Source organism: Vicugna pacos, chromosome X, assembly GCF_048564905.1.
Source record: "Vicugna pacos chromosome X, VicPac4, whole genome shotgun sequence".
NCBI classification, from domain to species: Eukaryota; Metazoa; Chordata; class Mammalia; order Artiodactyla; family Camelidae; genus Vicugna; species Vicugna pacos.
In genome coordinates, this window is record NC_133023.1 from 46448473 (window position 1) to 46508324 (window position 59852).

General features: G+C 40.2%; 1 long non-coding RNA gene across 1 annotated transcript; it reads left to right on the forward strand.

Moving 5' to 3' along the window:
* Positions 1 to 20231: 20231 nt before the first annotated feature.
* On the forward strand, positions 20232 to 33060 carry LOC140691879 (uncharacterized). Its single transcript, XR_012067507.1, has 4 exons — positions 20232 to 20375; positions 27352 to 27427; positions 31718 to 31874; positions 32927 to 33060. It is a non-coding gene; the product is annotated as an uncharacterized lncRNA (long non-coding RNA).
* Positions 33061 to 59852: the final 26792 nt, after the last annotated feature.

Here is a 59852-nt window from a genome sequence, read left to right on the forward strand (position 1 = left end):
ACTGACGGATGTTATTATCAAAGAACTATTAGTTCTTTGTAAGCGAAATACATGTTAGACCATTTCATTAATCATTTTCTATAATTCAGGCTTTTTCCCTCTGTAATACCATTTTCTGGATGTGCACTAGAAAGCAACAGGGCTTTCCAAATTTCATCTGTCTGGGTTCTTGTCATGATGGCAATACAGCTGAGTGTTGACATTTTTTAGGGACTCCATCTGAGATGACAACAACCCCTCAAATTCAGGAGCCCTTCTCTAACTGATAACATCTCGCATGAAATGAAGTTTTTAAAATGTGACTGCTTCAGATGCTTAATGATACCATAAATGCAGGAGTGTTATATCTAAGGTCTTTAAATAAATCCTGCCATTGAAATAAAGGAAATACTATATTATAGCGCTGTATGACTTTATCTTCGCTATCCATTTATCTGACTGTCTAAGACTAAAGAAAGCAAAGACAGATTGATCATTACTACTGTGTGGTACACGTATTTGTGGATGAAGACAATGCTGAAATGCACTGTTTAAGATATTAAAATGGACACTAAACAGCTGCTTGATACTCATGCGTGAACAGAACTGAGAGCTGGGTGCAGGGAACAGACATTAAGCTTCCTGGATGAGAGACCCAGCATAGCAGTCCAGCCCAGCAGTCCACATGTCTTATATTTATGCCCCAGCAAAATTAGCAGTGAGAGTCTGAAATGAACTTTGGGGACACTTGCAAACAGCTGTCATGATTACTAATGTGGGACACCAGGATTCTACAGTGTTTAGTTGGCATCAGTGCACAACCAGTTCTTCTCCTCTAAAGCCTCTTGTAATTGCTGTTCCCATATCCAGGCTGAGGAATCATCTCATGTGGTGATTGGGAGGGTGGTAAGTGGAGTCAGGACCCATGTTAAAGCTGGGTCGGTGATAATCTGGTTCTAGTACAGGAGGAAAGAAAGAAGGTCAGGTGGGAAGGAGAATGACTTGATTTAAACTTTGTTTCTTGAGTAAGCTAAATATATAACATCATGTCAAGTTTCTTTGTTGTTTATATTCCATGTGCTGTCACTGAATAAATACTGAATTGTGGGGACAAAAATGCCTGGGTTTTAGAATTGACCCTGCCCTTAACCAGCCAGAGTCCAGGCTCCTCTGTGTGTCCAAGGAGGGGGCTGGACCATCAGGTGTCCCTCCACTGCAGCAGTTTTTGCACTTGGGTGGCCTAGTTTTCTTGCTGTGTAAGACTGGCCTGGTTGTAGGACATTAAGCATCTGCAAGGCTCTCACCAGGTACCCACGGTGGTCCCAGGACTATAACATCCAAGCGTTCCTTTCCACCCACGTTTGCAAATGACCCTCAAGGGGTTAGTATTAGCCCTGGGTGAGAATTAAAAAAAATTATATGGTAATTCCATCCCTTCTGGCAAGTGAGGGCCCCTTATTTACAAATGACCACGAAGTGTTAGCACCACATTTTATCAACAGAACATGTGAACACGTGGTGACAGTGATGCTCACCTGTTTGCTTCTGCTTCCTAGTGCAACTTCAGCACTCTGTCAGAGGACCTCAGATGCCCCAACGGAAAGGGCCTTCTGTACAGGGAATGGGCTCCTCCTCGAAGCATATACAAAAAGCAGCCCTTGGATCTCATCAAGTGAGCTGTTGTGGAGAGCACTCCAGTGGGAAGGGCTCAGGGTTGCCCACATGGCATCTGAGTTGACAGTCCTCCAAGAGTGTTACCAACCAGAAAGCTCACAGGAGCTCTGAGCTTTGTTGCCCCAAGTTTTTACTGCAGGCTTTATTACAAAGGCACAATTGATTGAGTCACTAACGACATGGCTAACCCAAACCCTAACTGTAACTCAAACCTTTCCTTAGCCCTGGCCCTTGAGCCCCTTCCTCTCCTGGTGGTCACTCACCCATCACAAAGCTCAAAGCCCCACTCCTCTAATCACATGGTTGGTGTCTCTGGCTGGCCAGTTCCGATCCTGAGTCATCTCATGAGCACAAGCCATCCAAGGGTCCACCATGAATAACAAAAACACTCCTATCTGGGGAAATTTCAAGGCTTTAGAGGTTGCCGTCCAGGAACTGGGACCAAAGACCTCCCAAATTCTTCATTAAAGAGGAATAAATGTTAGAGTTCACTTAAATTATAAAATAAGAGAGAAAGTCTCACTATTTTGCTGTATCTGCTGTCTGACACCGTCCCACTACACCATGTGACTGTAACATCTCACTCAGCGTGGCTCTTAGAGCATCAACGTCGGTTGCTCCCCGTGAGCTTATGCTGTTTGGCAAGGTGGCTGGGGAGAGGGAGACCAAGAACAACTGAGCAAACAAACATACCTGGGCAAATAAGGAAACTAAACTTCTGATTGAAATGAAGGAAATAACACAGTGTTGAAATCGGGAGACACAGGGGGAAGTGAGTCAAGAATGCTATCTTTGAGTAGGTGACTTGTGAGCTGAGATGTGGATAGTGAAAAGGAGGCCAGATTTTGAAGATCTGGGAAAAGTCATCCCAGGGATAGAGGCAGCTTGTCCAATGGCCCCGAGGCACAAATGCATTCGGCACGTTCGAGGAGATACTGGAGCCAGTGCTGCTGAGAGTGATGAGACATGAGGTTTAGAAGGACATCAGGAGCACGGAAAGGAGTGTAGACTCTAAGTGCAGTGAGAAGCAGTCATGATAATTTAAGCACTAGTGTAATTTTCTCTGGCTCACATTTTGCAAAGATAATGTGGAGAATGGATTGCAGGGACCCAGGAAGCAGGGAGGCCGGGTAGGAGGCTCTTGGAGAGGGCCAGATGAGAGATGGTGGGAGCCAGGGAGGAATGCATTTGGGGAGTGGAGCTGACACGATGCAGTTATGAGCTGGCTGTGGATGGTGACGAGAAGAGGAGGGTCAAGGTAGCCCCAGGTCGGCCTGGAGCCAGGTGCCTGTTCTTTCTAATCTCAGTGCCCCTTGCAGGTGCCCACCTACTTGGGCAAACCTCCTTATATTCAAAGTGAGAGTTTTAAAACACTGTGAAGTGTTTTTGTTTGTTTCACATTTTATGGAAAATTTCAAACATCTACAAAAGTAGAGAGAACAGCACAGCTAGCCTGTCTGTATCAGTCACCCAGCTCTAGAATTATAAACTCAGAGTCACCGTTGTTGCATCTTTTATCTCCACCTCCTCCCCTCCCCCACTACGGGATCATTTTCAAGACAATCCTACATAGCTTAACCTTTCATTAGTGAAATGACAAGGTCTCTTTCAAATACGATTGGAATATTCCTCTTTTTTTTTAGGGTTACAAAATAATTCCCTGATTGTCACAAAAATACATGTTTAAGTAGTTTTTGGATTGCAATCAGAATATAGACTAAGTTCAGACATTGCAGCTAACATATCTCTCAAGTGGGTTCTAATCTATAATTTTCCTGTTTCTCATTTTCCTCGAAATTGTTGAGGGGTTTCTCTATTTTTTGTCTGGCTGATTTCATTCTCCCCTGTGGTGTTAGATTTGTTTCTCCATCCTATGTATTGGCTTTAGCTAAGTGATTTGATCCTCCCCTAAAAGCTTGATCTGATTGAGGTTCAACTTTGTGCAAGAATACTTGTTATGAGAAGTTTTGTACTCCTGTCATAAGGTAAATAATATCCAGTTGACTCTCTTTTTTGTGATGACAGTAGCCAGTAATGATTGTCATTTAGGATCATTATTTCACAAGGGATTTTATTTCATATGGTCATATACTAATGTCCTCTCTCATTTATCAACAGGACCACAGTTATGAAGAGGCACTTTCTCATTAACCCGGGTTATCCTGTAGAACACAGTTTTAAGAGGATGTTTGTACATATGTAAATACTTAAGGTTGATCATTTTTTCTTTTCTTTTTAAATATTTTTTTTCTAATGGAGGTACTGGAGATTGAATCGACGACCTCATGCATGCTGAGCACACATTCTTCCACTGAGTGTACCCCATCCCTCTTGAGATTCATATTTATATGATGTTTTCCTTCTGTTATTATTGTTTTACGTTATATAGTATTTGATGTCAGGGCGATGGGTTTGATGGCTCTTTAATCATTCTTTATGGGCTTTTGGGGTTTGTGTGTGTTTGTGTTTGTAAAGAAAACAATTTTCCCACTATTTAAGTATGTTTTGCTAAGGAAAATACGTTGATCTGTTCCCTGCTCCTGGTCCACGTGTTGCCTTTGTTGTTTCCCACTAGTGACCTCTTGAGGTCTGTGACAAGACTAGCATGTCGTTAATCCAGGTTGAAGGAGATCTGAAGAGATTTATTTAAGGAGATGAAATTTGTAGACAATGCATTAGAAAGTATTGAGTAAGTTATTCATTAAGAGAAGGTTTGGGGTTGAATTGTTAATTGCACAGGAATCTAAGCTATGAACCACCAAGACAATTATTAACTCCAGGAAAATCATAGTAGGGTAGAAAAAAGTAAGCCTAGCAGACAAATTGCTACAGCTGTGAGCAGTCTGTACAGAGTCCTAATAATGTAAAGCAAGGATACTGAGCTGATCAAAATTATAATGTAATTGTGTCAAAATTTGGAATAATGAAGGTTTGGGTGTGTAGATGAGATGGGGTTTGAAACAGAGCTTAATCCTCATTTTCCAAAATAGAAAGTCAAATAAGTGTTACATAAAGCTGAAAAAGTCAGTAGGCTGTGTTACAAGGATATTAGTCAGACATAGGGAGTCATTATTCCAAGAGTCAGCAGTAGGAGCTGAGTAGGTTGCTTCTGGCCAGGAAATGGGGGGCGGTTGTTGGGAACTGCTCCTTTTTACAATCGTTGTTCTAGAACTGTTTGACTCTTTAATGAATGTATGGTATAATTTTGATAAAAAGAAATCAAAGCTGAATTTTGAAAAATTGATATTAAGAATTGGGGTGATTTTGACAGAGAGAGATAACAATCAGACAAAATTACATTTGAAGGGATCCTCATTATTCCTAGACTTTCAGCAAGGACTAGGAGGCAGACATCTGTTTAAGTTTCAAAAATTCTTTCTCACCTTCTTGCCGACATGTAACCTTCGGAAGTAGTGAACTCCCCGTCACTGTAAATATCCAGGCAGAGGCTGCCTGACCAGCTCCCTAACTGTAGCAGGGTGTGTTTACCATTGGGCCGTTGGAGCAGGCAACTTCTAACATTCTTTCAGTTTTGAATGTGGCATTTCCAGGGTGGATAGTTGATAAGAATGTATTACAAAAAGCTTAACAAGAAAGAGTCCAAGACATGTCAAAACCATTGCCAGGCTTTTCTCTGCCAGACACCATACTGAGCCTGCCATCCGTGATCCAGGCCACAAAGCCCAGTCACGTGAGAATGAACACACTTTGTCCCTCCTATCTGATTCGGCATCGGGCTCAGCCCTTTTCCCCATGGAACGGTCCACGCCCAGGTCTCTGACGATGGAGCTGGTCTCACAGCTGCCCTGTGAGTGCTGGTCCAGCCCAAGGGTATTCCTGCGTGAAGTTTTCCAGGACTCCAGGCTGTTCTCAGAGCTGAGTCCCCCATAGACTAAGCCCACGGAGCTCAACCCAGCTCCAGACTGAGCCGGAAGCCTCAGAGAGAACTCAGAGCTAAGGAAATCCACAGGTTTTAATGAACACTGCCGAGTCAGCAGTGAGCCAGTTGAGGAAAGTATAAGCAACAGCAAGACACACCTGAGCAGCCGTCTCATTGTTCCCCCTCATCCCTAAACCCTCTGTGTCTGCCTGTCTGTGTCTGTCTCCCTTTCAGGACCAGCCTGACACCGCTTCATGCCCTGTCTCCTTTCTTCTAATCTTGCCTACCTGGCCTCTTCCATCTACTCCAGATTAACTGAGAAACATTGAAGAGTTTTTAAAACCTAGGAAAAACAGACGTGCTAGATACAAAGAATACAGGGCAGTACCTTCCTCAGTCACATCCCTCCTGCCCTCTCCCATTCCCACAGTGAGTTTTATAAGTATTTTGTCAGAGAGACATTGCACTCCTAGTTGTTATCATTACCAGCCATTTTCTTGTTATCTGTGGTTTATGATGCATTTGCTCCAGGGAAGTTCCCGAGATAACAGAAGCAGTTGACTGAGCCAGTTGACGTTCACTTGTGTCACACCTGTTAAGACCGATCTTTGGGGGGATTTGTTGAATGTACCAGTCTTTCCAGTGAGTGATGATGATCCCCTGCATCTGCTCCAGAGTTGGCCTTGTCCCCTCCTTTGCTCTGTTCTCATTTATCTCTCTTCAGCAGGTGAACCAGTGATCAGTACATCGATGATACAGAAAATACTTCTTATTTCACGGTAGAATTTGGGGTCTGCTATGAAAACGCATAAGTTTTAAGTGTGAATTGAGTCAGAGGTTTAAACTTAAAGCCCTCTTGATTTAGAATCAGAAATTAATATGATGAAGGGAGGGTATAGCTCAGTGGTAGAGTGCATGCCTAGCATGCATGAGGTCCTGGCTTCAATCCCCAATGCCTTCATTTAAAAAACAAATAAATCTAATTATGCCCCTCCAAAAGAACCAAAGAAAAATAAAAAAGAAATTAATATGAGGATGAAGCTACAGAGTGATTATGTGTCTTATGAAACTACCGTCTTTCTTTCTGCAGGAAATCCTACGGAGAGAAGGTTGGAATCTACTTTGCTTGGCTGGGCTATTGCACTCAGATGCTCCTACTGGCAGCAGTCATGGGGGTTGCTTGCTTTCTGTATGGATATTTTAATCAAAATAACTGTACCTGAAGGTACCTTCTCTTTATTCCTTGTTACCATGCTGAAAAGTTGACGAGACATAAAATGATTTTCAGGATCTCTGATTGATTTACTAAAAGAAGACTCATTGCAGAGCACTTTCTGCTTTGGATGATACATCCCTTTTGTCCTGAGGATAATAACTAAGTGAAATGGAAAAAAAAAAGTTTTTCTTAAATAATGCAGCCCAGCCTTTGACAAGAATATTAGCCTTAGGAAACACTCCAATATCTTAAGACAATACTTCATTTGAAAAAAAAAGGAGGTCTTGAGGGAGGATCATCCTTGAACTTCTGGCCCCCAGAGGAATGCTTCGCTCAGCCCTAAAGATGTGGACTAAGAGGAGCCCTGATTTCTTCAGGGTTTCAATGGCAAAACTGGTAAAATTGGTGCTTTTCTGTGTTTACAAATGACTTCTTAAAATATATGGAGAAATACATGTTCAAAACCTCAAATGAGCAATATTTTATTATTGTTTTACTTAAACAAACAAACAAACAGCCCTTACAGTGTTAGGAAGGCAAAAAAATTGATAAAGAATTAGTTTGTGCTTGATGTCGAAATTAAAACACCAGCTGCACTGTCTGAAGGGAAATACGTAGGTGCCAGAACACTGAATTTCACCACCACTGCTCTGAATTGTGTGATTAGTCCTTTGCTTTTGGTGGTCTCGACCTCCGGAGGGATGCCACACTGAGCCAGGCATTTTCTCTTGTTCATCTGTCCTCTGTCCAGCTGTGATGGCCAGATCCACATTTCTGGGTACCAGAGATGAGCTGCTGATCAGATTTCTCTAACCCTGAGCCTATCAGCCTGGCTTTGCAGGAAGAAGATTACACGGCAGCTCTGATCTATAGGCATAATTATCTGTTCTGTTTAACAGGATTCTGAGGTTGTGTGCCCAGTATGGCTTCTTAGCTAGAAAGCTGCAGATGGTCTTTGAAGTACTCTCCTCTCTTCACCAAAAAAAAGAGTTTAGGGCCAAAGGCTGAAAATTGATGTCTTTTTCCTAAGTTTGTCTTTGTCGTCTGCATTGTTTTGTATATTGTTCCAACCAGAAAAATGTATCTCAGAAGTACAGTGGCAAAGTGAAAAGGTAGTATTTTTATAAGGTTCATGCATGGTAGTTGTTCTCATTATAGCTCATTTTAGGAATTGACATTCACACCACAAATGCCCTTCTCTTTGACACAGATTAATTTACACAAGATGTAAATTAATTTACACAAAATGTAGAGGGCAAAGGTAGGGGTATCTTGGGGATAATCTCCCTGTACTCGAAACTACTTGGGCTCTGTTTATTTAACTTTTAAATAGTATTGATGTATTGAAAATATATACATTTTAAATACTTTTTTAATCTTTTTATTTTTTATAGAGCTATTGGTTATTGAACCCAGGACCTTGTGCATGCTAAGTGTTGCACTCTACTGCTGAGCTCTACCCCCTAAATATTTTCAGTTAATTTTACTCCATACTGAGTAGATTCACAAGAGTAGAAAATGTATTTAAGCTGTAAGGCATAATGATCTGTCTCCCAGTTTAAGAAAAAGAACATAACTTTTACCCACGAAGTACTTTGTTCAGTTTCATCCCCTCACTTTCCACTCTGGAAGTAACAACTACATTAAATACTGATTTTTTAAACTTTTTTTTTATTGAGTTACATTCTTTTTACCATGTTGTGTCACATTCCAGTTTAGAGCACAATTTTCAGTTATAAATGAACATACATACATTCATTGTCACATTTTCTTTGCTGTGAGCCACCACAAGGTCCTGTATGTATTTCCCTGAGCTACACAGTACAATCTTGTTATCTATTCTATATTTTGAAATCCCAGTCTGTCCTTTCCCAGCCCCTGTCCCCCTGGCAACCACAAGTTTGTATTCTATGTCTGTGAGTCTGTTTCTGTTTTGTATGTAAGTTTTCTTTTGTTGTTGTTGTTTTTATTTTTTTGTTTTCTGTTTTTGTTTAGATTCCACATACAAGCAATCTCACATGCTATTTTTCTTTCTCTTTCTGGCTTCCTTACAATGACATTCTCCAGGTATATCCATGTTGCTGCAAATGGTGTTACGTTGTCAGTTTTTGTGGCTAAATAGTATTCCACTCAATAAAAATACCACATCTTCTTTATTCAGTCACCTGTTGATGGACATTTAGACTGTTTCCATGTCTTGACCATTGTAAAGAGTGCTGCTATGAACATTGTGGTGCAGGTGTCATTTTGAAGTAGGGTTCCTTCTGGATATAAACCCAGGAGTGAGATTCCTGGGTCATACAGTAAGTCTATTCCTAGACTTTTGAGGAATCTCTATACTGTTTTCTACAGTGGCTGCAACAAGCTGCATTCCCACCAGCAGTGTAGGAGGGATCCCTTTTCTCCACAGCCTCTCCAGCATTTGTCATTTGTGGACTTTTGAATGATAGCCATTCTGACTGGTGCGAGGTGATACCTCATTGTAGTTTTGATTTGCATTTCTCTGATAATTAGAGATAGTTAGCATTTTTTCATGTGCCTATTAGTCATTTTTATGTCTTCCTTGGAGAATTGTTTGTTTAGGTATTTTGCCCATTTTTGGATTGGGTTGTTTGCTTTTTTCTTATTAAGTCATATGAGCTTCTTATATATTCTGGAGATCAAGCCTTTGTCAGTTTCATTTGCAAAACTTTTCTCCCATTCCATAGGTTGCCTTTCTGTTTTACTTATGGATTCCTTTGCTGTGCAGGAGCTTGTAAGATTCATTAGGTCCCATTTGTTTATTCTTGCTTTTATTTCAATTGCTCGGGTAGACTGCACTAGGGGAACATGTTTGAGATGTATGTCAGTTAATGTTTTGCCTATATTTTCTTCCAGGAGGTTTATTGTATCTTGTCCTATGTTTACATATTTGATCCATTTTGAGTTGATTTTTTTGTATGATGTAAGGGAGTGTTCTAGCTTCACTGATTTACATGCTGTTGTCCAGTTTTCCCAACACCATTTGCTCAAGAGACTGTCTTTATTCCATTGTATATTCTTGCCTCCTTTGTCAAAGATTAGTTGACCCAAAGTTTGTGGGTTCATTTCTGGGCTCTCTTTACTGTTCCATTGATCTATATATCTATTTTTGTACCAAAACCATGCTGTCTTGATGACTGTAACTCTATAGTACTGTCTGAAGTCTGGGAGAGATTACTTCAGTCTCTTTCTTTTTCTTCAGTAATGCTTTGGCAATTCTAGGTCTTCTGTGTTTCCATATAAATTTTATTATGATTTGTTCTAGTTCTGTGAAATATGTCCTGAGTAATTGGATAGGGATTGCACTAAATCTGTAGATTACCTTGGGCAGTATGTCCATTATAACAATATTGATTCTTCCAATCCAGGAGCATCGGCTATCTTTCCTTTTTTTTTAAATGTTCTTTAATTTCCTTCATCAATGGTTTATAGTTTTCTGTGTATAATTATTTCACCTCTTGGTTAGATATACTCCTAAGTATTTTATTACTTTGGGTGCTATTTTAAAGGGGATTCTTTCTTTATTTTCTTTTTCTGTTGATTCATCATTTGTGTAAAGAAATGCAACTGATTTTGAACATTAATCTTGCAACCTGCTACCTTGCTGAACTTTTTTATTAGTTCTAGTAGTTTCTGTGTGGACCTTTTAGGGTTTTCTATATATATTATCATGGGATCTGCAAATAGTGAGATTTTTACCTCTTCTTTTCCAATTTGGATACCTTTTACTTCTCTTGCCTGATTGCTGTGGCCAGAACTTCCATGAATATGTTGAGTAGGAGTGGTGATAGTGGACAGCCTTGTCTTGTCCCAGATTTTAGTAGGAAGATTTTGAGTTTTTCACTGTTGAGTGCTATGCGGGCTGTTGGTTTGTTATAAAGAGTCTTTATGATGTTGAGATATGTCCCCTTGGTACCCACTTTGGTGAGAGTTTTTATTATAAATGGGCGTTGAGTTTTATCAAAAGCTTTTTCTACACCTATTGAGATGATCATGTGGCTTTTGTCCTTTCTCTGGTTGATGTGATGTAATACAATGATGGATTTGTATATGTTGAAACACCCTTGTGTTCCTGAGACGAACCCCACTTGGTCATCATGTATAATCTATTTTATGTGTTGTTGGATTCTATTTGCTAGTATTTTGGCAAGGATTTTTGCATCTATGTTAATCAGTGATATTGTTCTGCAATTCTCTTTTGTGGTGGTGTCTTTGCCTGGTTTTGTTATCAGGGTAATGGTGGCTTCATAGAATGAGTTTGGGAGTATTCCGTATTTTTCAATCTTCTGGAAGACTTTGAGAAGGACTGGTATGAGTTCTTCTTTGTATGTTTGGTAGAATTCCCGGTGAAGCCGTCTGGTCCTGGACTTTTATTTGTAGGGGAGTTTTTTATTGCTATTTTGGTTTGATTTCTAGTGATCAATTTGTTCAAGTTGTCAGTTTCTTCTTGATTCAGTCTTGGTTGACTGTGTGTTTCCAGAAACTTGTCCATCTCCTCTAGGTTATCCATTTTCATTCCATATAGTTTTTCATAATATTCTTTTATGATATTCTGTATTTCTACATTATTTGTTGTAATTTCTCCATTTTCCTTTCTTATTTGGCTTATTTGTGCTCTTTTTTCTTCTTTGTTTGTCCAGAGTTTTGTCGATTTTATTTACTGTTTCAAAAAAACAGCTTTTGCTTAGATTGATTTTTCTATGGTTTTTTAAAACTCTATTGTATTTAATTCCTCCCTGATCTTTATTACTTCCTTCCTTCTGCTGACTTTTGGGTGTTTTTGCACTTCTTTTTCTAGTTCTCTTACCTGGTGAGTTAGATTGTTTATTTGAGGTTATTGTTCTTTTTTGAGGAAGGCCTGTATCATTATAAACTTCCCTGTTAGCACTGCCTTTGCTGCATCCCATGTTTTGTGTGGTTGTGTTTCCATTTTCATTTGTCTCAAGATTTTTCAAATTTCAACTTTGATTTCACCATTGACCAATTGTTTTTTATTTTTTCACTTTTTTATTTAGTAGTAGTTATTTTACAATGTTGTGTCAAATTCTAGTTTAGAGCACAAATTTTCAGTCATACATGCACCGATATATATTCATAGTTACATTTTTTTCCACTATGAGCTAACACATGATCTTGTATAATTTTCCCTGTGCTATACAGTACAATCTTGTTTATATATTCTGCATTTCAAAATCCCAGTCTGACCCTTCCCACCCAGTGACCACTTGGTAACCACAAGTTTGTACTCTATGAGTCTGTTTCTGTTTTGTATTTATGTTGTTGTTCTGTGATTTTTAAAATATTTTTTATTGATTTATAATCATTTTACAATGTTGTGTCAAATTCCAGTGTTCAGCACAATTTTTCAGTCATTCATGGACATATAAACACTCATTGTCACATTTTTTCTCTGAGTTATCATAACATTTTTTGTATATTTCCCTGTGCTGTACAGTGTAATCTTGTTTACCTATTCTACAATTTTGAAATCCCAGTCTATCCCTTCCCACCCTTCACCCTCCTGGTAACCACAAGTCTGTATTCTCTGTCTGTGAGTTTATTTCTGTCCTGTATTTATGCTTTGTCTTCGTTTGTTTGTTTCTGTTTTTGTTTTTTAGATTTCACATATGAGCGATCTCATATGGTATTTTTCTTTCTCTTTCTGGCTTACTTCACTTAGAATGACATTCTCCAGGAGCAACTATGTTGCTGCAAATGGCATTATGTTGTCGGTTTTTATGGCTGAGAAGTATTCCATTGTATAAATATACCACTTCTTCTTTATCCAGTCACCTGTTGATGGACATTTAGGCTGTTTCCATGTTTTGGCTATTATAAATAGCGCTGCTATGAACACAGGGGTGCAGGTGTCATCTTGAAGTAGATTTCCTTCTGGATACAAGACTAGGAGTGGGATTCCTGGGTCATATGGTAAGTCTATTCCTAGTCTTTTGAGGAATCTCCACACTGTTTTCCATAGTGGCTGCACCAAACTGCATTCCCACCAGCACTGTAGGAGGGTTCCCCTTTCTCCACAGCCTCTCCAGCATTTGTCATTTGTGGATTATTGAATGATGGATGGCTATTCTGACTGGTGTGAGGAGATACCTCATTGTAGTTTTGATTTGCATTTCTCTGATAATTAGTGATTTTGAGCATTTTTTCATGTGATTTTTGATCATTTGTATGTCTTCCTTGGAGAATTGCTTGTTTAGGTCTTCTGCCCATTTTTGGATTGGGTTGTTTATTTTTTTCTTATTGAGTCATATGGGCTGCTTACATATTCTGGAGATCAAGCCTTTGTCAGTTTCACTTGTAAAAATTTTCTCCTATTCCGTAGGTTTTCTTCTTGTTTTACTTCTGGTTTCCTTTGTTGTGCAGAAGCTTGTAAGTTTCATTATGTCCCATTTGTTTATTCTTGCTTTCATTTCTTCTACGGGAAAATTTTTGAAATGTATGTCAGATAAAGTTTTGCCTATGTTTTCCTCTAGGAGGCTTATTGTATCTTGTCTTATGTTTAAGTCTTTAATCCATTTTGAGTTGATTTTTGTATATGGTGTAATGTAGTGTTTTAGCTTCATTGTTTTACATGCTGCCATCCAGTTATCACAACACAATTTGCTGAAGAGACTGTCTTTATTCCATTGTATATTCTTGCCTCCTTTGTCGAAGATGAGTTGACCAAAAGTTTGTGGGTTCATTTCTGGGCCCTCTATTCTGTTCCATTGGTCTGTATGTCTGTTTTGGTACCAATACCATGCTGTCTTGATGACTGTAGCTCTATAGTATTGTCTGAAGTCTGGGAGAGTTATTCCTCTAGCCTCTTTCTTTATCTTCAGTAATGCTTTAGCAATTCTAGGTCTTTGATGGTTCCATATAAATTTTATTATGATTTGTTCTAGTTCTGTAATATGTCATGGGTAATTGGATAGTGATTGCATTAAATCTTTAGATTGCCTTGGGCAGTTTGGCCTTTATAACAATATTGATTCTTTCAATCGAAGAGCATGGAATATCTTTCCATTTTTTAAAGTCTTCTTTAATTTCCTTCATCAGTGGTTTATACTGTTCTGTGTATAATTTTTTCACCTCCTTGGTTAGACTTATTCCCAGATCTTCCAGAGAGAAAATTAACAAAGCAACAGAGAAATTAAATACTACAATAGAAAAACTAGATTTGGTGGATATTTTCAGAGCAGTGCACCCCCAAAAAATAGGATATGCATTCTTTTCAAGTGCACATAGAACATTTTCCAGGATTGATCATGTAGTTGGGTACAAAAGAAACCTTAACAATTTTAAGAAGTTAGAAATTATCTCAAGCATCTTCACTGACCACAATGCCATCAAACTGGAAATCAACAACAGAGAACCAAAGGAGAATAAAAGGAAAGCATGGAGATTAAACAATATGTTATTGAAAAAACAATGGGTCAATGAGGAAATCAAAGCTGAAATTAAAAAATACTTTGAGACAAATGATAATGAAAGCACAACCACTCAAAACCTATGGGACACAGCAAAGGCAGTGCTAAGAGGGAAGTTTATAGCGATACAGGCCTTTCTCAAAAATGAAGAACAATCTCAAATATACAAGTTAACCCACCACCTGAATCAATTAGAAAAAGAAGAACAAAAAGCAGCAGAAGGAAGGAAATAATAAAGATCAGAGAGGAATTAAATACAATAGAGATTAAAAAGACGATAGGAAAAATCAACCAAACTAAATGCTCGTTTTTTGGAAAAGTAAAAAAAATTGACAAACCTCTGGCCAAACTCACAAAGAAGAAAAAAGAGAGAGCACAAATTAGCAAAATAAGAAAGGAAAATGGAGAAATTACAACAAACAAAATAGAAATACAGAATATCATACAGGAATATTATGAAAAACTATATGGAAACAAACTGGATAACCTAGAGCAGATGGACAAGTTTCTGGAAACATACTGTCCACCAAAATTGAATCAAGAAGAAACTGAACACTTGAACAATCCGATCACTAGAAAGGAAATAGAAATAGCAATTAAAAACCTCCCTACAAATAAAAGTCCAGGATCGGACGGCTTCACCGGGGAATTCTACCAAACATACAAAGAAGAACTCATACCAGTCCTTCTCAAACTCTTCCAGACGATTGAAAAGTAAGGAATACTCCAAAACTCATTCTTTGAAGCCACCATCACCCTGATACCAAAACCAGGCAAAGACACCACAAAAAAAGAGAATTATAAGCCAATATCACTGATGAACACAGACGCCAAAATCCTCACCAAAATTTTAGCAAATAGAATCCAACAACACATAAAAAAGATTAAACATCATGATCAAGTGGGGTTCATCCCAGGGACACAAGGCTGGTTCAACATACCCAAATCAATCAATGTAATACATCACATCAACAAGAGAAAGGACAAAAACCTCATGATCATCTCAATCGATGCAGAAAAAGCATTTGATAAAATTCAACATCCATTTATGATAAAAACTCTCACCCAAGTGGGTATAGAGGGAACATATCTCAACATAATAAAAGGTATATATGGCAAACCTGCAGCCAGCATAGTACTCAATGGTGAAAAACTCAAATGCTTCCCACTAAAATCTGGGAGAAGACATGGATGCCCACTATCACCACTCATATTCAACATAGTCCTGGAAGTCCTAGTCACAGCAATCAGGCAAGAGAAAGAAATAAAAGGGATCCAAATTGGAAAAGAAGAGGTAAAAGTGTCATTATATGCTGACGACATGTTACTATATATAGAAAACCCTAAAAGGTCCTCACAAAAGCTACTAGAGCTGATTGAAGAATTCAGCAAGGTAGCAGGTTACAAAATTAATGTTCAAAAATCAGTTGCATTTCTTTACACTAACGATAAATCAACAGAAAAAGAAAGTAAAGAAACAATCCCCTTTAAAATAGCACCCAAAATAATAAAATATCTGGGAATAAATCTAACCAAGGAGGTGAAAGAATTATACACAGAAAACTATAAACCATTGATGAAGGAAATTAAAGAAGACTTTAAAAAATGGAAAGATATTCCATGCTCTTGGATTGGAAGAATCAATATTGTTAAAATGGTCACACTGCCCAAGGCAACCTAAAGATTTAATGCAATCCCTATCCAATTACCCAGGACATATTTCACAGAACTAGAACAAATCATAATAAAATTTATATGGAACCATCAAAGACCTAGAATTGCTAAAGCATTACTGAAGATAAAGAAAGAGGCTGGAGGAAATACTCTCCCAGTCTTCAGACAATACTATAGAGCTACAGTCATCAAGACAGCATGGTATTGGTACCAAAACAGACATACAGACCAATGGAACAGAAGAGAGGGCCCAGATATGAACCCACAAACTTTTGGTCAACTCATCTTCGACAAAGGAGGCAAGAATATACAATGGAATAAAGACAGTCTCTTCAGCAAATGGTGTTGGGAAAACTGGATGGCAGCATGTAAAACAATGAAGCTAAAACACTACATTACACCATATACAAACATCAACTCAAAATGGATTAAAGACTTAAACATAAGACAAGATGCAATAAACCTCCTAGAGGAAAACATAGGCAAAACTTTATCTGACATACATTTCAAAAATTTTCTCCTAGAAGAAATAAAAGCAAGAATAAACAAATGGGACCTAATGATTCTTACAAGCTTCTGCAGTGCATTTGTTTTTAACTGAGTTACTTGCAAGACTAATTAATTCTACAGCTCCAGCCGCATTCACATAAGAGTCCATCTGCATGGCTTCTCCTACAGGGAGCAGTGTGCAACTTGTTGTCAGTTTGTTGTTTTTCTTATTAAAGTGTACGTGTTTTTAAAAATATGCTCATGAATAGCCCTTTGTCATTTTTACATGTTACAAAACTTCCGCTAGTCTGTGGCTATTTTTTTTCCCTCTCTTTTCGTTGCCTTAATGAATTTCTCACTTTTAAGGATTTTCATTATATCAATATGTGAGTGTTGATCACACGGGCGAGACATTTAACTACTGTCTAAACCTCAGTCTTTGCTCTGATTCACTGTCTAGAACATCTGAACACATCTACTGAACCCCGTATACCAATGAATGCTGACAGCCTTAATTAAAAAAATTCTTTTTAAGTAAAGCAAAAAATATTAACTTTGACACTGGAAAAGACAAATCTCAAATTTCCTAGCTAATCTTGCTTTCTGTGATCATTAGCTACATCATGTTTATAGAGCTGACAGGCATATTGAGCTACTGATTCTATTTCATCAGATTTTAGAATGCAGAACACATTTCAGGACCACTTAAAGTACCATATGTGTATCTTTAAGGATATGTATATATGATGATGTCTTTATTTTAAGTACCTTATTTTATTTTAAATACCTACTGCTGTGAACCTCATTAAGGAAACGTTGTAACTGCAGAACTGAAATTTTTCATAACACCATCATCCCATAGCATCTCTTTTGCACTTAAGTGTCATGTGGCAGAGTATTTTTCTGCTCCCTAGAAATGATCCACGTTGAAGGGAAAAAAAAACCAACAAACCTCTTCTAATAAATATAGTCAAAATCACACACTTATCTGAACAATGACCACCATTTTAGTCCACACCAATCCATCTACTCATACTGACTCAGATTCCTCTACACCGACAACCCACTGCTGAAGTCAGGGTCCTCAGCACACGTCCTCTCCCCTCCCCATTCCTTGTTGTTTCTGACCTACTTTTGTCCAATGTGTCCTGCCAGTCTCTTCACTGCCTGACTGCAGTTTTTACTTTTTACCTTTGAGTTCCAGGCTGGGTCTAGTGGTTTCCAGAGAAACGTGACACTTAGCTCATCGGGACAGGTGGGGCGGATTTCAGGAAGCTGTTATCCTAACTCACTTGCAGATCAGTGAGTGGCTGTTGTGACCATTCCTTCTAGATCTCGGCCATGCCGGCTGCATCCACCCCAGCAAAATAACGTAGCTCCTCCAACTACCTCTGCCTCCATTCATCTGGGTTTCTGTTTTCAGTGACACTCAGATGCTGCTGATGGGCATTTTAAAAATATATATATATATATATTATATATATGTTTATATATAAAATATAAATTATATATATATAAAATATATATATATTTTACTTGAAGCATAGTCAGTTGCAATCTGTCAGTTTCTGTCAATTGTGCAGCACAATGTTTGTCATTCATATACACGTATATATGTATGACTTCCTTTTCATGTTCTTTTTCATTAAATGTTATTAAAAGGTACTAATTATAATTCCCTGTGCTATACAGGAGAAATTAATTTTTTAGCTATTTTTATATTTAGTAGTTAATATTTGTAAATCTCAAACTCTGATGGGCATTTTTAAAGCCACATCTGGAACCCTTGTTGCAGGAGAGTCTGAGGAATGTATTTTCAACCTCATAGCCTTTTGGTTAGGAAGTTGGAATAAAGGCTGAGCTGGCTCACCTACCTTGTCTGCCTTTGTGAGTAAAGAGGTCTGGAGTTTCAAAGCCCAATGAAATGTCCCAGCCCTTCAGCAGCAAACTCTTAAAGCAACCAAAATGCTCCCATCTACCAGAGCGTGCCTTGTCCTTAGACACTGCTGGACATAACCACCAACGCTGTCTACGGGCATCATCTTCATCTGGTGCATACTTTCTTTAGATGTCTAATATCCTGATTAAGAGGAAAAGCTGGTTTGGATTCCCAAGGTCGCAGGCAGCCTTCTGTCTGCCTTTGGTGTATATATGTTCATAGAAGAGTCCTGTCTCTCTCTGATCAGCTAGAGCTGCCTGGTGTGCTGTTTGCCAGAGAATGTGGGTGCAGTGCTCCCAACCGGAGTCCTACCAGTTGTTTTACTGCAGGAAGAGGGAGAGCAAAAGCGACAGAACAGGAAGTTCTTGTCCAGCCTCAAATACAGTCACTTCCACCCAGGGCTCTAGCCCTGGGACACACAGCAGTGCAGGTCAGCAGCGATGTGGCCCCAGTGTACTCCAAAACATGGTGTGGTTGTATTGGGCTGTCTTTCATGGACCCTGCAAAGTTCTCAGCTTTGTGAAATGGGGAACTAAGGAACTCCCACCCATGCCTGTAGCTCCCAGGGTTTGCACCCTTATGGGTTTTGAGGATTTGCTGGCAACTCATTCTCTTTCACCAGGTTATTTCTCTCTGATGCATTAGTACTGTGACTTCCTCATCAGAACTGCTCCTTAAGCTCGGGATTTAATGAAAAATGACATTTTACCCTATATGTTCAAGTTCAGGGAGGAGGAGGAAGAGAGCACAGATTAGAATTGCTGTTTTGCTTTTTTTGTTTGTTTTCATAAGCCGTCTCCTGTTGCTGGATAGACACTGAGCAAATGAATGGCTGTTACACTCGCATTTGAAGAATGAGGAAAATGACACTATTGGAGAGGAGGCAAATTGCCTGAGGCTCCAAAGACAAAAAGGGATGAGCACAGAATAAGATCCCTGCAAATTTCTTGGCTGTCATCAGCCTTTTTGTCAGTGACAGAGTGCCGTGTGTAGTAGTAAATTTGTAGCGTGCTTTTAGAAGGGTGCAGACGTACTTGTTTTTGTTAATACAATTGCACTGTTTTGTCTGGGACTCTGAAAAATAGAAATGGGTTAGAAAATGTTGGTTTCTCATCCTTGGTCCTTCGTCACCCTCACAAATATGGACCCTTCCTTTTGTAGCAGGAATAAGACAGCCCCAGCCTTCCCGCCTCATGAGATCAGTCCTCATTCATTTTATCCCTGCCCAACTGTAGGTGCTAAAGCACAGCACAACTTTCATCTCCTGCATCACAGATTCTTGTGAAATTAGGTGTTTGAAGATAGAAACTCATGAAAGGAAGCTGCTTTTTTTTCATATAAATTTCAGTAATTTTCTTAGCAGGGAAAGAAATTGAGGATTTTCTTCATTGAAAATCAATACAGTTTTCAAGAACATCTGTATTTCTAATGCGTAGATTAAAATGACAAAATCTAGAGGGATTGCGGAAACACAAAGATGATACCCAAAGTGTCTTTAAAGAGCATTTCCCAGGCTGAGATTGTAAAGAGACTGTTAATTGACAGAGACCCTCTTCTCATCCGTAGTCCCTCTCCTTAGGTTGGAAAGGGCCAGCGTTTCCCATGTGTGCAGTCCTGGTGTTTCAAATGAGTTCTGGGGTGGGGTGGTGGACATGGTACTGCCTTCAGTCAGTCCGTCCTGAGTAACCCCCGGCAGTGAAGGGGCGAGGGTGTTGCAACCTCACGAACCAGCCGCCACGCTTTCCGGGGTGTGTGCTCATCTAAGCTCATCCCGGCTCAGGTGATGACAGAGCAGAGACTGGTGGCTAGAGGTCAAGTCATAAATAGCAGGGAGCAGCTGGAGTCAGCTGGGGCGCAAGTGGCTAGGAGTCCCAGGTGGAATTCCCAGGGCTTCCCACAGCTCATTCATTCAGCTAATACTTCTCTAGCACCTGCAATGTGCTGGTGCTTCCACTGTGAACAGAACCAAATCCCTGTCCTCATGAAGGTGACGTTCTAGTGGACATGAGAAATGGCACACGCAGAAGCAGATCCAGGTCAGGACACATGGGTGCTGTCTATTTTGGAGTGCACAAGGTGAGATTCTTTGGGAAGGAATGTATGATACAGGAATATGTGGGGGAGAGGATGGCCGTATCCCAGGTCTTGGTTGGGTCCTTGGGACACACCTCTCCAAGTGTGGGTCCTTGGCTTTGCACAGGAAAGAATTCAGGAGTGAGCCACAGTTCAGTAAAAGTAGATTTATTCAGAGAGATACATACTCTATAGACAGAGTGGGCTGTTTCAGAAGGCAAGAGAAAGACTGTGAGGCGTGGGTTGGGTACTTCAATTTAAAATAAAAGTAGATACACACTCCACAGACAGAGTGTGGGCTGTCTCCCTCAGCAGAGAAAGCAGCCACGAGGTGCAGGGTTGTTAGTTTTTTTGCGCTCAGTATCTTCATATACTAACAAGTGGGAGGAATATTCCATCCGCTTTGAGGAAGGTGCTGGGATTCCCAGAAATTGGGCCACCACTCACCCTTTGACCTTTTATGGTCAGCCTTGAACCTGTCCTGGCACCTGTGGGAGTGCCATGTAGCATCCTGCTGTATTTCAGTGAGTGTGTATTGAAGCTCAAGATCTACTGGGAGTTGACTCTTCCACCATCTTGGTGCTATTATTAATGGCTGTGCCATTCTTCTAAAGGCTGTGACCAGCCCCCTTCCCTCCTGTCTCATGAAGGAGCTCTGGACTGATTGCACAGTTGCAGAGCAGGGGACAGAGTGGAAAGAACTTCATAAGTGGAAGGTGGAAGGCAGTGTTGGCAGTAGAATTCTCAAGTGAAGGATAAAGTAAGGGTCTTCTGTTTGCTGGGGGGTTCCTGGTGTCACATCAGGGAGCTGTGAGCCTTGGGTACTTCAGTGAGTGGGTGGCTCACTGTGTATGCTGTTTAGCTTCTTAGGTGGCCCGAGGACATTTGGCTTATAGGTGACTCATTCCCTCAAGCAGGGGTCTCTTTGGGGATTTTCTGCACGTGAGGCTAACATGGGTCACAAGGGGAGCAGGACCGGCCAGTCACAGCTTGGTCCACAGTCACCTAGTGCCCTCAAGGCTTTCATCCCATGGACGCGTTACCTCCCCCTGGATGGGGACATGGGCACAAGTGGTGGGCCAGCTTCTCAGTGGTGGAGACATTGGAGACCCAATACTCAACAGCATGGACCCCTGGCATTGGCCACATACCTGGCTAGATGAGGCTGTTGGGTAGCCAAGCTCATGAGATGTGGGTGCCATGCTTCCATTCTCACCAAGAGCTCTACTTTTGAAGGTTCTGGTCAGAGAGCCACAAATACTCCCTTACCCATAAACCAAGAACAGTCTCCTTCAGTCGGGGAAGGGCACACAGAAGGAGAAAGAGGATCATCCCTAGAGCAGGAGAGGCCCAATCAGTCCTGCCATCAGGGGTCTGACAAGTAAGTCAGCTCAGTTTCCCTTTTAAGTTGTTTACTTGGAGGATCTGGGCTATTTAGGTGACCTGCAAGTTTTAGGAAATAATATGCAATTGTAGATTTCCTGATCCAGTGTTAACTCACCCCATTGTAGCTGTTGTGCAAGGAGACAGAACTTGGTGGACAACAGGCCATGGCCTCTGCTCCCTGGTGGAGCCAGGAGATTACAGTGTTAAGTATGACTGCGGGGGCATCATTTCTATGTTGAGAGGCCAGATGGCCTTACATAACTCTCATGCTGGATGTCTAAGTTGCAGAGGGAAACTAGATTCCATGCAGCTCTCCAGCCAAGTAGGAGACCAGAAGTGGCCTCCCCCACCAACTGTGAGCTCTTTGTCTCCACTGACAGCAGCTTCTATAGCAAAAAGCTGGTCTACCACCTGCATTTCTCTGTAAACATCCGAGTAGCCACAGCAATGGCCTCGTGAGGTTTGGTGTACCCAAGGAGGCAGTGTGTGGGATGGAGGGAGGAGTGCCGGGGTCAGATACCGGCCGGGCAGGCAGGTAGTGACAACATCTGTGCAGAGCAGGTGCCATGGAACCGAGCCAAAGGGAGGCAGGTTTTGGAGCAAGGAGCTTGGCAGTGCCGTGTTGTTCGTAAGAAGATCCTGGGCTCTGGAGCCAAGAATGCATTGGCTTGATTCCTGACCCCAACCCTCATCTTGGGAAAATGTTTGAAGCTTTCTGTGCCTCTGTTTCTTGGTGTCCCAAATGGGGACGATAGTAGCAATTACCTCTGATAGTCAGGAGGGCCTTTATAGATGTCATGTCATTACGCACACAGCAGCTTATGAGCACGGTTCTAGGTCCCCCATTTTACATGTGGCAGATGGGTAACCTTTATTCAGTAATCACACAGCTAAGAATGGTCAGAACCAGCATTTGAATTTGATCCCTGTGTCCAGATTATTTCTATTCTCACTCAATATTACTGGAAAACTAGCAAAGTCAGAACAAACACTGCTGGGAAGTGGGTGCTTAAAATATTTTTGTTGTCTTCGCCATTGTGGAGTGGGATTTCGCATTCCTCACAGCCCGTCCGAGGCTCCCTGTGTCTCCTGCTGCCCCTGGTGGGGTCTGCAGGACTCTGGGCAGCTTCTCCTTGATCTCTACTCCAAGGCTCTCTACTCGTTACAGGTTGATTCTCAACCCTGACTGCTCATAGAGCTAATGTCTAAAAACAAACAAACAAAAAGTGGGGAGGGTACAGCTCAGTGGTAGAGCATGTGCTTAACATGCATGAGGTCCTGGGTTCAATTCTCAGTACCTTCATTAAAATAAATAAAGCTAATTACCCCTCCAACAACAAAAAAGAAAGAAGTATTTAAAAACAAAAAACAGCACAAAGGCCCCAATCCAGGCCAGTAAAATAAGAACAATGGAGGTGGTGCTGGGGTGCACTATTTTTTAAAAGCTCCCAGATGCTTCCCATGTGCAGGAGGGTGAGAGCTACCCCTCCACACCTCTTCTCGTGAGTTTGTCCACTCACCCCCATTATCCTCTTGAAACAGTAAAACTACTTCGTTCAGCCTAGAACTTTCTCCCAATTTCTAGACTTATTTGCCTATTGGACATCTTTCCTGGAGCCCACAGGCATGCAGTCAGAACTGGATCAGTTGTCTCCTCTCACGACTTGCTCCTCTTCCTGCCCTTCTTATTTCAGGGAATGGCACCAAAGCCAGAGAGCTGGCCAGCATCTTTGACCTCTTCCTGCCCTTCCATCACACCTGTGGTCAATCTGTCCACCTGCTGAAATGCTTTCTTCTCTCTCCTCCTGGCCGGGCCTCGGTAGGCCTTTCCATGTACCTGCCAGTAGGTCTCCCTGCCTCTATCTAGTCTCTTTCTAGAGCACCTTACATATCTCCTACACCTTGAAGGCACACAGAGTCCTTTGTGATGTGCACCTGTGATCTCTCCACCTGGCTGCCTCACCCACCTCCCACACCATGTGCTCACTTCTAGACTATTTACGGTTCCAGAAAGGGACCTGGCCCTCTTTGGCCTCTCTCCTTTGCATACGCAGCTCCCCAGGGAGAAATGGCCTTAACATTATACCTTCACCTGATCACCTCTAGGGCATCTCAGAACTCACCACAGTGGTCCCCTCCTCTGGGACAGCCTTGGCTACAGTTCTGGCTCTCTGCCCCAAGCACCCTGTGCTAACTGTTATCCAAGCCCTCTTAACACGCTTCCTCAGCCATCACTTCACAATGACTCCTGTGCACCTAGGAGCTCCTAGAAGCGGGGACTGTATCTTTTTACTCTTTATTCTCAGAGCATGATAGAGACTCAGGTATAATGGTGGAGGGAACAGTGGTTATTCTGGAATTTCTCTATAGGTGGGGCCTAGGGCTAACAGTCTGGTTGGAAGAAGGGCTTAGGGGATTTACCATGAAACCACATTTTAAATTAAGATTTCATGTTGTTTTTGCCTACTATTTGAAGTTACGAGTTTTAAAACAGAATAACGATTTCTAAAAATTACTTTACCGAAGATTGAGAAAAATGGCAGTTTTCCATATTTGAGAATATTATTTTAATTTCAGGTGACTGGGGTGGTGGAAAATAGAAATGCAGGGGCTACTAAAGCATTCTCATCCCCTCCAACCATCCTCAGGTCTTTTTGACAGAAGAGACAGAGGGATGTGAGAAGACTTCAAGGGTGGACCATACACTGATTTTAAACTATGACAGTAACTTGTGCTTTTTTTTACTTTTTTTTTTAATGGAGGTACTGGAGCTTGAACCCAGGACCTTGTACATGCTAAGCATGTGCTCTACCACTGAGCTCTACCCACCCATCCCCTCGATATTTGTGTTTTTAGTGGGCATAATGTGCTGCTAGCAGGTACTTTAGCATCAGACACAATCACCTGCCTCTGATCATCATGTTATTACCTTTTCCCTGAGCTAGAGAACTAGATAGCCTGTTTTCACAAGTTCAATAAATTATCTACATTTTCTTTTTTCTTAAAAAAAGGCATTAAGTCATTTTTCTCTTTAGTATCGCCTATAAATAAAATGTGATTTTATTAACTATTTACCAAAGTGTTAAGGGTAATAAATATTAAGTACAGATTTCTGAAGCATCAGTCATCACTGAAGATCCACATTCAGCTGTTCTCTCTGTTAGTCACCTTACTTTTGGAGTTCTGGAAGCGGCACCAGGCAGAACTTGGGTAAGAATGGGACACGGTTGAGCAGGAAGAACAAGCCTGTCCAGAATAGGAGGCGCGGTGTCCCCACATGGAGATAGATGAGATTACCCAGGAAAAGTGGGCACTGTTCAGATGCACTTTATTCTGTTCACTTCTGGACTTGTCAGCCTTGGCTGCATGTTGGAATCACCAGGGGACCTTAAAAAATGTTGGTGCCTGGATTCCATCACTGCAAACTCTGATGGTACTTAGTGGCCTAGGGTGCATTCTGGCATAGGGAAGTTTTTAAAGCTCCTCTCGTTATTCTAATGTGCAGCCAAGGTGAAGGAGCACTTCCTGGAATGGTGGACACAGAAGAGAATTGTGGTCCTTCCTTCATAATAACAGTAAAAATGGAAAGAAAAAAAACTGGTATAAATGTATAAGAAAAGAGGCATAGATTTGTGTCCTTTAATAAGACCAATAAAAAAATGCAAAAAAAATTAGCCACTATGACATAGGTGTAGAAGGAAAGAGACATTGATTTTTATAGTTGATTCCCATTTTTTCACATGTGACTTCACTATTGCAACCTCCTTTTCATTGTAGAATAGGTGCCCCTTTGTCTTGAACTAAATCCCAGTCACTGCTCCCCCTTCCTTTTGGGATGTACACAAAGCATCGTGGCTCTCATCCTAAAGTCACAGAAAGGGTAGAGGAAGCAGGAAAACCTTTGTTGAGGTGCCATTAGTGTTTGGGCACTGAGCTAGGGATTTTATATAATTGGAAATGTAAATTTATTGCTGCCACTCCTGCTGCAAAATTAAAAAGAAAACTATGTATCTTTATATAAACATTCCAGAGCTATGAAAAGATGATTTTTTGAGTCATTTGTATTATTGCTTCTTTCCATCAGCTGAGATAATTTAGAGCTGATGGTACTTGCAGTCAGCAGCAGCAGGACAGTAGGTTGTGAGCATGAATAACACTTGGAAAGAAAATGTTTTTACTAGAAGCATCTGAAAATGTCTCCAACTACAGATTTTATAAATTGAATCACAGATTTACAGAATGTTGGCACTGAAAAGGTCTGGAGGGAGCAGGTCAACCCCCTCTTTTTATAAATGGAAAAAAATGAGTTTCAGCTACCAATAGAAAGTGACATTTGTCTTTTACAATGTAATAAGCTTCTATAATCTCCATTATGAATAGTTCCCATTGTTTACAACTGAAGATGGGGGTAAATGCCTATGTTGGTGAAAGACTGTACTTTCAGAGATGAAAGCTGAAACTTAGACAAAATTAAATGTTCATATTATTTTTGAGTCCTGAAAAACAGAAACGTATCATATTGGCAGCATAGAAAAAATACTGAAGAAAAGTCATTTTGGTCATTTAAACGGCCAATTTTAAATTTAAAATTGCCAACTAGTAAGTTTAAATTTCTATTGGAACAAGCGTGTTGAAAAAATGAAGATGAAGACTCATTTCTCTTTATTGTTCTTCCTTATTTAAAAAAATTGTTTAATTTTTGTTAGTTTTTTAATTGAAGCATTTTAATTTAATTGTGAGTGCATGCTCCATTGTTTAGAGAGACCAACATTGTAGTAGTGAGACCTTGGGAGTGAAGTTGCCTGAATTCATATTTGAACACAGCAGCTTGCTTCCTGAGTGATCTTGGACAACTTAAATTCTCTGTGCCATAGTTTCCTATAAAATAAGAATAAGAGAGTTGCTTCCTCATGACTGTGGTAAGGACGGATCAAATTAACGTACAGAATCTACTTGGAAGAGTGCCTGGCACAGAGGAAGGGCTATGTACTTATTTACAGATATTATTATACTGTATCTGCTTTTATAATCCAGGTAAATCTTGAGTCTTATTGATTTCATCTCTTAAAAAAATCTGAATATAAACTCTGAAATGGAAACTCTAAAACTTCATAGTTGTAGCTAATTATTACATAAAGCTCAACCAAGATACACACAGTGGAGACCAGTTAGCTGCAGACACCTGTGAAATTTTCTGTCCTGCACGGACTCTAAGCTGTCACACTACACTCACTACTTAAATCTAAGGCAAGTTCAGGAATAGACCTTTACAGCTTGGCCTCGTCAGGTACCCAGACCCCTAAGCTCAGACCATGGCAGGGAAACAGTTTACTGTTCACATGTGCATTTTCAAAAAATTGTATTAAAATGAACACTGTACATATTTTGTTGTGTGTTTGACATCATTAACAGAAAATAATAAATAAATAAATAAAAAGGAAAGAAACTCATGCAGCTACGAATAAGGAGACTATGTCTGAAAACTATTTTTTTTTAAATTATGCTTAGGATTTAGTGACCAGTTAGGAGAAAAATCATTTCATTGGTTTAATCCCTTGATTGACTAAACTTATTTTCTTCTTTTTTTAATTAGGAAGAAGAGCATGTTCCCTTTACCACCTGGGGAAAGTGTACACATATAACCCTTTATGCAAGTGCTCTTTTTCTGGGTAAGAACCTGCCACAGACTTTTTAAAATCTAATGTGAAATGCTGAGAAAACTGAAAGTCAAGCTGGGAACTATGTAGTCTCATAGAGAAAACTGTTTCCAGAGAACATCTGAGCAAATGCAGGGCGCCACTCTGGGGGTTTCACAGTCTCTTCTGATCACAGTGCTTCCCCCAGTTCTTTTCCCCTCATTTGTTCAAATCAGATCAGTGGTTTAAGATTCACCAGGGTCTCATTAAGAGAACACATGGAGGCATTAAGAATTCTAAAATTTTCCAAGAGTAACAACCAAGGTAAAATTCCTTAGAATAGCCTAACAAAAGGATAGTAGGAACTATCAAAAAAATAAATAAAAACTACTGAAAGACATAAAAGAAGCTTTAAACACATGATTCTAGGTTAAAAGACCATGTCTCCAAAATATCAGAACTTATAAAATTGATTTGGGGTTTATTGTGAATAAAATCATATTAGTAATATAATAATAAGATAATGAGAGTTTTACTAGCTCAAGAATAGCCAGATTAGAGAATAGGACAGGAAGTTCAGATATGGGCTCTGATATCAATAATAATTTAATATACAAGATGGAAGACATTACAAATCATGGAGATAAATGAAGGTTATTAAATAAATGGAACACTTGTTAGCTATTTGGGGGGAAAAGTAAAGATTAAAGTCATAGAGTGAACCATATATTGTGATAACTTCCAGAAACATTTAAAAAAGTAAGACAATTAGAAAAAAACTAGAAATAAATATAGATGAATATACAACCTCTAGATGTGCAATAAGTTTCAGAGGAAAATATATAAAGATTTCCATGCATTAGAAGCATCCTAAGTTTAAACAAAACGCCAGAGGATGTTATTTGTTAACAAAGCTGACAAGGGGCTAATTCCTTCAATACATAGAGATTTCAGATCAGAGTTCAAAGATAACACCAAAAAATCTCAGGAGCAGAGAAGGCAGAGAAGATGAACACACATTCACAAAGGAAAAACATAGGTGTCAGGCTTCAACGGTAATTCAGTCAGTGCACATCAAAATGAAATAGTTTCACACCTCTCAAGTGACACAGCTCTGTTTATGAGGATGAAGTGCCAGTGATCACCAATCCCGTGCCTAGGTTACTGGATATTTTTTGTGACGTATGATTGATTTACAATGCTGCATTAATTTCTGGTGTACTCCTCAAGCCTTCTTAAAAAGCAGTCTGGCAGTTCATATCGAGTCAAAAATATTCATAGGCTTTAATCCAGTAATTCAGCTTTGAAAAAATTTTAATCAGGAAGTATTTCAAAATGGCAGGGAAAAGTCAGCATGGATGCAAGTCACAGACATACTTTTCTATGTATATATATATAAAATCTCAGCCAAAGTATTCTTCCACCCATTCATATAGAATATTATGCAGCCATGAAAAATGTGTCCATGAGAATATTTTATGACATGTCAAAGTGTTATGCTTATGATAGGCTTGAGAATAAAATTAACATATAAAATTATTTGTAATATAAAAACAATGCACCGTTCTGAAGGAATTATGTCTATAGGTAGAAGCATTTTTCTTATTTTATTGTTTATTCATTTTCAGAGTTGGAGTCTTTTGATTGTATGTGACAAAATCAATCTCCAATGGGTTTAAACAACAACCAAAAAGTGGGGATGCATGGGATTTATTGGTTCCTGTAAATGAAAACCTCATGTCTGAGGTCTGGCTTCAGTCAAGGAGAGATACAGTAGCCCAGATGATATCAAGGGCTGGTTTCGTCCTGTCTTCATTCTGTGTCCAAGGATGTCTCAGCATGCTGCTTCTAGGCACTCAGCATCCCAGATCACACATCCATCCAAACCAAGAGAGGTCTCTTTTGGCAGCTTCCTCTCTTGATAGAGGAAGCTTATCATTCACATGGGCACCAGCACGTATCTCCTCACATAATAGTGGCTCTTCCTGGGTTATTTGCCAATTCACAAATCATGTGCAAGGCCAATAGAATGAGGGGTATTATTTGTCTTAAACCAACTGAGATCTACCTCTGGTGCTTCAGAAAGAGTGGGTCAATCAAGCTTAAATCACAGGACTAAAAACAGAAGGGAGGTTATTTATCCTAAAGCAAATTCTGGGTCCTCTTCTAAGACTGGGGACAGATCCAGGATAGCAGTTCTGTCCACTACTGAGTACTTTCAAATTTTCTTTAATGAGCGAATATTAAAGTTATGATCAGAAAAGATGATAAATAAGAAGAAACTTGAGGAAGGAGAATGGAAAGCTTTCCTGTTTTGTAAGAAATATTGAACCCATTAAGTACTTGGAAGAAAAATGGAAATGTGTCAAGTTTGTAAAAGTTCTGAAATGAATTAGAATTGATTTCACAGACCATGTAGGAGACAGTGCTATACAGTTAGTGTGTCTTTGGGCTCTTTGAGTATTTCAGTTCTTTCACTTAATAGTTGCTTCATTTGGGGCAAATTGCATCATCTCCACGTGGCTCTATATCCTCATCTGTAAAAGAGATATAATATTACCTTCCCCACAGATTGATTGCAAGAATTAAAAAAATAGATGTGTGCTGAAGCAATAGTAAGCATTTAAGGAATCTTAACTACTATAATTACTTAATACATAATTAAAAATTTATTATGCAGACTTTTTAAAAATGCATACTATTTAAATGGCCTATATGTGCTGTACAAGAGAGGAAGGCTTAATATACCTTCTATAATACTTTTTTCTCAGCCTTAACTAATTTTCACATTTAATCACACACACACCAAAAAGTTATTCCTTTCACAAGCATGAAGCCTTAACTGTGAAAAAAAGGATGGTGAAAGAGAGTAGAGGAGGAAATAAAATGCTTTCTCTACAAACTTATGGCTTAAAAACTAAGAAAAACACCTTTTTAAGACTTTGGTCACCATATCCATAGCTAATACTTAGGATAGTTTTTCACATGCCTGTGGTTAATGTTCTAATTATTTTCACAATTAGTAAATCATTGACTCATCACAATAGTCCTATAAATTGCTATTATCCCCCCATTATATGGGTGAGGAGATTGAAGCCCCTAGAGGTTAAGAAATTTGCACGAGGCCCCACAGCTAGCATCAGAGCTGGGATCCAGAACAGGAGTTTTGCTCCAGGAGGGGCTTGTAAACACTCCCTCTGCTCTCCCCTGCAGGTGCAAGCCAGCCTCCCGCTGTTACTGTAAATAACATGATGTGGTTCACTTAGTCTTGAAATTCACATTCTTTGTAGCTTTCTCTCTGGGGCAGCCATCAGGAGCAGCCAGAGACACTGAGTACATGCTTCTGGACTATGACCAAGAAGGTAGATGGAAGAAAAACAGTTTAAAAATGGGAACTTTAATGTGCATTCTTCAGTTGGCAGAAAATAACCTGCTTAGTGAGGAACTGAAACCCTAACAGCCATGTGTAAATTATGCTTCAGACACCCCCGTTGCCCTTGTGTCCACACAGTCAGAACTACAATGGATCAGGGACATGAATCTTGTGCAAATGTAGGGAGTATGACTACCTGCCATTTTAAGATCTCGAGGAGTATGAAAAGCATGTGAAGCTTTCATCAGCAGAGACCTGCTGTCATTTCCAATGTTTCCCTCAGGGCATATCCACAGCTTCACTGGTCCTATTCAGAATGAAAATGACAGCTAGCACCTGCTGACCCCTGAATCAGTGATAGGTTCTCCCTTGAAAGGAAGCATATCCCCTTCATGGGTTACAACTAGTTCATAACCTAAGTACTTCTATAAATGTAGAAGGGATATTTTCATTGGTTCTGCTATCACAGACTTGTCTCCAAAAGAACATGCCACCAGTTACTCCATTTTCACCCCATTTAAAGATATACTTTAACAGACTTCCTTCTTTAGTGCAATTTTAGGTTTACAGAAAAATTCACAGAAAGTGGAGTTCCCATCTATTTCCTATGCCCTGCACACAGCTGCTCCTACTGTCAGCATGTTACATTAGTGGATGCATTCATTCTTTTTAACATCCTTCATTCCTCCTCCCCTAAAGTTTAACATGCCTGATATTCATGTCTGTTATGACATTTATGTGTGATTTGCATCACTTCTCACGTTTATATGAAGTTTATAGCACATGCATGTTGTCTGTTTAAGCATGGGTTAGGGCAATTTTTCTGTGTAAAAATATGATCATTAGTGAGTCTCATGTGGCTGGGTTTTTGGGATGTCAGGTCCTGTTGACCGTTGCTTCAGTTATTGGGATCATTGTCTACAGAGTCTCAGTGTTCATTGTATTTTCAGCAAAATTTCCCAAGAACCTGAATGGAAGAGACCCAATCCAGAAGTACCTGACTGTGCAAATGGGCCCTGCCCATAACTGCTTCCCTCATCAGTTTTATCATCATCATGACCCTGAACACCATATATAAGAAAGTGGCAATCATGATGACTGATTCTGGTAAGCTCCTATTGCAGCTGAGGTCATTTCTACACCAGTTTTAGAATCAGGTCAAAACAGAGAATGTATCTTTTAGGCACTTCAATTCCAGTACATTACAGTCTTTAGAAAACTTCAAGTGCAGACGTATTTTCTTTAGCCTATGTGAGAAGTGAATTAGCTCCAGCTTTGCATTAGTAAAAGGGACAAAGCAAGCATTAGAATGTCCAAGTTCTGTGTAAACAGGTCAGTGCTGGATAATATTTTCAATTACATTAGACCATGTACCCTATTGTTGAAAGTAAATAGTCTCTTTATTGCAAATAAGTGGAAGAGGGTCATGGTTCCAGTGGCAGATTTGCTCATGCATTATGGGGAGGACAAGTAATCACAGTGTTATGTGTCTTCCCCCCATGCTGTTCCTGTTAGTGTAGCTCCATTCTCATCATCTATGGCTTCTATAATAAATGTTTCTTCTCTCTGGCTTGTATCCCAGCCAGCGGCTTAGCAGCCCAAGTTAAGTTCTTCCCACACGCTGCATGTTGCTTGGTCGTTCTCCCAGTGGTCTGCTCAGTAGTCATCTTCTGAAAACTCTAAGACCAATTCAAATTCTGTACTAGGAGGATGACCCATTTTATGTTCCCCAAATGTTTCTAGAAGTTGCCCCATGTTTTGTTTGTTTTCTTCAATAGACCTACCTTACTGCCGTTCAGGAAGACAAGAGAATATCATTTAGCAGGATGTTCAAAAGTAGTTTTCTGTCAACTTACACCTGACAGAGGACAGTTCTTGCCCATTGGATACAGTTGTGCTTATAAATTTTAAGGAACAGCTGACTATTTTTTTGCCTTTTGGGATATTGGGTTCATAGTGGGAGAAACTCTTACAACAGTGTGTACACCTGGAATTAACAATAGTAGCTATGTTAAGGAATTCAAAACAGCTTAAATGAAAACAGTGTGAGTTGTGAGTATATATATATATACTTACCATGTTAACTCATGTATCCCTGGCTTTGATTAGGGTTTCAAAGCCATTCACAGTTTTACAGACTTAACTTTTCTTCATTCTAGCTGCAGAGCTCCCAAGGACCAGACTGACTATGAGAACAGCCAAACCATGAAGGTGTTCTTGTTCCAGTTTGTCAATGACTACTCTTCATGTTCCTACATCACATTCTTTAAGGGCAGATTTGTGACTTATCCAGGAGATCCGGTGTATTGGCTGTGAAAATACAGAAATGAAGAGGTGTGAATACAGTTTTGTGTTCTGACAGTCTAACCTGTTTCATGTTTTCTCTTAGTTGCCCAATGAAGAGTGTCTTTACTCTCTGTTCCTTTGATTTTTTTAGCCATAAAATAATGACTTTATTTCATGTTAGACCTATCTAAAATTTAAATGAGATTTTCTTTCTAATATTCCAGTGTGACCCAGGTGGCAGTCTCCTTGAACTGATGACACAGGTGACAATAATATTCCAGTCAATCTGGAATAACATACAAGAGGTGTTACTTTCATGAGTACTAAGTCATGTGATCTTGGGGTGAGAACGGCCCACCCATCCAAGTCATTTTCCTGCATTCCCATCTCTAAAACAGGGGAGACTGTCTGCTTATTAAAGGTCTCCAGATAAGATGATCCAGCCAACAGTGTAAACGTACATGCTGTTTAATAATTATGCTTAAATACCTTCTTTTTTATGTTTAACATAAATCCCCAAGTGCTATAGTTTCTGCTTATTAGCCTATCACTGGGGACTGACTGATCAGAGCCCTTTGAGAGATGGCCCTTTTTGGGGCCGTGAACTAAGTTTTCCCACAACTTCCCACAACTTTCTCCTCCTTTTATACATGCATTTAAAAATCCATAACAGGAATTTGTTGAATGCCTAGTATGTGCTAGTCACTGTATTAAGTGTTGTACATATATGTGTGCATGTGCGTGTGCGTGTGCATGTGTGTGTATAACTTAATCACCCAAACAATCCTTATTCTTATCTCCCTTTTTCAAATGAAGATTCTGTAGCTTAAAGAGGGTAAATGATTTGCCCAAGCTCTCATTGCCAATAAGAGACCACTGTGGGACTCAGATGTAAGACCCTATCTGTCTGAATCCATGTTCTTCTAAGAACAGAGGCTCTCTTGGGGTCCTAAGGCACAGGGTTACATAATGTTTTAAGAGACACTTGTCTAAAATAATAACTACAGAGGTTTTGACTTACTGTTCTCTTCCTAAAAATGAGAAAAGCAGATGTTAGCAAAGGTCACACTGTCCTTTTGATTTTCACATATGCCCAATCCCATATCAAAGTGGACAGTCCAGTGTTACGTGCAATTTCTGCACATTTTAAGGAGCTTACTGTATTCACTTTCTGTTGCTGTTGTAACAAGTATCCCCAAACGTCATGGTAGTAGGAAGAAAAAAGAAAAAGTCTCCACTACACAACACAAATTTAACCTCGTAGTGTTCTTGAATGCAGAAGTCTGCTGAAGTCAAGGTGTTGGCAGGGCTGTTTCTGAAGGCCCCAGGGGAACCTGTATCTTTGCCTCTTCGGGCTTCTAGAGGCCACCTGCATCTCTTGGCCTGTGACCTCTTTTCTCTCTCTCAAGGTCAGCACGGTTGTGTACCTCTGACTCTGATTCTGTGGTCACATCCCCTCTCCTCTCTCCCCTCTTATGCCTCACTCTTCCTCCTTTAACGACCCTGGTGATTACACTGGGCCCACCTCTATAATCCAGCTCGTCTCTCTAAGAGTCAGCTGGTTAGAAACCTTAACCGCATCTGAAAACATAGTCCCCCTTTGCCAGGGAACCTGACCTCTTCATATGTTCTGGGGATTAGGACATGGACATCTTTGGGGGGGACCATTTTTCTGCCAACCACACTAACCTTTTTAAGATAATTTCTGGCTTTGAGTTTCTGTTCTCACGAAACTGTTGATCTCTCTTCTGTCTTGCCTTCCACACCAGCATTTGCTGCTCCTGGCCAAACTAGCTGCAGAGCTCACCCCTCTCTGTGGTGTCCCCCAAAACCACTTACACAAGCAGGCCTTACTGATGTTTGGAGCATGGTGGAGAAGCTCAAATAACTTGAATTTTGAAATAAAACACCTCCATCATTTTAAAGTCTTCCATGCCACTATAAAAAAATTATGTTTTTAACTTCTTTTTTTAATTTTTAAACTATTTTAAACATTGTTACTTTTTAAAAATTTTAAATTTTTTTTCTTATCATCCTTCATTGTAGGCTCCAGAAACCTGCTATTCTGCCCACCACATCAAACTTCCCTTTCATTGTTTCTCCTCCCTTCCCTAACTTTCCTTCTCTCTCCATTATTATGAAGTTTCTGTCCATTCTCTTTATAGCGCAGTTAAGTTCTTTTTTCTTCCTTTCTTTCTGTTTTTGCAGAGTGAACACCTTTGGGTGTCAGTGTGTCCTGCCACATTTCTTCACAAGGGCTTCATCTTTCAGCTTCAGTGTGGATTACTGGGGTCTGTCCCTAAACAAAGGCATTTCCCTTGTCCCCCAGCTCACCACGCCCCTCAAGAAAAAGATTCTGATCTCCGCTGTGAAATGAATCTTTTTTTCCATCCTGTGCAGTAGACAACTCTTACCCTGAGCTCACATTCAGATATTTCCAGAGGAGTAAAAGTAGCTCGTGTGCAAATAATACTACTTTTCTCTGTGAAAAGAAATAGATCAGATAGAGGAAACACTTAACTCAGATTATGCAAAAGCATTTCCTGAAGGAAATAGGTAAATTATTTACCACTAAATTTTGTTGAATCTGGTTATCAGTGAGCTACTTTTACCAATCAAGAAGGATATATTTCCTAAATTGGTACTGAGAAATTCATGTGGAATGAAACTTGCTCACATGAACTAGTTTAAAGTAAAGGATGCATTATAGTATCTGTGGTCGGTTTATACCTTCGCTTAAGTAAGCACATTGTTGTAGGTTCCAGTGAGCTGAACTTTGCCTCCATGTATTTCTACTATGGGCTAAAATATTTAGGGAATATATTTTGAATTATGTTCCCCTTGTTTGAAAACCAGGAATGCTGAATGGTAGCCAAGTTCGAGGGTGGCTTGTGTTTTCCTCAGTGCCTCTTCTCTTTGTATAAGGTGCCAGTTTCCTTCTTAATTTTCCATGTAAAATCCTAACATACCAAAGATCTAACAATTACTCGTGCTGCACCAAAACTATACCCATCCTCAAAAATACATAGGAAGGGAAAAGAAAACTTGTCAAATTTAGCGACTATTTTCATGCTATTTAAATATGTCCAAAGGAATATAATGAAATGAATTTCACCATAACTCACCTGCCTCCACCCCCCAATTCCATTTGGGGTTCTTGAGTAGAATTCTGGGAACAAATGTAGAAGGACAGTGATGCTGTGACCTAGGCTCCCTCTGGGGCCTCCCCAGCACTTGGATCAGCACCTGGTATAAAGTAGGTCTCAGTCCGAGCCAGCTGAGTGAGTGTGTGACTCACAGGCATTGAATGCATAACATCAGTGAATTAACAGCATTGTTTGTAGGACTCAGAGAATAAGCTGAGAGCCCTGTGGCCTTCCCAGCCTCACATACTATTTTGATATTGGGGTCATTACTGGGAATGTTATTCTGTACTTGACAAAAGGCTAGTACAATTCCAGGGTTAAGCAACTTGCCCTGGAGAAATTTTATGATAAAATATTAAGAAAAATAGTTAAATGCCCAAAATGACATAGCATTGTCCTTTGGTGTTTAGATAATGCATGGCCTTAATTTTCTTACTTTATATGTTTTCTACACTTTCCACCGTGTGTATGCACTACTATATAATAAGAAAAAGCAAATGTTTAAAAGAGAAAATCTCTCTTCTCCAGATACGATTTGGTTAGAGGATGAGTCAGAGACATATATTAAGAGAATCTTAAATACAGGTGTCCCTCATTCACTCTTTAAATTCAGGAACAGGAAACTCAGGAATGAAATAGATTAAGAGAATCAAAGATACTTGTATTCAAGATTAGCAAGTGGGAATGTCCTCAACAGAAATGGTGATTATCTATAGTGCAGAGATTAAATGTGATAATGAAGGTAAAAAGACAACATGAGGTAGAAAGTGCCACGTGGCAAGTACTGAGTAAAGGGCAATTTACTATGATTATGCTAATATGTTTGGTCAATTCCCAAGCAAATGATTTTGTAAACACTGCTAGAGGGATAAAGCTTCCAGCCTTGGTCGGAGAGGGGGGAAGATCCAGTGTCTGTATTTTTAAAAATGTCTACAGTTGCTTCTCATGTGAAAATTGATATCCCTGCACAAGAACCATAACCCAACAGAAAACCCAGAAGACCGAGGACAGTGATGGGTAGACTACAGCCCAAGCTTTTCTGCCACAGATGAGTGGTTCTACTGAGGAAGACTGAGCAAGAGGCTCAGATTCTTAGCTAAGAAGGACAAGCCAGTCGGGACTTCTAATACGACCTAATGCCATCGATGGGGGAGGGCAGTTCAGCACAATAAGGGAGCGCCAGATGAGTTAGCATGGAAGTTCCATCCTGGATCCAAACTGTGATGGATTTGGGCCCTGGAGGGTAAAAGTCCTGCTTCCCTGGGGGATGGACTGGATTCCACAAGAGGCTGAGACAGGAAGTATGAGGCAGAGAAAAATTCCCCCAGGAGACTCCCGAGTCTGGGTGCCAGGAAGGGTGATGGACGAGCGTGGTCCCAGCACCACCCTCACCGCAGGGCCCCGGAGTGGCTGTGGAGCTGTGCGCTCCCGGCCAAACCTCAGACCTGACTGCAGCGCTCTGGGCTGCAGCCTGGGGAGCGGCTTCAGCAGCAGGCTGTCCCCGTCATTTTTGTAGGTGCTGCAGTGATGCCCACCCCTGTGGACACGGTGTCCCCAAGCCAAGGGTCTAAGTGACTTCAGCCCTATTTACAGGTGGCCACAGCCAGTTAGCCTATGCTGCTCAAAAGGAAGATCCTGCACAGTGTTTTGATGTGTTAGGGGGTTTGTTAATACCTCGCCTGCTTTGAATCATTTAATCCTGGCAGCAGCCTGGGCAGTGGAAGTTTCATCTCCCAATTTTATTTCAACTTTTTTTGTTGCAAGTGTAGTTGGTTTACAATATTGTGTTAATTCTTCGTGTAAAGCATAATGATTCAGTTATGCATACATATACATATATATATATATATATTCCTTTTCATATTCTTTTTCACTATAGGCTATTACAAGGTATTGAATGTTGTTCCCTGTGCTATACAGTAATACCTTGTTGTTTGATGCAAAAATTTCTAAACAAAGTATTTTCAGACTAAATCTATCCATGTATATGACAGAGTTGAGTTTATCTCAGGATTTAAATATGGTTTTGGGCTCCAGGATCTCTTTATCAATTTATCATAAGTAAAAAGCCTGTGGACCCCTTCTCAGAAAAATGTTTTAAAATCATATGATTTAGAGAGTAAAGAAGGAAGATAATTATACTGAAAAGCAGATATCAAAATATATAAATGGGCATTTGTGATACAGTAATATCTGAATTATTGGAAGAACATGTTGAATAAGAGGATCCAGTGGTGGGTCTACTAACTGTAACATATTGCCATAGCAGTGAGTGTAAATCATCTTTTGAGATCTGCAAGAATTACATTTTGAATGTAAATAAAGTTAAATAACAAATAAGCCATGAAGTGTGGATTCAGATTCAGGGGTATCTCGAGTCCATATCCCCATCACTTCCCAGAGCTCCCTGCCCTTCCCCTAATGTCATTGAAAGAAGTGGGGAAAGTTTGTGAAGCGAAGGGCATGTTCCATTGTAAAGAAATCTCGTAGCAAACCTGGGAGCATGGTCAATGAACAGTTAACGCTGAGATCAGAGGCAGTGGGAAACCTAGCAGGGGCAACTCTTTACAAGTCACATCGTATACTCTGTGTGTGTCTGTGTGTGTGTGTGCATACAGACGTGTGTGCGTGTACAGTGTATACATTTGCCTTTTGTGTGAAGCCTCCTCATTGTCTAAATTTGAAATCCATCCAAACGTGCAGTGCAGTCAGCCGAAGCTCAGCCAGACACAAAGTTGTCTGTTGTTGCTCTGTCTCTTCTGCTGAAATCCGCGAGAAAACCACGCGCCAACTCTTGCTTTCAGGGACAACAGCTCTGTAGGCTACAGGTGCATGCCTTGTTTCACTGCCAACTCTGATTTCTTTTCAGGACAAATTGCCATTTGAAAAGGGGGGAAGCATTCAGTTGGCCCACAAGCCTCTGAGTGAGGAAGAAAGATAAACTTAGAGACAGCTCTGTGGGACAGCATCCAGGAGGGGGCAGAGCACTGGGCTGCAAGTTGAGGCTGTGTTTCTTCCAAGCTCTGCACTGACTTTGAGGTGACATGTCACATCTTTGGCCCTTGATTTGTTCAGCTTAAATTAGGGTCTTGGACCTGTTTGATCCAATGTTAGAATATCACTTTTCTGTTCGGTGACCCTCCATGGCTCCCCAATTCCTTCAGAGGGAAAAATGCCCACATCTTCACTGTGGTCTCTTAGGCTCCACCCCCAAAACCACCACTTATTTCCTGTTCGCTCTGGCCCGCACCAGTCTCCATGCTGTCTGTCCAGCTTGAGGGACCTCTAGGCCTATGATCACTGTTCCCTCTGCCTCTCCTTTGCCCGCCCCTTTGCCTCCTTCTTTGTCTTATTCAAAGGTCACTGCCCCATTCCCACTCCTCCCTACCACACATTCCTCGCCCTCATTTATTTTCCTCTGCAGCACTTATCACCAGCTCACAGACCCTGTCTTTCTTTTACTTATTTTCTCTGATGATTTTCAGGCTGGAAAGGCCATGATGGATAAAAGCAGAGAAATGGGGGGAAAAAAGACAAATGAGGGAAGGTATCTTCTAAAAGCAAAAATGCCCACCTGAAAAGGAGGTAGGAGATAAAGTAGTAGTCGTTACAATTTTGGTAAACCCAAGGTACGTAGTCAGGACTAGTTTTCACAATATTTGGGGGTAGGGAGGCAGCAATAAAAAGAAATTTATCCTGAAAACAAGAAATTACATTCTTGGGAAGATGATGTGTTCAGCTTGAAATGTCAGTAATACTTATATGACCTTGGTCTGATAATATCCTGCCTTATAACTTGATCTGTTTGACAGCTGGGTCATGAATCTAGTGGTGCCACAGTTTCGGGAGCAGAACAGACCACCCCATGTTGGGAACGGGACAACCATCTGTATCCCATGGGCAAACTGGGGTTATTTTATGAATATCTTGAAGTGAGTAAGTCATCAGTGGAGATTTCTGTGCTGTCGGTTATACTAGAATATGCTTTGGGTCACAGAAGCATCGGTTACCGATCCAAACAATGACCTAGCATACCGAAATGGAGCCCGCTTTTCTCCATTAGATGCATTTATGCAGTCAGGCTTTCAAACAGGGTGCCTGTGTGTATCTTTGTCAATATTTATGTTGCACAAAGCTGAAGAGTTACTGCCAAGGAATGAAATGGAATACTCATTCAGGTACATTTCCACCATTGATTCTCAGATCCTTCTGGTCATGTCGTCTAAGGATGAACTCAGAACCATTACTAGATGTGACTCAGCTCAGGCTGTAGCCCATGTGGCACAGCTGTTGGCTGATATCCTTCTAAACAGAGTCATGTGAGCCAGCCAGCCTGTGCAGAAAGCCCGCAAGAGCATCCTGCCTCATGGCAGCAAGGTTCACAGGGTCATCCCTTCCACATCTCACACCTGCCTTTGACATTGTTCCTATTTCCTCTGGCCAATGGTTTCTGCCTGGTTCCTTGAGTGACCTTATGGCACATCACTGGCTTGAATTCAGGATGAATTTGCTGATCTGGAATATCGGTTGAGCACAGATCCCCTCGTTCTCCAATGTCTTTGTCCATTTCTGTACATTTGCTTGGGCTCTGTTTCTCTTTGGTTGAACTTGGTTTTGAGCTCTCGGTTGCTTTTAAATGGTCACATCTCAAAATAGATTTCCATAGGAAACGTCATCTTTTCTATTATGCATGGCACACTTTTACTGGTGATGTGTGTGTTTTGTATCTGAGCTCTTTCAGCTCACCACTGCCTTGAATTAGTATTTTTTAAGCTTAGGAGAACAGGAAAGGATTTTGGTCAATAGGCTTTGCATTTATGCATGGGAGTTCATGTTTGCAAAGACACCCCTCTGTGCTTCCTGTTTATAAGTCTACAGATAGAGGGAGTTTATTTTTTTCCCAAATCACATTCTATATATAAAATAACTGCTTTTGAAAATATACATTATACGTGGAAACACATCTGTTTCCTTCGGTGAGTGAAAGGTCATCTTGTGGCGTCTTCAGTCAGCGATGCTTTGTGGCCTGGTGTCTGATTTGAGTTTCATTTTTGCTTTTGCTGTGTTTCGTGACCAGGTTCCATTAAGGGTGCAGCTGCAGTCCGTTGTGTAGAAGTTATGTTCGTTTATTCTGCTTATTTTCAAAAGGACTATAAGCCAAAGACCTGTTATTCCAAAATGAGTCATAATTGTAAATATTCCTTATTGGGGTTATTATCAGCATTAACAATAACAACAACGTTTGGGGGCAGCATATCATTTGTTATTTTAACACACACACACACACAAAAGCCTTGGAAAAATGTTATTGTTCTAGTGATGTCAAATAAAGGGCATTGAAAGGAAAAGCTGTACGCTTTTGGGAGAAATTGGTAGGACTTTTAGACCTTTATAGTCTCATTAAAATACCAATTAAATAATTCAGCCTCCCCCTACCCTACAAAAAAGGATGGAGTAACAGCTATTCTAGAGAGATTTTCAGATTTATTAGTTTTCCCATTATCTAAATAATCCCTAATGAATTAGAAAAATTAATCCATTTCTGAGAATAGGCAGTCTGTTATTCTGTATTCAACGCTGGAGTGAAACATGTTTTTTGTTCTTTTGGTTCATGGGAGATAGAATTTCCAAGTGTTTTTTGAATTATTTTTGTTCCTATAAGATAAAGTGACTTTGGTGGTGATCTGACCACAGTTTCCTCCTCCCAGTTTTCCCCATGATCATTAATGACACCCCACCTGCCTTTTTACTTATTTCTCTTAGCTGCTGAAGGGGAACAACTTCTGACATATGACCCTGGAGCCCTCCACCTGTGTTTAGTTAGGTCTTGCACCCAGCCACCAACCCCAGTCTCCTTCGCCTGAAGTACCTTTTGCTTTTCTGCCTGGAAGGATTCTTGCCAAGCCTTGGCAGGAACCCCTCCACCTTTTACAGATTTTCTGATCTCCTCTCTAGGCATTAATTGCACTTGATTCTTGTCTTGATGGTGTGTGATCGTGTCCATGTCCATTGTTCTCCCTGGCTGGACTGATCCTGTTGGAGTCAGTAGTCAGGCTTTGCATCTTTCCATCCATGTTCGGAGCACCACAGCCTGGACCCTGGTTCTCATACGTGTTTAAGTGTCTTGAGCTTGGAGTTTCAACACACTTACATACAACTGTTAGATGAGTTTGTGGTAACATTGCCCCCACGGCCCCCACAAGTTTCTATATGGCATACGTTTTTTTCTGAGTGAAATTTCTCTTTCATTTGTTTTATTGAATTACCCACCGTCCTTTGAGATTATTAGAATAACCTTGAGTTGTTAACCAAAATAACTCTCCCCCCACCAGCAAATGATTCTGCCGTCTGAGAACTCAGACATGGGACATGAGAGAAATAATCTATCAGTCTTAAAATTTAGAAGCCATAAGATACCGTTTTGTACTTAGAGCACCCACAGCACAAACACCAGTCTCTCAAGAATTTGGCAATGCCTTCCCAGAGGGCGGGTGCCATAAGTGAACTGCAGTGAGTGATGAAGTGAGAGCTCTTTGTCTTTGGTACTGCTTCTTCCACCCTTGCTGTGTTAACTTGATCTTCCCTTCATATATTATTTTCTCCATTTAATTTACTGCAGTTAATATCAGATGTTCCTCAACATCTTCTTGCACCCGCCCCCTTCATTCCCTCTCTCTCCAGTGCTATCCCACCCATGCCTCTCCTGCGCTCTCCAGGACCAGGCCTGTCTCCCCCACGCCCTAACCTCTGCTCTGTCTGCCCACAATGTGCACTGACATTTCCTTGTCTCCGCAGAATGAACTTTCCAAAATGGCATCTGAGTATCTGGGGGGGGTGAGATGGTAGATCTCTCATCTCTTTACTCATTCATTCATTTATCCATCCAAAAAACATTGAGCACCTGCTATGCCAAACACTGTATCTACTGCTGGGGAGACCAAGACAGGTAAGACTTGGTGTCTGCACTCCCCAGGCCAGGTGAGGCATGGCGAGTAGGTGATGGATTGCTAAGCAGGTGAACACAAATTGGACTTCCTAGAGCTGGAGATATTTGAACTGAATTTTGAAAGGTGAATGGAAGTTAGCTCTCTAATGTGTGGTAGAGGGAGTGGACACTTCATGCAGAGAGGTAGAGTCATATAAGAGTACACGGGCATGAAGCAGCTTGGCCAGACTGAAGAACGACAAGTAGGGCTAGAACAAAGTATCCATAGGTGGGAATACCAGGTACACAAGACCTCTGTCACAATGGGTCTTGTGTGCTTAGACTTGAATGTATCCATAAAGAAACAGGGATATATTGGAATATTTGTAAGCAAGAGAATTGCATATTGTTTATGTTGAAGAAGGTCTGGTTATTCTGGCAGCAGAATGGAAGATAATATTTGGGGGAGGAGGCCCATATTTGGGGGGAAAGGATATTTCAGGGGGACACCCCAGGTAACCCAGACAACAAGTGGCACGCGGCTTCAGAGGGTCCCTGGGCAGAGGGATAAAGACATGGGCGGCAGATGTGTTAAGTGCTGCAGAGGTGACTGCATGGCAGGGGGTCACAGAGCTGCTGAGATGACCTTCCAGTGACCCATCCGGAGAGCGGATCTGCAGGGGGAGTGTAATGGGAGGAGCTGGTTTCGAGGTTATTGTTCTGTGTGTGGCATTTTGAGTGTGAAGTGTCTATGGGACATCTGAGGGGTGATGTCCGTTGTTAAGCTGGATTCACCAGTCAGGAGCTCGGAGGAGCTGTGGGTGAGGCTATGGGGGTGATTCAGTCCTGCCAAGCAGACGATTGAAAACGAGGCCCTGGGGAAATGGGCCATGTACATGGTAAATGGGAGAAGAGAAATCCACCAAGAGAAAGAAGAATAGCAGAGCAGTTGGGAGAAAACTAGTTGAGACAACACAGAGAAGGCCATAACCTGGTTTAACAGGGATTTGAAAACTGACTAAAAGGAGTAAAGTGAGAAAGGTGGGTGTGCGGGGCAAAAAAGCAAGAGCTAAAGCCCACTTTAATTGGCAAGACTGGGGAAAAGGAGGAGGAGGACTATACTTAGGTAGCCTTTAAATATCAGATCTGTGTATATCTGTGTGTGTGTGCATATGTACACACAAACTTTTCTGCCTCGGCTTTATAAATTTATTTAAGTAAAACAAAAATCAAGCGGGGAAAACATTCCACAGAGAGGAAAATAATCGTCCATAGCAAAAGCTACCTGATAATCAAATAAACAGGGACTGAAAATGCCCACTGGTTTGAAACACGCAGCCACCGGCAGTGCAACTTCTGTCTCAGTGCCGCAGTGAGGGCCGTGGGGGATGCAGGACTATGAGCCCTGGAGGAGTCATCAGCGCAGGTACTTCTCTAAGAAACTGGACTTTAAAATGAAGAAGAAAGTGTAGAAAGTATCAGAGAGCAATACAGGGCCATGAGAGAGGGTCAGGTGAGGGTTAGTTTTGTTTTACAGGGGGCTTTTCTGGCCTTGCTGAGTTGCTAGGCCTTTGTTGTTGTTGGTCTTTTTTCCAAAAGCTTTTTAGAAAGTTTTTCTCACTTGAATATCTGAACAGAGTAAATCATGTTGGGTTTTATCTGGTGTTTTATTTTTTAATTAAAAAAATCTGGAATTTATTTTAATGTCAAAAGTGAGGACACTGTACCAGGACGTCCAATGATTTAGCTAATTATTCCTGTACTTGAATCCACTGATTTGAAGTGTCAGTTTTATAATATTACTAAAATCTCATAAATATCCACGTCTATTCCTGAAATGTATTTTATTTCTTTCGTACTCTCAGTGAACTATTTCTAAACTGTTTCCATGACCATAGATTAATTACCTCCTAAAGTTGGTCCTATTTTATCCTTTTCCAGAATGTCCCTAATAATACAAATTCAAACAACCCTGCTTATTATTTTATTTGTATATTTGTGTATATTTCTGGAAGAACTTTAGGATCACCTTTCAGCTTCTTTTCTTAAATCCATTTGGGATTATTAACTAAATTTGCATTCAGATTTTAAATTTATTTAGGAGAAAAAATGTGCTATGTTCCCCAAACTTGAGTCTGCCCAATGAACAGTATTGTGCATTCTACTGCTCATTCAATCATCATTTGTTTTTTCTTCTTCTAAGTCATTTTTCAGAATGATCTTAACATTTTTCACTAATTTATTTCTAAATAGTCTGTGCCTTACAGAAGAAGATGGCAGAGTAGAAGGGAGCTCGCAGCTCACCCTCTCCCACAAATACAACAAGACCCACATCCACAGACCCACTCAGCCAACCAGAGCACCAGCGGACCTCCGACAGAACATCACCCTCTTCAAAAGATAAAGACGCCCAAAATCTAGTAGGAGAAAAGGAAAAAAGAAAGAACAAAAGGCATAGCAGCACAGGACTGGTCCCACGGGGAGGGAGTGGCAAAGGAGGACTGGCGCTCGCTCACTGGGCCTCCCCTCTCCAACTGAGAAGCCAGCTGGACGGAGGGGAAGCCTCCGAGGCTCGGATCTATACGGAGCAGCCCTTGACTTACAGAACTAAGATAAACGGGCACAGAGGGTCCCCCCGACACCCAGCCTGAGACGCGGGCCGGCAGCGGCGGGCAGAGCCAGGCTGCACAAGCCGGGCAGAGGACTGGGGCAGCTGCACGGAGGCAGCTCCGGGGGAACGCAAGGGACTGCACGCCATGACTGTGGGTGCACAGGGCAGAACAACCTGGGCCCTCAATAAAACAGCAATATTGATGTGCTGTCGGGGGAAGGGTGCATACCCCCATCTCTGAAAACCCGCGGAAACTTTTCAGGGGAAGAGAGGCGGGGATCAGGCACAGCAGCCATATCCTCCAGCGCTGAGCACCCAGGAGGGGGCAGGGGCAAAACCTGCATCCGCACCGAAGGGCTCAGCAGCCTCAAAGGCCAGACTGAGATGGGCCTACAGCCCGGGGCAGATAGGATCCTTCCATCCTGGTCCCTCAGAGAACTTGCTTCACAAAGACAAACAAGGAGCTGGGTTTTGGCTCGGAGCAGGGACAAGACTGTCCCTCTGTCTTCCCCAAGCCCACCTGCAGAGCGATGACCAGGGCTGAGCACGCAGCCAAACAGAGCAGGGGAGCTACTGGCGCAGGTAGAGGGAGAGCAGCCCCCCCGCCTTTTGGGCAGGAACACAGCCCATGACAGAGGTGCTGGGAGGGGGCACGACCCGCCCTCCTGCCTGGTCAGTCTGCAACATCTGACTTCGGCATCTGGAAGTGCAGTGACCCGCCCGCCCACAGCAGAGGAGAGCTGAACCTGACCCAGTGTTAGGAGGAGGAGCAATCTGCTTGCCGACAGGTGCTGGGAGCAGCACAGAAGAGGGCGCCAATGGAGGGCCTCTGAAAACAGCAAGCTGAGCTTCAAAAACAGGATGAAGACAGAAAGACTTCACATTAAAAGCACACAGACTCCAGGAGAACACCAACAATACCCCCTCTTTTTTTTTTAAATCTGTTTTTACCTGTTCTATTTTCTATTACTCTTAATTTTTACTTCTTAATTCATTTCTATTTCTCTTGGGTTTTGATGTCCTGTTATTGATTAGACACAGGTTTCAAATACATCTATTCAAATCCCCCCCTTTTTTTTAAATGTTTTAAAAGGACGTCTTAACCGGATTAATACTCTGCTTCAACTTGCTCTTCTATTATTCATTATGCACTGTTTTCAAACCCTCGTTCTCCCTTCTTTTAAAATTCTTTCTCTCTCTCTCTTATTTTTTTTCTTTTTTTCCTAAGTTCTATTCCTAAATAGGCATTAGATAGATAAAATCATTAAGGTCCAAAATAGACAACTGATACTCCATAAACCACAGTGCCAGAGAGGTATGAGCAAGATGAAGAAGCAGAGAAACCTTTCCCAATTAAAAGAACAAGAGAAATCCCCTAAAAGAAAGATCAATGAAATTGACATCGAAAGTCTACTAGATCAAGATTTCAAAAAAGGAGTGATCAAATTGCTGAAGGAATTAAAAGAGATAGTGTTTAGAGATATAAAATATGTCAAAAATGAAATTGAAGCTATAAAGAAGAGCCAAGTAGAATGGGTAAACTCATTGACAGAAATGAGGAATGATCTAATAGCTGTGAAAAGCCGACTAGATAATGCAGAGGAATGAATTAGTGATCTAGAAGACAGGGCAAAAGAAAGCACCCATTCAGAAGAACTACAAGATAATGAAAATAGCATAAGAGACCTATGGGATAATATAAAGCATTCCAATCTTTGCATAATACGGGTCCCAGAAGGGGAAGAAAGATCAAAGGGGACTGAAATAATGAAAATAGCATAAGGGACCTATGGGATAATATAAAGCATCCCAATATTTGCATAATACAGGTCCCAGAAGGGGAAGAAAGATCAAAGGGGATTGAAAAGGTTTTTGAAGAAATCGTGACTGAAAACTTCCCAAACTTAAAGAAGGAATCAGATATCCAAGTACAGCAAGCTCAGAGGGCCCCAAACAGGAAGAATCCAAATAGGCCCACACCAAGACATAGCATAATCAAGATGGCCAGAGTCAAGGATAAAGAAATGATTCTAAAGGCAGCAAGAGAAAAGCAAAGAGTAAGTTACAAGGGGACCCCCATAAGGCTCTCAGCTGATTTCTCTACACAAACACTACAGGCCAGAAGGGAGTGGCAAGATATATTCAAAGCCCTGAATGAAAAAAAGATGCAGCTTAGGATATTTTAACCAGCAAGGCTATCCTTTAGGATAGAAGGAGAAATAAAGAGTTTCACAGACAAAAAAAAAGCTGCAGGAGTTTAGCAACACTTTACCCATGCTAAGAGAAATATTGAAAGGGCTATTCTAAATAGAAAAGCAGCACTATGCTACAGAAATGAGAAACTCACAACTGGAAAGGTGATAACTCATGAATTACAAATAAAGAAAACACAAAATTATAAAAGAAGACATACAAATCACTGAGAGTGGGAGAGGGAGGCAGGGAAATACAGAATTTTTTTTCTTTCTTTTTAAAATTTTTTAACAGTAGGATGGGTTTGAGATCATGTTACTATCAGTTTAATAAAAACAGTTATAGCAATGTGTTAAGAGATTTACAAAAAAGGGTAACCACAAGTCAAAAATTTACAAGGGAGTAACAAAAATTAAATAAAATCCACGATAATATGAAGGAAAATTATGAAACCACAAAAGGAAGAAGAAAGGAACAAAGAGGATATACCAATTCAACTGCAAAGATAAGTTCAAGATGGCAATAAACACACAGCTATCATCAATTACTGTATATGTTAATGGACTAAATGGTACAGTCAAAAGGCATAGAGTGGCAGACTGGATAATAAAGCAAGAACTTTCAATATGATGCATACAAGAGACCCACTTTAGGGAGAAGGACACATAGAGATTGAGAGTGAAAGGATGGAAAAGGATATTCCATGCAAATGGAAAAGCCAAAAAAGCAGGTTTTGCAGTACTGATTTCAGACAAAAAAGACTTTAAAACAAAGCCCATAAAGAAAGATAAATAAGGACATTTTATAATGATTAAAGGAGTGATACAAGATGAAGACATTACACTCGTTAATATATATGCACCCAATATAGGAGCAGCTAAGTACATACAAGAATTACTAACAGAGATAAAGGGGGATACTGATGGGAATACAATCATAGTTGGAGATTTTAACACTGCATTAACATCACTAGACAGATCTTCCAGACAGAAAACAAACAAGGCAAAAGAGAAATTAAATACTACAATTGAAAAACTAGATTTGGTGGATATTTTTAGAGCATTACACCCCCCAAATATTGGATATACTTTCTTTTCAACTGCACATGGAACATTTTCCAGGATCGATCATGTAGTTGTGTACAAAAGAAACCTCAACAATTTTAAGAAGATAGAAATTATCTCAAGCATCTTTACTGATCACAATGCCATGAAACTGAAAATCAACAACAGAGAAACAAAGGAGAAAAAAAGGAAAGCATGGAGATTAAACAAAATGTTATTGAAAAAACAATGGGTCGACTTCCAGGCAACATGGCGGAGTAGAAGGACACTTGTAAGTCACCCTCTCCCACAAATACACCAAGACGCACATCTAGAGACCCACTCAGCCAACCAGAGCCCTGCGGAACTCCAACAGATCATCACCCTCTTCAAAAGATAAAGACGCCAAAAATCTGGTAGGAGAAAAGGAAAAAAGAAAGAACAAAAGGCAAAGCAGCGCGGGACGGGTCCCGCATGGAGGGAGCGGCAAAGGAGGACTGGCGCTGGCTCGCTGGGTCTCCCCTCTCCAATTGAGAGGCCAGCGGGACGGAGGCGGAGCCTTCAAGGCTCGGATCTGTACAGAGCAGCCCTTGTCTGACAGAAATAAGTTAAACGGGCACAGAGCGTCCCCCCGACACCCAGCCTGAGACGCGGGCCGGCAGCGGCGGGCAGAGCCAGGCTGCACAAGCCGGGCGGAGGACGGGGGCGGCTGCATGGAGGCAGCTCCAGGGGACTGCAAGGGGCTGGGCGCCGGGGCTGTGGGTGTACAGGACAGAACAACCTGGGCCCTCCATAAAACAGCAAGGTTGATGTGCTGTCGGGGGAAGGGTGATACCCCCATCTCAGAAAACCCGCGGAAACTTTTCAGGGGAAGAGAGGCGGGTATCAGGCACAGCAGCCATATCCTCCAGCGCTGAGCACCCAGGCGGGGGCAGGAGCGAAACCTGCATCCGCACCGAAGGGCTCAGGAGCCTCAAAGGCCAGACTGAGACGGGCCTACAGCCCGGGGCAGATAGGATCTTTCCATCCTGGTCCCTCAGAGAACTTGCTCCACAAAGACAAACAAGCAGCTGGGTCTTGGCTGGGAGCAGGGAGGAGGCTGCCCCTCGGTCTTCCCCGAGCCCACCCGTGGAGCGAGGCCAGGGCGGAGCGCCGACCAGGGCGGAGCGCCAGCGCAGAGCGCGCAGCCGCACAGAGCAGTGGAGCTACAGGCGGCGCAGGCAGGGGGAGAGCGGCTCCCCGCCTGTCAGGCAGGAACACAACCCCTGACCGAGGTGCTGGGAGGGGGCACGACCCGCCCTCCTGCCTGGTCAGTCTGCAACATCTGACTGCGGCATCCGGAGGGGCAGTGACCCGCCCGCCCGAAGCAGAGGAGAGCTGCATCTGACCCCGTGTTAGGAGGAGGCGCGATCTGCTTGCCAACAGGTGCTGGGAGCAGCACAGAAGAGGGCGCCAACGGACGGCCTATGAAAACAAGTTGAGCTTCCAAAACAGGACGAAGACAGAAGGACATCATATTAAAAGCACACACACTCCAGGAGAACACCGACAACCCCCTTTTTTTTTGTTTTGTTTTGTTTTTTTGTTTTTTGTTTTTGTTTTGTTTTTTTTTAATCTGTTTTTACCTGTTCTATTTTCAATTACTCTCTTAATTTTTACTTCTTAATTCATTTCTATTTGTCTTGGGTCTTGATGTCCTGTTATTGATTAGACAGAAGCTTCAAACACATATATTCATCTCCCCACTCCCCTTTTTTTTTAAAGGTTTTAAAAGGACGTCTCCACCCGATTAATACTCTGCTTCAACCCGCTCTTCTATTATTCATTATATATTGTTTTCAAACCCTCTTTCTCCCTTCTTTTAAAAATATTTCTCTCTCTCTCTTATTTTTTCTTTTTTTCTTTTTTCTTTTTTTTTCCTAAGTTCTATTCCTAAATAGGCATTAGATAATAAAATCCTTAAGATCCAAAATAGACAACTGATACTCCATAAACCACAGTGCCAGAGAGGTATGAGCAAGATGAAGAAGCAGAGAAACCTTTCCCAATTAAAAGAACAAGAGGAATCCCCTGAAAGAAAGCTCAATGAAATAGACATCGATAGCCTACTAGATCAAGATTTCAAAAAAGGAGTGATCAAATTGCTGAAGGAATTAAAAGAGATAATGCTTAGAGAAATAAAATATTTCAAAAATGAAATTGAAGCTATAAAGAAGAGCCAAGCAAAATGGGAAAACTCATTGACAGAGATGAGGAATGATCTAACAGCAGTGCAAAGCCGACTAGTTAATGCAGAGGAACGAATTAGTGATCTAGAAGACAGGGCAACAGAAAGCACCCATGCAGAAGAACTACAAGATAAGCAAATAAAAAATAATGAAAATAGCATAAGGGACCTGTGGGATAATATAAAGCATCCCAATCTTCGCATAATAGGGGTCCCAGAAGGGGAAGAAGGATCAAAGGGAATTGAAAAGGTTTTTGAAGAAATCATGACTGAAAACTTCCCAAACTTAAAGAACGAATCAGATATACAACTACGGGAAGCTCAGAGGGTCCCAAACAGGAAGAATCCAAATAGGCCCACACCAAGACATAGTATAATCAAGATGGCCAGAGTCAAGGATAAAGAAATGATTCTAAAGGCAGCAAGAGAAAAGCAAAGAGTAAGTTACAAGGGGACCCCCATAAGGCTCTCAGCTGATTTCTCTACACAAACACTACAGGCCAGAAGGGAGTGGCAAGATATATTCAAAGCCCTGAATGAAAAAAAGATGCAGCCTAGGATACTTTATCCAGCAAGGCTATCCTTTAGGATAGAAGGAGAAATAAAGAGTTTCACAGACAAAAAAAAGCTGCAGGAGTTTAGCAACACTAAACCCATGCTAAGAGAAATATTGAAAGGGCTATTCTAAATAGAAAAGCAGCAGGATGCTACAGAAATGAGAAACGTACAACTGGAAAGGTGATAACTCATGAATTACAAATAAAGAAAACACGAAATTATAAAAGAAGAAATACAAATCATTGAGAGTGGGAGAGGGAGGCAGGGAAATATTGAATTTTTTTTCTTTCTTTTTTTAAATTTTTTTAACAGTAGGATGGGTTTGAGATCATGTTATTATCAGTTTATTAAAAACGGGTATAGGTTAATTGATTTACAAAAAAGGGTAACCACAAGTCAAAAATTTATAAGGGAGTCACAAAAATTAAATAAAATCCATGATAATACAATGGAAAATTACCAAACCACAAAAGGAAGAAGAAAGGAACAGAGAGGATATACCAATTCAACTGCAAAGATAAGTTCAAAATGGCAATAAACACACATCTATCATTAATTACTGTAAATGTTAATGGACTAAATGCTCCAGTCAAAAGACATAGAGTGGCAGAGTGAATAATAAAGCAAGAACCTTCAATATGCTGCATACAAGAGACCCACTTTAGGGAGAAGGACGCATATAGATTGAGAGTGAAAGGATGGAGAAGGATATTCCATGCAAAAGGAAAAGCCAAAAAAGCTGGTGTTGCAGTACTGATTTCAGACAAAATAGACTTTAAAACAAAGGCCATAAAGAAAGATACAGAAGGACATTTTATAATGATTAAAGGAGTGATACAAGATGAAGATATTACACTCGTTAATATATATGCACCCAATACAGGAGCACCTAAGTATATACAAGAATTACTAACAGAGATAAAGGGGGATATTGATGGGAATACAATCATAGTTAGAGATTTTAACACTGCATTAACATCACTAGACAGATCTTCCAGACAGAAAATAAACAAGGAAACAGAGAAATTAAATACTACAGTAGAAAAACTAGATTTGGTGGATATTTTCAGAGCTTTACACCCCCCAAAAATAGAATATACATTCTTTTCAAGTGCACATGGAACATTTTCCAGGATCGATCATGTACTTGGACACGAAAGAAACCTCAACAAATTTAAGAAAATAGAAATCATCTCAAGCATCTTTACTGACCACAATGCCATGAAACTGGAAATCAACAACAGAGAAACAAAGGACAAAAAAAGAAAAGCATGGAGATTAAACAATATGTTATTGAAAAAACAATGGATCAATGAGGAAATCAAAGCTGAAATGAAAAAATACCTTGAAACAAATGATAATGAAAGCACAACCACTCAAAACCTATGGGACACAGCAAAGGCAGTGCTAAGAGGGAAGTTTATAGCGATACAGGGCTTCCTCAATAAAGAAGAACAATCTCAAATAAACAAGTTAAAACTTTTAAAAAATATAATAGAATTGGAAATGTGCAAAATATTAGTAATAACGTCAGTAAAAATGGAGAAGAAAGGGAATCTAGGAGCTTTTACCTGCCTTAAAACACACAAAGAATGGCAAAATGTCAGAATCAAACTGATCAGAACTCTGGAAGATTTTGAACAATTTACAGCAACCAAGAGACTGCTTAATTAGGATAAAGACCACTAAAACATGGTAGGAGATATTTGTGGTGTTTCAACTTAATATTTGCTAGAACTGTCTCCCAGTATGGGAGGAGATTTTAATTCAACAGCCTGTGTTCTCAGTTGGCTAACAAGTTCTAGAAGGAGCAGTACTTCCATATCATTGTTTTTCATTTATGTTTTATTTTTTATTCTTTAGTTGTGGTAAAATGTACATAACATAAAATTCACCGTTTTACATGTACAGTCCTGTGGTAACAAGTATATTCACATTGTTGCACAACCAACACCATCATCTATTTCTATAATTTTTTTATCTTCCTAAACTGAAACTCCAAACCAATTAATGAATAACTTCCCATTTCCCCCTCCCTCCTACTCCAGTACCCATCCTTGGGCTTTCTGCCTGTATGAATTTGATTACTCTAGGTACTTCATTAAAAAAGGAATCACACAATATTTTCCCTTTTCTGTCTAGTTTATTTCACGTCACATAATGTTGTGTGAATATCTCTACATCTCTATATCTATATCTATGGAACTGTTGGGTTATGTAGTAATTCTATATTTAATTTTTGAAGAAACACTATATTGTTTTTCATAGTGGCTCCACCATTTTACTTTCTAACCAGCAATGCAAAATTGCTTGAAATTCTCCATGTCCTTCCTAGTACTTGTTATTTTTGAATTGTTGATTAGTCCCTTGATATCAGTGGGGTGTTAATTCCTCTACTATTATTGTATTCCTGTTAATTTCTCCCTTTACTTCTGTTAGTAGTTGATTTCTGTATTTAGGTCCTCCTATATTGGATGCATATAAGTTAATGAGTGTAATATCCTCTTCTTTTATTGATCCCTTATCTCTTACATAGTGTCCTTCTTTGTCTTTCTTTGTAGTCTTTGTTTTAAAGCCTGTTTTGTCTGATATGATTATTGCTACCCCCATTCCTTGTCATTTCCACTTGCTTAAAGGATATTTTCCTATTATCTCACTTTCAATCTATGCAGGTCCTTTAACCTGAAGTGAGTCTCTTTTAGTCAATATATTGTACATTATTGTTTTATGATTCAATCTGCCACTCTATGCCTTTTGGTTGGAGCATCACTTTCACAAATTACATTTTTTTAATCTATGTACTTAGTTATTGATCTTCAATCCTTTCATATATTTGCTTTCCCTGTTGTAATTTTCTCTTTCCTATGGATTCTTGCTTCTTTTCTATTTAGAGAAGACCTTTCAATATTTCTTTTAGGATAGGTTTAGTATTGCTGTAATCTTCTAGTTCTTCTTGTCTGAGAAATTATTTAACTCTCCTTCAATTCTAAATGATAATCCTGCTGGGTTGAGTATCTTAGGTTGCAGGTTTTTCCCTTTCAGGACTTTGAACGTATCTTCCCACTCCCTTCTGGCCTGCAATATTTCTGTAGAGGAATCAGCTAGTAGCCTTATGGAGGTTTCCCTGTAACTAACTGTTTTCTCTTGCTGCCTTTAGAAATTCTTTCAGTAGTATCTTATAATTTTCGGTGTACAGATCTTTCCCCTCCTTGGTTAAATTATTCTTTAGTATTTTAGTATTTTATGCTATTGTAAATGGGATTTTTTTTCATTTATTTCTTCTTCAGATAGATTTTTGCTAGTGTATAGCATATGTGTGTGTGTTCACCACACTGTAATGTATTTAAAATGGTATGTAGATCTAGATATAAAATAGATCTAGATACAGATATAGATGTAAAACTATATATGGTGCTTCTAGCAGTTATGCATGCCTCTGAGTTTGAGAACAGCATTATTTCAGTAAAAACATGTGTTCAACACACTATTCTGCATGTAAAACACCATTTAAAGATGAATAGATACAAACTACCACACATAAAATAAACAACAAAGATTTAGTGTATATCACAGGGAATTATACCCAATATATTATAATAACCTATAAAGGAATATACCCCGGGAGGGGGGAGGATCACTATGCCATACACGTGAAATTAACACAATATTGTAAACGAATTATAATTCAATTTAAAGAAAAAAGCCCATAAATAACAAAGGTTGGCGAGGCTGTGGAGAAAAGAGAACCCTTGTACACTGTAGGTGAGAAATTAGTGTGGAAATTGGTGTAGGCACTGTGGAAACAGTAGGGAAGTTCCTCAGAAAACTAAAAATAGAACTACTCCATGATCCAGCCATTCCACTCCTGGGTACATAGCCAAAGAAAATGGAAACATTAATTTAAAAAAGATGCATGCACCTCAATGTTCATAACAGTATTATTTATAAAAGCCAAGATATGGAAGCAACCTAAGTGTCCATCAACAGATAAATGGATAAAAATAATGATATATCCATACACAATGAAATACTACTTGGCCATAAAAAGAATGGAATTCTGCCATTTGCAACAACATGGCTGGACCTGGACAGTATTATACTTCATGAAAGACAAATACTATATATATATATATATATATGATCTAAAAAAATAAAACAAATCAATCAGTAGGAAAAAACAGAAACAGACTCACAGGTACAGAGAACAAACTAGTGGTTACCAGCAGGAGGAGCAAGACAGTTGTAGGGGATCAGGAGGTACAAACTACTACATATAAAATAAATAAGATAATGTACAAACCAGGGAAAATAGCCAATATTTTATAATAACTTTCAATGGAATACAATATAAACTTTTGAATCACCATATTGTGAAACTTAAGCTAATATAATATTGTAAATCAACAATACTTCAATAAAAATATCCAACCTTTCCAAAAAAGATGTATATATAATACATGATTTTTATATTGCTACTTTGAAGTAAAGTTTTGGAAAGTATTATTTAAGTGAAGGCATGTGTTTACCACAATGCAAACAAACATGTAAACAATAATTTTGTAAGAGTGCTACTTGATTGAGATGTTGAAAACATTGTTATTGCAGTGAATGGATGTGTTGTCCACACTTTTATGCATGTAATGCATTGTGTAAAGACAGATGTATAAAGGATATTCCTTGACTGTTACTGTTGTTTAAATTTCAGAACAGTGTTATTTCCGTGTTTGGATGTGTTCACCATACTGTAATGCATGTAAAATCACGCTTAAACAGACATACAGAAGATGACTTTAAGAAATCTCCATACTGTTTCCCACAATGGCTACACCAAACAACATTCCCACCAACAGTAGGAGGGTACCCTTTTCTTCACATCCTCTCCAGCATTTGCCATTTGTGGACTTTTTAATGATAGCCATTCTGACTGGTGTGAAGTGATACCTCATTGTAACTTTGATTTATACTTCTCTGATAATTAGCGATGCTGACCATTTTTTTCATGTGCCTATTGGTCATTTGTATGTCTTCATCGGAGAATTACTTGTTTTGGTCTTCTGCCCACTTTTGGATTGGTGTGTCTTTTTTTATTATTATTAAGTTGTGTGAGTGGTTTATATATTCTGGAAATTAAGCCCTTGTCAGTCTCATGTTTGCAAATATTTTCTCCCATTCTGTAGGTTGTTGTTTTGTTTCGCTTATGGTTTCTACCCCGACTTTGCTGTGCAAAAGCTTGTAAGTTAAATTAGGTCCCACTAGTTTATGTTTGATTTTATTACTGTTGCCTGGGTAGACTGCCCTAGGAGAGCATTGCTAAGATTTATGTCAGAAAATGTTTTGCCTATGTTTTCTTCTAAAAGGTTTATAGTGTTTTGTCTTATGTTGAAGTCTTTAAGCCATTTTGAGATTATTTTTGTGTATGGTGTGAGGGAGTATTCTAACCTCCTACTTACCATATGATTCAGCAATCCCACTCCTGGGCATATATACAGAGGGAACCTTAATTCAAATAGATACATGCACCTCAATGTTCATAGCAGCACTATTTACAGTAGCCAGGGACATGAAAACAACCTAAATGCCCAATGACAGATGACTGGATAGAGAAGTTGTGGTATATTTATACAATGGAATACTACTCAGCCATAAAACAGAATAAAATAATGCCATTTGCAGCAACATGGGTGGACCTGGAGATCGTCATTCTAAGTGAAGTAAGCCAGAAAGAGAAAGAAAAATACCATATGATATCACTTATATGTGGAATCTAAAAAAAGATGAATGAACTTATTTACAAAACAGAAACAGACTCACAGACACAGAAAACAAACATGGTTACTGGCAGGGAAGGGAGTAGTTAGGGATAAATTGGGAGTTTGAGATTTGCAGATACTAAAGAGTATACATAAAATACATAAACAACAAGTTTATACTGTATAGCACTGGGAAATAATATTCAATTTAATGAAAAAATATGAAAGCAAATATATGTATGTATATGTATGACTGAACTATTATGCTGTACACCAGAAACTGACAGAACATTGTAAACTGACTATAATTCAATACAAAAAGAAAAGAAAAGAAAAGAAAAGTAAAAGATGACTTTAAGAGTGCTAGTGCTTCTGCTGAGTGAACTTTAGAACAGCGTTATTTCAACGTCTGGATGTGTTCACCACATGTATATAAATGTATGTAAAACCGTGTTTAAACAGACTTATAGAAAACTTGACTTTAAGAGTGTTAGTTACTTCTAAAGTGGAGAATAGTGTTATTTCATTGAAGGGATGTTTTGATCACACTATTCTACCTGCAAAACAATGTTTAAAGATACATGTATATTAAGTCTTGTAAGAATGCCACTTTTTCATGAAGTTGAGGACAGTTTCAATTTTAGTGAATATATTCTCCACACATGTAAAAGAGTATTTAAAGACATATGTATTAAACACATTCTAAGAATCTTTTTTTTTCAAAGTCAAAAACATTGTTTCGTCAGTGAACAGATATGTTGACCACTTTGTTCTGCACTATTTGTTTAAACACTGTGTAAGGATTCATGTATAAAAGCTATTTCTAATAGTGCTATTTTCTTTTGGATATAATGCTCTTTTGGTGAATAGATGTGTTCACCACACTCTAATTTTGGGGAAAATCACTTTTGTGCATGCAATCTTTCGACCCCGACTTGGCTGCATAAGGTCTTGGACCTGGAGCACTTCCTTTCTGAAAAACAAATAGCCCACACAGCCTCTCCTTGGCTTATCACTTTGCACAGATTTTTGTTTTCTTTTAAAGGCCAAACATATTATAATTTGGTCTGCTTAACTGTATGCCCCAAACACTGCTATATCTGTCCTGTGAGAATGGGATGAGGTTCTCCCACTGTGGCATGAGATGGGTGCACATAGACAAAATCCTGTCTGTTGGCTGCTAGAAGAGACCTGCTAGTTGTGGGGACCACACTCACTATAGAAGCTGAACTTGCCTTGTCTCTTGTAAACAAAGCATTGTTACATCCAGTGCTTGAATATTTTGTGCTACTCTTGGTGATACCGATACCAAGATGCTATGGGCAGAAATGTTCAAGTTCCTCCCCTGTGATTGGTAACTGGTGCATGGTGTTTTGCTCCCCAGGTCCAAGACCAAGGAGAGCCACTTAGAAATCTGGCCTCCCCCTGGTGGCTAACACACTGATTGTGATCCTGGTTGCAGATCTGGAAACAGATCCATGACCCTGTAGACACAGCTATATTCCCAGTTGGTGTCGGTGCTGCCATCAGCAGCATAAACCAAAGGTCCTTGGAGGAGTCGTGCACACCAGTGTCTAGAGAAATAAATTTGAAAACTTTGTTCCTGAAGAGTCATCTATGACTCAGCTCTAGGCACTCGAGGCTGTAGAGCAGGAGCCTCTAAAAGTAAGCCCACTAAATTCAATCTGACTATACATCCTGAAATGACACTCTAACTTGGCTCCAGCCCTTCCCAGCTGTAGTCAGAGAGCAGTCTTGCCTGCCCAGGGACCAGACAGGAACCACGCCTGTCTGCTCACCTGGTTATAGGATTGCAGTCAAAGGACTCAACTGTGGTCCCTGAAATTCACTTGTCCCAGCACCACCCTAGTGAACAAAGTTCTGGAGGCACTCTAGTCCACCCAGGGGCCAGACAAGAGCTACACCTGCCCAGGTCCCTAGCACAAAGCCCACAAAGCATGTACCCCACTGCAGATGCAGCAACAGCCTCATGACCCAGTTCAAATCCAGAACAACTGTGACTCCACACAAAATCCCAGCAACCCAGGGAACTGACAGGATAGAATACTTACCTTCCCAAACCAATCTGCAAAGACTGGAAGAGGTGTCTGCTCCCTCCAGTACACAGACACCAATGAAAGTGTGCATGGATCATTAAAAATCAGGCAACTATGACACAACCAAGAGAAAACAATACTCTAGTAAGTGGCACCAAACAAATGGGAATCTATACATTGCCTGACAAAGAATTAAAAATTGTCATCTTAAAAATCTCAATGGAATAAAAAAAATGCAGATAGAAAACTGAACAAGATCAGGAAAAGAATGCATAAACAGACTGAGATT